At 38.2% G+C, this 60,948-nt stretch overlaps 2 protein-coding genes across 2 annotated transcripts; both read right to left on the bottom strand.

The window, feature by feature from the left end:
• Positions 1-501: 501 nt before the first annotated feature.
• LOC145782560 (dedicator of cytokinesis protein 1-like) lies at positions 502-48,972 on the bottom strand. Its single transcript, XM_082594366.1, has 49 exons — positions 48,924-48,972; positions 46,731-46,814; positions 43,244-43,287; positions 42,618-42,673; positions 42,133-42,229; positions 41,493-41,735; positions 41,179-41,294; positions 40,660-40,755; positions 40,277-40,358; positions 39,458-39,521; positions 36,059-36,206; positions 34,943-35,025; positions 34,403-34,566; positions 32,894-32,980; positions 32,518-32,616; positions 31,576-31,752; positions 30,969-31,185; positions 29,829-29,926; positions 29,066-29,143; positions 28,221-28,321; positions 27,577-27,717; positions 26,770-26,869; positions 19,887-19,957; positions 19,417-19,523; positions 18,954-19,078; positions 17,107-17,202; positions 16,278-16,376; positions 16,057-16,151; positions 15,528-15,606; positions 14,937-15,037; positions 14,715-14,773; positions 14,268-14,416; positions 13,996-14,081; positions 13,529-13,685; positions 12,532-12,663; positions 12,132-12,335; positions 11,178-11,282; positions 10,745-10,886; positions 10,263-10,344; positions 10,030-10,114; positions 9,433-9,519; positions 8,259-8,435; positions 7,739-7,822; positions 4,683-4,814; positions 4,093-4,211; positions 3,370-3,595; positions 2,994-3,081; positions 2,537-2,676; positions 502-1,922 (listed from the first exon to the last, which is right to left on the bottom strand). Exons 1-49 carry the CDS (start codon positions 48,970-48,972, stop codon positions 1,833-1,835), a joined length of 5,541 nt encoding a protein of 1,846 aa, XP_082450492.1. The 3' UTR covers positions 502-1,832.
• A 2,785-nt stretch (positions 48,973-51,757) lies between these two features.
• On the bottom strand, positions 51,758-54,672 carry LOC145782256 (AP-3 complex subunit mu-1-like). The gene has a single exon (XM_082594040.1). It carries the CDS (start codon positions 54,623-54,625, stop codon positions 53,375-53,377), a length of 1,251 nt encoding a protein of 416 aa, XP_082450166.1. The 5' UTR covers positions 54,626-54,672; the 3' UTR covers positions 51,758-53,374.
• Positions 54,673-60,948: the final 6,276 nt, after the last annotated feature.

The raw sequence follows: 60,948 nt of genomic DNA, 5'->3' as shown, positions 1-60,948 counted from the left end.
ATCGTTCACGACTTAAAATCGAAGATGAAATCCGATTGAGTCTTTCAAGTGTTACACCTCGTTTGGATATGCTGTGCTCAAATGTGCATTGTGCTAGCAGCTTAAGGCTAGCTCTAAATGTAGCATTCTTTCTAATACTAGCTACTGTTAATGACTTAGCAAGCAATAAGTAACATTTGTTCGTTCCAAGGGAAGGAGGAAGGGGAGTAGTGGTCCGTGACTGAGACACAATTTTTTAAGTGGTCCTTGAATCTCAAAAGGTTGAGAACCTCTGGTTTAGAATAAATAGAGTTGGAAACACTGATTTCAAAAACAAACAACTTGATTAGCAAAGCCTCATAAAGACCACCTGCGTGATTGTTTTACTCAAGCTCTGATTCGAAAATTATTATATTATTTATCTCTTCAGGGCAAATTAAAATTCAAAAAACTGACTTTTAAACCAAAGCAACCACCTTCAAAAAAATGCTGATATATCTGAGAAAAGCCTTGGTCAAAAAACAAAGGCGAATTGTTTTAATTTCGCACAAAAGTACAATATATATGATAGCACTGCTGCATACAATAAGTACCACAAGAAAACATGGCAATGATCGTTAATATCAAATTAAAATCAGCATAAAAATAATTCAAGTAAAAACGGCACAATATGAAATAATCTTACATCGATTAACATAATTCCGAATCATACACTGATTCAATATGCGGCGAGAGGTTTTTATTCAGTAGGCCACTGTAGATGTATTAGTTTATACATTTTGTTATAGAAAATCTTCCCGCTATTTTGTGCTGGCAGCTCGCGGCATGTAAGGTATAATCGCCATGGCTGCAGCAAGTGATGAGATAATTTCATTTACGAAAGAGAGGAGGCGATTATAGGATTGCGTTGTTGCAGCTTTTGCCTCCGAAAGTTGTTCTTCGTCATAAAACGCTCATTCAAATAGAATAATCAAAGCAATGTTTCAATATTGGACGAAGTTTATAACTTTCGAGTGACATATCAGGTCATGAAGGCCATGTGAAGGGAGTGAATGACATACAATGATGCAAAACAACTATGATTCTAGACTCTAGAGCACCAATTAGAATCAGTTCATTCTTTGCATTCGATTTGGCGACAATGCAAAAATTTACTTGGTAGCAAAAAACACAATTATTTCTGTAAAGTTATAAAAATGATGAAAGCTAACGTTCACACAACGTCAAGTCGTAACAATAGTCGGACACCTGACGATAAGTGCAAGCAATGTGCATATCAAGAACGTCATACAAGGAGTCAGGCAAAACCTGCTTCTTTGCAAACATGTCTACAATTTTTTACATTAATGCAGATTTTGAAAAGTTGATATATGACAGCGAAAGTTAATTGCTATGACGGTGATATACATAATAATTGAATCAATTGCAACAATTAATCGAACGCCACTTGAAACACGTGCATTGTGTATTGCCATAAAAAATGAAATTACTTGTTTATTTTTACAAATATTGTATTAAAAAACCATCACACCAACAAGAAGTTAATTTCATAAAAGCTTTTGCATAAGCATAGGAGTAAAAATGTATGGCCAGTATAAAACGTAATGCTCGCATCAGCATGTAACCGTAAATACTGAATTCATTTACTAAACAGGCACACTTTGAGACAAAACCAGGCCTGAATGAATTTCTTTTTAAATAAAACTGTACCTCGACTTAAGACACTAATGGCTTCTCGCGCGCCAGATTACTTCATTTTTTATATTGACACCAAATTGATGAAACAAAAAAGTAATCTGCCAGGAAGCATTCGGGATCACAATTGCATAGGAGATGTCAGTTTGCTATTCGCTTCATTTGGGTGCTTTGGGCTTCTTTGGAGGCAAGGCCGTCTTCATGTTCGGACTGTCTTCTGGCTTCTTCAATGGAAGAGCGAGAGGCGGCTGTAACCACATATGGATTGTTAGCACAACATCAACCACATGGGGCGGCTAAGGTGGATAAAGTCATGCAATTAAAGATTGGAGAAATGTGTATCTTTGAAATGAGAAAACCTCTTTCATAGAATAAACCTGGCAATTACACATACTTGTGAACGAACCATTGGTAGCAAGCAGCTGCTGTTTAAGATTAACAGTTTTAAGTTTAAAGATTTAAGATTAACAGTTTTTTTATATCATTTCTGGAGTGTTGTAGGAAATTTTTTTTCACCCACTAGGTGCTATTGAATAGTGAGCTGTCCTTGAAGTGCGTTGCCCAAGCGCACACCCTGAGAGTCAAACCTGCGTTGCTTAACGTCATCATTTTGTGGGGCATAACAAGGTTATCAGAGGTGTATAGAACCATAACCCATGTTGCAATTTGGTAACAAAAGTTAAAGGATACGTGGAATAGAAGAAAAGGTCAAGTCTCATACCTTGTTGCATTTCTAGTCGTTTATTATCCAGCTGCATTTGTTATTTTTTACATTTAATCTAACTCAACAACGGAAAAAATTACTCATTATCTCCAAACAAAATCAATCGTTGTGGCATACTACTCGTGAGGGATCACTTACTTTGTTGGGGGTGCCTCCGATGGATCCTCGAGACATCTCGTGTTTCTTCATCACATCCGGATCATTGGGAAGGTTCCCGTAGTCTCCGTATTGCTTCATGGGAAGAGGGGGAGCAGTAGAGATCCTTTCACCATCTCTCGCTGAAAATGAACAAGTTGAAAATATGACATGAGGTTGCTGTTTTTTTGAACTGCAAACTCATTACATGAAATTGCAAGCAAAATAATTGAACTCCGTGATAACATTAATCAAAATTGGACTGCAAAATAATAAACAATACGAATATATCTTTCACTCTTTTTAGTCAATATACTCTCAAATATTACATGACATTTGGTTACTACTTTCTAACAGCTCTACACAGCCTGTTTCACCCTTACTGAGGATCATCAGAAGGTCCTTATTCAAATAAAATCAAACGTTATATAATTATGACATAAACAAACTGCGTACTTACTTGACTCACGCATGGGGGATAGCTTGGGTGAGAGGCCCAAAGGTAATCCGACCTGGCTTTTAGGTCTTCTTGGGCGTTGTACAGTCAGCTGTGTCAAAAAGTGCAATGAAGTGATGGCAAAATGATTGAAACATAAACCAATACAATGAATGGGCACCTAAGCTGGCAATGGCCCAAGCGTCCATAAAATAAAACAACTGAACTTTAGAAATAACAAAGTAAAAATGAAAGTTATCTGAAAAATGATCAATAAACTTCCATTTAAATCAAATTCGAAAAGACTCGGATTTTAAAACAAAAAAGGAAACCAGAACAATGTCATACTTTGTAGTTTTAATGTCACCGAACATTAAATCAACATAAACATATTAATCACCTCCTCCCTAAGTTCCACAGTACTGTTGCCTGTAACTCCGGAGGAGGAAGATAAAGAAGAGACACTCTTGTCAAGAGAGGTGGTAGATCCAAAGTTGACAAACCACTCGGACGTGTTACTGCGTCTTCCTCCTGATTTATCACTAGAAAGAGCCAATGATGCAGAGCGGAGAACAGCGGAGGTGATCCTGGATCCGGACTTCTTGCTCGGTACTTCAGGAGGAGTTCTGAAAACAAATCAAGCTTTGAGTCCACCTGGTTGCGTTCATGACATCTATCAATCACCCAAACAGCAAATCAACGGTTTTTTACATTGATTTAACGTCTGCAGAAGGTGAATCAATGTAAAAAACCCATTGATTTACTGTTTGGACCCTTGTACTTTGTCGTCATGAGTGTCTTTCCAGGTTGAATCACAGGCTTCAGTTCATTCCATTTTCACTTCTTGTCGGTCGCATGACCGAGTGATGTAGGCGTTTGCACAACGCTCCAAAGGACGTCGGTTCGACGCCGCTCGAAAGCACGTGGCTGTGTCTTGTGTCATAAGTGTCTTGACTGTGCCAAGCACAAGCGTCTTGGGCAAGACAGTTATGACATCTTGAAGGTGGAGATGAAGATTTACTTTCCGCTTGCTTAACTTAGCTTTCAACCTGAAGACACAAATCTGATTGGAAGAAAAGATAAACTTTCCTGGTAACCTTCCGGATTGGTAACCAGCACGTACCGTGGTGAGAGGTCAGAGTTCATGGAGTGGATTGACAGAAGAGATTTGCGTCGGGGCTCCGGTAAGTTAAGTCGGCGTTTGGTGGAGCGACGGAACGATAATCCGGAAGAAAATGGAGGCTGTGATGACATGAAGATGAGAGAATAAAGTTTAAAGAAGCTGCTACCACGGGGGTTGAGGCCAGCCAGCTTTATCATTACGAATTTGAAATTAATTATTACAAGTTTTTGAACTTTGAGCCAAGGTGATCATTCTAATATGTTGTAACCACAGATGGTATATGACTGAAGTCAAGACAATTACTTAATCTGTACACATACTGTATTTGCAGTCGTAAATGAAAGCACAAAGGTCATTAGCTACTTCTTCTGAGGGAAACAAAAGGTCATTAGCAATTTCTTCTGAGGTCAATCTAAACAAGGGAAGTTTGGTACTATGCGTCTTCTTGTTGTATCTCGGACGACAAGTCACTACTTTTTACGTTAATTCATCATCTACACACGTTAAATCGATGCAGAAAGGGTCAATTTGTCAGCAGGAAACACATTGATGTTCCAGAAGCTTCCACAGAAAGCGAAAAGCCAACTCACCCGTTTGCCGTACTTCTTCTCGACGTTAGCCTTGAGCTCACGGAAGCAAGTCACCATGTTCTGGTGAAACGGTTGGAGAGATGGAGGAGCCATTTCTCCATGCAACTTCACTCCCTCTTTCAGTAATGGGATCTAATAAAGAAATGTGAAAGATGCTATGTTGAAGTTGTTCACAAAACAACAAAAGTACAACAAAACAAATGAGCTACAAAAATAACTTCAATAAACATCGCAATAACGAGGAAATGAAATCGCAATTTAGCAAATCGACCAAACTAAAGAACATTGCTAGAAAGACAATCTTTTAAATTTTATAGTTGCACATTGCACAAATAAATCATAGAAATTAAATAATATGAGGTGTTCTACTGGTGCAAATTAAGCTAAACTATCACCAGATGTATACAGTAGGGTGCCACAGGTGCCCTCATGTGGCCGAAATCACCTGAACTTTTTTTCTGGTGTGACATTTCACATATTAAGGCACTTTGCAAAGTTTGATTGAGATTGGACAAAAATTGGATGTGCAGATTGAAAATGAAAGTCTAAACTGAAATACAGTAAAATTAGGGGATTTCCCTAGTTTGAACATCAGTTTTTTTGCTATTTCTCATCTTTTTCTCCACATTGAAACAAGGTAAATTCAAGAATTAGGTTAGGAGACCAGTGCCAGTATGTCAAGATCTCAATTGAGGTCAAGCATGACAGCTCCGCGCCTGTTACATTGATTCACCATCTTGCAACATTGAATCAAAGTAGCTGGCTTGACCTCACCCAGGGTCTTGGAATAAAGGCTTCCGATATTACTATCAGGTATTGGAGGCTCAAAACTGCTTGGTGTTCCTTATTTTCTTGCACAAACATCCGATCCAAACGGAAAGCAAATAGCCAATGCAAGCATGGAATTGTTAAACAATTGGAACTGTACTGCATGTCTTGCTGCAATGGTGTTTGACACCACAAGTAGCAATACGGGCCACAAAACTGCGGCCTGTATCCAGTGCTGTATTTGTAAAAAAAGCACAGGGTATACTGTCAGATTTTCCAAAATGATAAATAATACACAACTTACAAAATAGTCTTTATTCTACCATAACATGAATTATCAACATCAAAATTATACGAGTACGGAATTAAGTTCATGGTACACCCATGTACCATTGGTCCTCAAATGGTTAAGTAGTTAGTTAGTAGTTGTCAAGAATCAGTAAGGATAGCATCAGCACTCTCTTTGGAAAACCAGAGGGTATACCATAATTGCTCGAAAAAACAGAGAGTATACTGCGTATACCGCCGTATACTCTCAAATACAGCAATGCCTGCATCCAAATACAAGATCATCTTGGAAAAGGCCTACTTTGGGCAGCTTGCAGGCATCATATTGGGGAGATAATACTGACGCATGTTTGGGAAGAACTCAAAATAGAAAGCAGCAGTGGACCCAACATTTCCATATTTTAACGCTTTAAAAGCAATTTTCAAACTCTTTTTGATAGCGCATCAGGTTGTTTTTATACATCAAAATCGCACGAGGAAATTGATCTGCTTGCCAGCAAGCGGGAAGAATTGTCTGAGCTGATAAATCAGATGAAGCTCCATCCAGAATCATCCAAATTTTTAAGAAGCGACTAATTAGAACTTTTGAGTTTGTATCAATTGTACTTGAACATTGAGCCATCTACCAGTAAGGATATGTCTCTCCAAAGACCTGGTGCATTACACAGAGCCAGGTGGATGAGCAAACTTATATATTCACTGAAAATTGTGCTCTTACAAGACGAAATTCATAAATTGCCCCAAAAAAATGCCATCATGAAAGCATCTCAACTCGAAAAGTTAAAGAGGTTTCTACAATTTACAGCTTATTTCTATGTATCATGGTGGTTTACATATGTTGAGGCGAAAAAGAAAGTTGATGCTTTCAGAGTCGTTAATGATGCCGCTGAGCGAGGCGTCAAGTTGGCCCATGACTTCTTGTAAACTTCAAACCTTGAAGAACGCTACCAAAGCATTCTCCAAGTAGTCGAAAATGCGAGGAAGGTATTACCTAATCAACGTACTCGACAACTACAGTCTGAGGGCACATGGTTTTTAACCATGTAATTGTCAAAGTACTGACTGTATAACTCCATAAAGTGTTGTCAGCTTACACAACGTTGCAATCAGCATTATTTGCAGCTTGTCATAGCATAGGCTACCAGTAGCCTATTATGCTGCATTTTACTTTGTAATTAGATACTAGATAGTTGTGTGTTATTAATTGCCATTTTACCTTACCATTTCACTATTATTGCAAGCGTTAAAATAAATGTAGGCCTCCATAAATTTTACGCTATTGTGATTTTGTTGTTAAGTAGTGGAAGTCTGGACTCTAAGCATTGTGCTTTGTGTTTATCTTTCTGTGTTACGTTTTTACTGACTATGTTTAGTGTGTAAAGATCCAAATTTTTGTTTTTGAGTCCAAGTTCCGTACAAACATAGCTGAGATTTTGATCTTCAAAGACCAAAAAGTTTTCAATAAACAAAAACGATTAGTTAATGAATGTACTTTTGATTCTTCAAATGCTGTAGTAATTTCATCTCAATAGGCATTTTCTTTACATGGATCCTTTTTTATAATGCATAAAACCTCATATTTTTAGGCATTTTTCATAAATTGTTGAACATATACAATTGACACATGGTCTGTACGATTGTAAATTAGTAAGTAAGTTCACCAGAAAGTGTTCGAAGTTCAAATACTCCGTAACTGAGAAGAAATGTCTGAGTTTTGATGATACAGAGAGGGTTTTACTATTGAAATTGTAAAAATTTACCTTTAACAACTTTAAACTTAATCTGCACGTCCAAATTTTATCAAAACTTATTGAAATTCTCACATATGCTTTTTTTACTAAGTGTCACATATAAAAAAAAGTTCAGGTGTATCGGACACAATTTTAATTTTTGAGGGGCGCCTGTGGCACCCTAGTATACAGTGACAATCTGCTTATTATTTAATTAAATGCCTGATGAACGGCCTCATTCAATTTTCAGAATAATAGAAAAGTTGGTACTTGTATAGAAATAAGATCTTTGAGGTTGGATATCATGGCCTGGTCTTGGGGGTTATCGCGAGTGTAGGTCTCCGTGAAGAAAGCCTGAAGAGTAAAGGCAAATTGTAGGCCGCATGTGTAACGCTGCTTTTTACTTGCTATGTTTGCATTTTATTTAATTAGTTACTTGACTTCTTTGCTCCGAGACTGTCCTTTAACTAAACAGAGCAAGGAGGTTAGGGAAGTTGTTATCGTTAAACCTCCCCTACGCTTGCATCAAACTATTGGGCTAGAAATAGCGGTAAAGGAGATCAGTGCAATAAAAAACAACATGTCTATAGTGTGACCATCTATCATACAATTAGTCAACGACTTAGCAACATATCAACTAACTTGAACAAAAATTTGTGTACAGACCGGGTGTACAAAGATCTATGCTCACTTTTTTCTGTTATTGCGTTTTGTTACCAATCATTTTGTAAGTGCAGCTGTAGGCATCCACTGCCCAATCACCCGCACAATCAAGTTCGTTCTTGCTTACCTTTTCATAGTTAGCAAACCCCCCCATCACGCGAGGGTCAACCACCCCGTTTAACTTCATAGAGAGGGGGTTGATTGGTTCATCCGGGTTCTTATGATACCTCATGATCATCCTTCGCAGACCAGCATTGGCGGATTCCATGGTTTCAACGGCGTTCTCCAAAGGACTGATCTCTTTCTACAAGTTTCAAAACTGCATCGAGTGAGTTTAAATTGATTGAGGTTTCAGCAATAACGTGTTTACAGCAGTTTCTGTAGTTGCGTAATGCAAGTGAATAGCTAAACAGTTAAGGCATTGGTCCAGCAGCTAAAATGTTTGCTACACGACGACAGGATGTGCAGCGGCACCTCAAACGAGGCACAGACAAGGCGCAATACAATGCGTACATTGATCAGTTCGTCAATCAAGTCATGGAAACAACCACCGACAATGCGTATGCCGCCCCGTTAGCTAAGCGGTTACGCGCCGAGCTCAAGATCACGCGGCGCAAGTTCGACTCTCAGGGTGTGCGCTTGAGCAACGCATTTCAGGACTGCTCTCCATTCAGCGGCACTTCATGAATGGAATAATTCCCCAGCAACAAGACTTTAACAATCGGAAAACTTCACTCTGCCAATCTCGGTAACCGGCCCTGCGTCAAGATCCTCTACAAGTATACGAAACTACCGGTATAACCAATCAAGGCTTTGTCAGTCCGAAGATAAAGATTCAAAAACCAATCAAGAATGGCATGTTCTCGAAGGGCCACCTCGAGCCACAGCACTATGTCTTCCTTTTCAGAAACCCGTCACTAAACGAGTACACAAAACTACATACACAAATTAATAAATTATTCTATTTAACACTAGAATTACCACGAAATCATCCCATTGGAACCGGTCATTGTTGTTTTTGGTGTAATTTTTTCAAAGTTTTTACTTAAACCGTCATACACTCTTGACCTTTTCTAAGCCTTTTTCTAGATGCTTTATCACAGTGTTTGATAGAACACCGCGGTAAAAATTGGTGGTAAATAAATCTGGTAATCCCAGCGTTTTAACGAAGCTATTTTTAACATTGATGACAAATAAAGAACCGTAATCATGAAGTACATGCTTTGCTGAATACAAGAAACAGGTTTGTAGAATATTCTGACACCAGTACAACTTAACTTTGGGAAGAGTCACAGACCTACCTTGACAGTGTCTTTGATCTCGAACCATCGAAGTATCCCAGGAAGCTTGTAGGAGGTTGTGAAGGTGTACCGCTCTATCCACATGCTCTGGAATTTCGATTACAGTTGAATTAATGGTAGTCATCGTCTTACAGTTGGGCAAGGCTCGGTCAGCGCCAAGTTTGTATATTTAATAAAAAATGAGCCCAACGTAACCACTAACCACGTTTGACACGAGATTAGACCACTGCGGGCTAAGACAGTAAATGGCTGAGTTGTATCTCGTGTGAAACTGTTACGCACATACGCCGGATGCTGACTTCAACGGTTCTTGATATTTAGTTAATAGCATTTTCAATTAGAAAAGTTGTGAATAGAGACTTCACTGACATTATGATCAAAACAAACCGTGACTTCATAAACTAATCTTGTCCGCTCTATTTGGTTAAAACTTGATAGTTGCCAAAAACTAGCAAACGTTTGCAAGTTTTTTTTGTATAAAATCAGCTAATTGTTTGAATAGTGGATACAGATCACACTTTCTAAAATTGATCAAAAACATCCTATAGGGCAACCATCAAAACTTTAACACCTCCTTCGAACAGCAAACAACCTCACCGCGAATTCGTTGTCTTTGTCTTTCGGTCCTTTCCTGAACGGCTTCGAATATTGAAAGCGTTGAACATTGTTCACTTTGTAGAAACTGTAACAAATTTGCACAAACTTGGATCATTCTGGTTTTACAGGATGTTGAGGTGCGGATTCGAACCCCTATCCCACTAGTCCAACCAACAAGCAATGAGACCAGCATGATGGGAATGAATGAAACTAAGACAAAACAGAGTACTCACTTTAGTATTTGGTCATCAACTGACTTTCCCTTAAAATGAGGTGGCTCTTCCATAATGGGGGACACTGTGTACACTTGGACGTCTAGAATGGCAATCGTGTTAAGGAAAGCTTCGTTTGTTTGCGAATAGTTAATCACAACAATATATTTTGTCGCTTATTTAAAGATGGGCCTGTGTCTTCAATTGACCATTATGACTAGCATCTAGCAGAGTAGAAAATATAACCACATAAATATGCCAATAACCTGATGTACATTGTACAATTGTACATCCAACCTAATCGAACCACATCGAGACCAAGCCAAATTGGTCGGATAAAGTGGGATTGAGATTATCATTTAAAAAACGTCAATTTTATAAAAGAACTCCACTTCAACAAATTCTATCCCTTCCCAACTCAAGAGCATTCACGCGAATCGAAAGTTGCAGCTGGTACGTCATTCTCGTCCAGGCGACGTCAGTGACGTCATAGTGAAGGATACACATGCTGTTCGAGTTGAGGATGTCATCTCCCGGTGGGGCGGTGGTATTCATCCGCTGCGCGTTAGGAAGTTGGTTCAGAGTCCTGGTGGTAAAATCATCCAACCTTTCGTACTCCTTACCACGGAAGATGAAGGTCCGATTCTGTTGGAAGAAATGCAGTGGTTTGTAACATCCAAGTCACTTTGAACGTTTCGTTGTAATGTAATCTATATGATTACATTACATATATGAAGCATTGGTTTTTCGAATTCCATAAACAAAGCTTGTATCTGCCAGACAGGCGTTGTTCAAACAATGATTAATGTTCAGAAGCACTGAGAACCATTAAGAACATTAGTCGGCACCATATTAACGTGGACGAGGCCAAGCTACTAAAGCATTTCACAACCAAACTTTGATATAAGAATTAAGCTTGTAAATACAATACCTTACCCTTTGAAAAGTTGGGAAAGCCTGGCCATAGTACCCGACAAAGAAATATTCCGGTTCAGGGCGGATAGAACTGGTTATGTTCTTGTACAAGTCAGCTTGGCGGAACTGCAAGAAAAGAAAACAATCACCACACAATTTAAGGTTTAATAGGTTTGTGCAGGGAAACAAAACATGAACTTAATTTGATGATGCATAGAAGCAAAGCGTGCTTGGAATGGAAGGACATACTTACTCGGAAAAAAAATACGTGTTCATTTTAATATTGCCTTCTTATTACAGTGTGCTGCGAAAGTTTGAAAGCATTTCTGTTAATTACAGTTTGGAATAAGCTTTTTGATAGCATTTGCATGTAAGGAAACTATTTTGTAGCAACGAAGCCTAACAAATCGCACGATTGGTTATTTCAGTCACTTCCCCTCAGGATATACAAAGCTTTAAACACTTTGCCAATGTGGATACGGTCATTTTTACGGTCATTTTTGAGTCATTTTTGACAGAGTCGAACATGATGAACTACAGATTCTTCGTATGGAATATAAAAAACTTTAAGTATAGAACAAGGGAAAATTTCCGTTTCATTCTGCACTATTCCCTATGTAGTCGAGAGGGTAAGAACATCTGCGCGACGCTCTGAAAAGACGTCGGTTCGACGCCGCGCTCCAGAGTACGCGTTGTTTCGGCAAAACGTTCAGTGCTAAGCCAAACTAATGGAAGCAGCTGACTCGATGACTATTACGTCATTTACTGCAGTTGGTTCCAGTAGTCTGCATCTGAGATTGTAATGTGACAGCCCTGTAGTGTGCCGCAATGAGCGCAAGATAAAACATGATTATGATTGCGAGACAATCGAGGAATAAGAAACGGAGGAAAATCGGTGTGATCTATGTCAGGGCTGCCACTCTGACATTGTTTTATATTCCTTTGAATGAAAATGTAGAAGTAAATTAGACCCACCAAAATATCTGATAACTGCTGATAACGAAATGTTTCCGTTTCGTGCTGGGTGGCCAATTCCTTGCACAGTTTAATCCCTTGTTCCCACATCTTGCCTCGCTGGAACAGGTCGATGATGTCATAATATAGTGCCTCCTTTAGTTCTCGCTGAGTCATCGCGTCTTTGTACCGGGAATGCTGAGTCGTTAGCAACTCGTCCGACCACTGAAATGAACAAAGGTTTCAACCTCAAAAGTGTCTTATTCATTAAGCACATCGCACTTTTCGCAAGTACAAAACACGAGAGACTGTTTTTTGACTATTCTGGACTTTTCACTATTAGGCCTGAATGAAGTGAAATCATAAATACACAACAAAGACACAACGAATTAAACTTGGTTGAATAACTCATCAGCGTTACCTCAAGAACTTTAGCGTGCTGCAACAGCGTGAAGGCGGCTTCTGTGTAGTTGTCGCATTCAAGATGAAGATCACATAGCTTGTAGAAGTAACGAACATACATCTCCAACCTCCCAATGTCTTTGTAGAAGTTCTGCAAAAGTAGACGACTCAAATGACCTTTGACCCCTATGAATGTGGATTAGAAGCGATCGACATGGTTGCTCAAGAGTTTGCATCAACTCAGCATCAAGGCGGTAACAGTGCGACCCAGCAGATGCTTACTTCGTTCCCTTAATATTGGGGAATGCGGGGATAAAGCGAAACACCATTTCATTACATAACCCATCACCCGAAACGACAGGGACTATCAATCTTTTTACTTTCGCTAACCCAAGCTAGTTTCATAAGGATAAATTTACTTCCATCAGATGTTTTCGGATCAAAATTTGTGCACATGTCATGTAAATCGTGTTATATCTTTTTTTGCTCTTTTTAATGCACTCCATCGATGCAGCTTATTCCCAAAGAGTAAATTTACCTCAGGCTGGCAACTACTGTGGCAACATATCAAACCCTGATCCTGACTTAAATGTAGTTACCATTTTGAAACAGAACGTTCACTGGAGCAGACCAGAAAGTGTGGTGATCCGCACTGGCAGCTTTAATGGATATTGAGTCAATGTAAAAAGGGCCAATTTTGTAAGCCGAATTTGAAATGATGTAGTTTATTTTGAAAACTAGATTTGGATAAAGTGCAAAACTACCCATGAGTTGGGAAGCCGCCACTCTCATCTTACTCTTGGATAGTTTTACACTTATCCAAATCTAGTTTTTAAAACGAACCACATCATTTCAAACCAGGCTAGTTTGAAACAACGTTTGAACCAACGTCTGCAAACGTTGAATCAATGTAAATGGACGCATTTTGTTGGACCCCAGTGGACTTCAGATGTAAAAAGGAGCAATTTAGCTGAGTGGGGAAAGCAGTAACAAAGCGATGACAATAAACCACCCACCAGCAAGTTGACAGTGCAGCTCATCCGGTTGTCTCTGTTCTCGTCCCGTATGATCTCCCGGTAATCGAACAAGCGACCCAGCAGCTTCTCCACCAGGTTGACGAACTCGATCCCGGTGGCACGAAGGTATTGATGCTTGCTGCACCACTCCGTCATGCTGGAATGTAATGAAAGATTGCGGCTTAGTGCCTTCCTTGGAGTTTGAGAAGATTAAGTAACAAGCAAAACTGGGAATGACTCTCTACTTTTAAATCGTTTGCTTAAGTTCATTTTTATGGACATCTTAAAAACGTTGCGTAAATGTGAAAGAACATTGTTTTAATATCTTGCAGCTTTCGGGCGGAGAAAGGTCAAGTGATCCTCGCCAGCAAATGTCTTTTTAACATCAATTCAATGTCAACAGACGTTAAATCAATGCATAAAAGAGCTAATTTACTGACTGGGATCTAGCAACAATCCATTCTTACATCTGGTGGAAGATCTTCTGGTACTCCACATCACCTCTTCCTGCTTCAATGAGGACATCAAGCTTTGTGATCATCTCGGATTCAAACTGAAACGATACAAGATGATGGTAATCTTAGTCAATCACAAGTAACCAGAATCTATAAAATTAATTAGTTAAACTTATAAATTAACTTTTTTTTGAAGATTAAGTTTTTTCAGAGTGGATTTGTTTAAGAATGCAACGGTGAAGTGGAAGAGGATTCGATGACACGATGAAGACACCCCCACTCACCATTCTGAAGCTTCCGGTGCTGTGAAGCTCGCACTGCATCATGTCGAAGAAGATGGGGATGGTGGCACGTCTGAGATCAGTCTCCGGTATCAAGGTCATCTCCAGCACAGGACCAACCATGTCCGGGATGAACTTGAGTTTGTGAGGACCTTAAAGTTACAAGGTCTTGATGGTGAACATCAAATCGCCTCCGCGTCCATGAGGAGGTAATTAAGTGGGATCCCTTTTGTGAACGAGACTTACCAAGCCAGCAAATCAGTCCTTTTTACATTGATTCAACGTCTCAAGACGTCTTGAGACGTCTTGAGACGTTAAATCAATGTAAAAAGGACTGATTTGCTGACTGGGTAAGTGCTGGATCGAGAGTTATGTATAAACTTGTTGAAGGTTAAATTTTTATCACAATATTAAAATTAGATAGGAGAGATTTTCAAAAACACAACTTACCTAAGTTGAACCACATGGCTCGAATTTCGAATCCCATCTGGGTCCGTAGATCTCCGTATCTGCAAAAGAACATAATCAGACATTTCATAGCTAGACAACAGACATTCCAGAGCACTTTGCTGCATGATGCCGATACCCAAAATGTCGTCATTAGAAGTGTTATCATGCAATTAGAATCAGCCGGGCTGTGATATGACCGGTATGGCTCAACCTTTCACTAACTTCTTGATCATGCTCTGTCTCTTGTTGTGAGAGAAGATCTCCATCCGAAGGGACTTCTGGGTGAGAAACGCAACGGCCAGGTGAAAGAAGTTGCTCCAAATCTAAATAGCAAGGAATTATGAAAATTAATTCTTTATAGCGACAAGCAAAGTTTCCAGCGTTGGTGCCTGCTTGCTTTTTGTACTGGTGTAGAACGCTTTGGTGCAGATATTATGTTCGTTGGTATTAGGCAACGAGTGCTGCCTGTGAGTGCGGTGAGGTACAGAGGGGTCATGTCATGGACTACCCGCGGTACAAATCTCTGGTGTGGAGGGCCTGAAGTCCACCGCTGAAGACACCACCCAGTGGCTAACTAACGAGTGTTCTAATATTTAGCGACTCTAAGGGAGAATATGAAAAGAAATACAAACTTGCATTGGTAACAGAGAAATATAAAAATAAACAATTCATCATCGCGGCAAGCAAATCAATTCTCTTTTGAAGAATCTTCTTCCACAGGCGGTGAAACAACGAAGTTACTCGCGAAATATGTTCAAACATTATGTATTGCTCTATCCACTAAACGTTTATTGCTTATTCAAATAAAATTACCTGATATTGAAAAGATTCCTCGTCGAGATATAAACTATTAAGGGTCTTGGTGAAGAACTTGATGGACTTCATCAAAGTCCTGCACAGAAAATCAGAAGATGAATTCTAACGCAATTTGTTTTAGAGGAAGACCATAAGTGTTTTACGACCGATTCAGATTCTTCTGTTTTTTCAGTGCAACAAAAAATAGAAAACGAATCTATATAAATGGACATGAGATATTGACTGTGGCACTAGGAAGGCAAAGAAAGACCCCAAGATGAACAAAATCAACTACCACATATTGTACACATTAGCAAAAGACAAACTAAAATTTTTAATTGTCTAAGCAGGCCAACAATTTCCAACCGGTTACCTTTTCTACATCGACGTCTCGAGACGTCAGACTGATGCAAAAAAGGCCGGAACAAACACAACGTTTTCAACCTGCGCAACCGCAAGTAATTAGGCGCTCGTTATCTGAAGAGCTTAACCAAAAGAGTTGAAACGTCATGAGGCAAAATGAAGAGACTGGCCGGCTAATACTTACAGGTTCTGGAGGGAGAGCATAGTGATCCAGTCTTGTCTGTAGACATTGTTGTTTATCAAGTCTTGAAACATAGTGAAGATTTCCATAAGAAAGTCCTGTTGCAATGATCATAATTGACGTAAATAAAAATTGAAAATTTCAAGCAAAAAATAAAAAATATTTTCCTCGCACAACAGCTCGCTTATTTATCAATGAAAAGCGTTTGAAATACAAGAACTCACCGTCAAATCGTATTTGTTGGGGAAACCAGATATGAATGCTTCATAATGGTAATCCTGCATCTGCCGTAGTATGGAGATCATGCATGCGACGTAATTGCCCTGGGCGGAAAGCAGATAAGTTGGTTTCTCGGGGTTTTGCTCAACAGAAATGGATATTATCTTCATTTAAAGTAATTTAGAAGCGAACAACGTTTTTCTCGCGACTTCAGTATCAGTGAATATGAAAGACTGGCTTAGTGATGAGAAGAAGAGGGCATTTCACACTGTCGGGCGTCGACAATATCAGGCTATCAAACAGCATAGATACCAAAATGTGGATTTAATCTTTGTCTGGTGAACAAATTCATGCATTTTTTTTTATAGGTTAAGCATGTATTGTTAATCTTTTTAGACACTAGAGTAGGTAGCATGATGAAAATAGCAAAAATTATAATTATTCCATATCAAAAGCTTCACCAATATACGAAGTTATAGTTTATAGTTTTTGTGACTCTCACAACATTCTGAATACCCTACAAAGGCGAACCACGTTGAAGAAGTTGTAACCGAGATAAATAGCTGCTTCATTCACTAACTTCGTTTGTTGCAGTCTTTACTGAGAATGCAATTGATTGAGTTTCGCTTTTAGAAGCATGATTGTTGCTTACTTCACAATGTAGATATTAACGACCTGTTTTAGCTTGATGCTGCGAGTTTGCTGTGGTAATAGCGAATTGCACAAGTTTTCGAAAACACAGTTCCGAAAAATTTACTGAGAATACCACACGTGTATGGGAAAAGTTCTCAATGATCTGTTGAGAACGGTTGAAATTTTAATAAAACAACTTACAGCGAGTTGACTCTGCCGGTCCTGTTTGATAACAACTCTAATGACAGTCCTCAGCAATACGTTGGTCATTTCCTGGATGTCTCCTTTCGTGGAGTCCTATGAAAACATTGAGGATTTCAATCAGTTCTCTCATGCAAGCTTGGACTTCACTTGAGGAAGTTGCGTTTGAAACTTATTCATGACAGAATTGTAGATCTGTAGAGGCTTTAAATGACTGGTACAAAACAGGTTGGAAGACGACAGGAAGTAAATCATAATCGTTAACTTTCGGGCTTAGAGCTCACAATAATTGCTGTATGACAACGTTTCGCATTGATTGGTCGCATGAAGAATTTCTCTTCTAAAATCAGATGTAACTGCAACCCCATATTGCCAATGATATGAACACCTATGGAAACCCCATTTAACCACGCTTAACCAAAGAAACCGTCAAAAAACCAGTATATTTTTACATTGATACAACGTTTGTAGACCGCACACGTTGAATCAATGTAAAAAACAACTGATTTGCAAGAGGGTAGTTATAGCTACTGCTTGTATAAAAGCCAGCTTGCCTCATTCAGGACCAGTATGAAACAGCAAGGAGAACTCTTTAAACACTTCTGAAGGCCTCCTAAGTTTACTACTGGGCATAGACTCCTTAAGTAAAGGACTGGAATGTTGCGATCTTGGGGTTTTTAACTTGAGTCTGAATGATTAACTTGAGTCCTGGCTTAAATGACTTCTAGAGAAGCTAGAAACACAATCTTGGATTCTATATTAGGGTTTTTGAGGATGGCTAGATCAATAGTGTTACTTTCAACAATACCTGAGGTCATTTTCAAGGTCAAAATATCATATTTTAAGGTCAAATTACAGAATTTTTGCCCATTTTTGCGTCTAAATCGTAAAGCAAAACTGTTTGAAAGAAGTCTGTGACGAAATATGCTATTACATAAACATCATATGTATTTCTCAACACTATGGCTATTATCTAAAAGAGTCAATGATTACAATATAATACACAAATTGACAATACATAACAAGATGACACTATAATAGACAATGTCTATCACTAGTTGGAAAGCTTTTCTTGCCCCCTGAGCTGAGGCATCCCAAAGGCTTTTCTTTGTCACTTACAGTGAGGACACAAGCTTTCAATTGAATGTTAGCTAAAGTAGTACAAGCAGCATTACTACTAGCTAAAGTGCATCTACGAAGGATAACAACTCAGCAAAACGAAACCGGCAACGCATTTCAGTCTTGCCATGCAAATTACAGCTTTGATTTCAATAAATTGTTACGTCACAAAGGCTTGGAACCGCAATGTTTTGCTAGGGCATATGAAATCACCAAAATATTTCCGAAAATAAACAAAAAGAACTTCAAAGAACTTAGGCGATGTAGAGAAAATATCTTACACAATAGATGCAGTAGGTGCACAATATCATATTTCGTCACAGACTTCTTTCAAACAGTTTTGCTTTACGATTTAGACGCAAAAATGGGCAAAAATGACCAAAATTCTGTAATTTGATCTTAAAATATGATATTTTGACCTTGAAAATGACCTCAGGTATTGTTGAAAGTAACACTATTGAACTCGCCATCCTCAAAAACCCTAGTATAGAATCCAAGATTGTGTTTCTAGCTTCTCTAGAAGTCATTTAAGCCAGGACTCAAGTTAATCATTCAGACTCAAGTTACAAACCCCGAGCATGGGAGGTTCCAGTTCTTTACTTGAGGAGTCTGTGCTACTGGGTTATGGACAAAAGTGTGTTGCCAAGTTCGAAAAGTCGTACGTAATGTTAACCATCGCATCAACATCACATAACGTCTATTTAAGGTTTCTATGTCAGATGACTCACGCTGTTAGTTGCAAGAAGAGTTAAAACGTCACCCAACAATAATCCACAAGTCTCTAACTCCTCTTCCTTTTCCATGAGATCTTTCAAGTATAGAGTCACCATCTTCAGCAAGATTAATCGGCAGTCTACAAGTGGAAAATAAATTATGGTTAAGTCTCTCCGAATATAATCATTTTTCAGATTTATTTTCATACGAGGTATACAATACACATATCGCACGGAGAAAACAATCGATTTGTAAGGTAAAAACAGGTTGGGAGAAAACTTATATTAACATAATTCAACAAGGTTGTATCGCAGCAAAATGAGTGCAGATAGTTTGAAAGCAGCATTCAAATCCTTCAAAAACCATCTAAACCCGATCTGTCGGATAGTGTACAGAGAAAAATAAACGGAGCTAAAAAAATTTGACCACAAGTATATTGGCTCATCACAATTACCGGTAAAACCAATGTGGCTGTACCTTTCATCTTGAAGATATCACTGTGGACTATCTCGAGCATGCACTGGAGCTTCTGCTTGATCAGTCGCTCTGCTGGCACGTTTTGAATCAGTTCCAGCAACAAAAGACTGAAACAAAATTGAATGCATTTCACTGCTTTTTCGCTCCAAGTAGTAAAAAAATTATATCGAAATGAGAAACGGAAACACGATCAACTACAAACTGAACGATCAAGATGTCGCTGCCGAATCTTCAATACAAAGCACAAAATGCAGCGGAGTAAATCAGAATTTATTATGCATCTGTTCGATGTTGTGAGCTCTAGTACAGAGTTGAATTAAACGTATTTATTTTAGCGTATAAATGCTATCTTGTAGCATGCTGGGATGGTAGACAAAAATAGTAAAAGCAATCGATTTTAACATCATCTTGAATAAGTTCATGAAATAAAATGTTTTGTAGATGCTTGCATCCTGCTATTCAGAACTAACCTCAACTCTTTTGGTTCAAAAACAGTGACGGTGTCCTTGATGACAGAAGGGACGCATTTCAAAGCGAACGCCTGACAAATGAGTTTGGTTTAAATTAAAGTTTAACTTTAATCGATGAGCTGGTGGATAGCAAGATATCAAAATCAAAAACCATGGTTCGATTCTAGATGTCAGCGCTTAAGGAACGCACTTTTATTTTTATTACTTTCATACGAAAGTTGATGCTGTTAATCTAGGTGACTGGCCTGTGTCAGTAGTTCAACAAAACTCACAAAACTGCGAATAATAAGTATCTAAAGACGCTTTCGATGCGCCTAGTTTTATATCGCATCATTTGTATCATCATCATCATAATCCATCGTCTGTTTGTGTCCCACTAGTGGGGGTGGCCGATTGTTTCCGCGCAGCAATTGTTTTTATCCCTTTTCTCCATTTCACCCTGTCCCTTGCATCTTCCTCCTTCAGTCCGATTTTTTTAAATTCATCCTTCACTTGTTGTTTCCACGTTCTTCTTGGACGACCGCGTTTCCTCTTCCCATCCACCTTTAGATCTAGTGCCTTTCTAAGAAAACTTCCTTCCTCCCTCCTTATCACATGTCCATACCACCTTACTCCATTTTCCCTTGCCATTTGGTCTATGGTCTCTCATCTCTAGCACATCCAACAACTCTTCAGTCCTTTTTTCCCTTCTCGTTTTCACCCCACACATTGCTCTCACCATTGACCTTTCCGTTCTTCTCAGGATTGCCAGTTCACTCTCTCTCAATACCCATGTCTCGCTACCATATAGCATTGCAGGCCGCACACAGCTCCGATATACTTTGCCTTTCATCCTTAGTGAAAATTTTCTGCCATACAACATTTCCCCACACTCCCTGAACTTTGCCCAGCCCAATCTTGCCCTTGTTGTCACCGCTGCTTCACATCCACCACTTCCATCTACCCGATCACCCAGATAACAGAAGTCTGTCACTGTTTCGATGCCATGGCAGAACTCACCATCATGGCCTTCCACTTCATTCCTTCCTTTACTGCATTTCCCACAAACAAAACACTTCGCCAATCTTGTTGCGGCTCTCTTGACATTAGCACATCTTGCATGTACCCACTTTCCACATTCCTTGCATTGCATTGAATTTCTCATCACTCTCTTGCCACATATTCCACAGGGATCTACTTTGCTCTCAACAACTGTTCCTTCTGCTCCACTCACCATCACTTTTGTTTTTTCAAGATTCACCTTCATACCCTTGGGTTCAAATGCTTCTTTCCATTTCTCAAACTTTCTCTCCAGTCCCTCCATACTATTACTTGTCAAGACCAGGTCGTCTGCATACAAAATTTCACTCAATAAGCCCTCCCTCACTCCTTCAGTTACAACGTCAACCACAATAGCAAATATCAGAGGTGACAAAACTGATCCTTGGTGTACACCAACCTTCACAAAAAACTCGTTTGAATAATTTGATCCAACTCTCACTTTTGTTCTTGCATCCTCATACATAGACATCACAGCTCTCACTAATACCTCTGGTATTCCTCTTTTCCTCATTGCCCACTCCATCACTTTCCTTGGTACTCTGTCAAATGCCTTTTCTAAGTCCACGAAACACATATATAGTTTTCTCTGCTTCTCTCGGTATTCCTCCTGCATTCTTCTCAATATAAACAGAGCATCCACTGTACCTTTTCCTGGCATAAATCCAAACTGCATATCATTTAATTTCACCAATGTTCTCAACCTCTTCGCTCCACAATTTTCATTCCATGCTCTAGTAGTTTTACACCTCTATATGCACTGCAACTTCTCACATCCCCTTTTCTCTTGAACAGTGGAATAACAGTACTATGCTTCCACTCCTCCGGCATTCCCTCTCCATCTAATACCCTTTGGCTAAGTTGTAGCATTACTTCAATTCCCAACTCTCCACTTGCTTTTATCATCTCTACGCTCACTTCTGATGGACCGGCTGCTTTATGCAGTTTCATTTGCCCCATTGCCTACACCACTTCATCACGAGTCACCTTTCCCACTGGACCCTCCACCAGATCAACCTCTGTCATATGATCCCATACATTCTCCTTATTCATAACATTTTCCATATGTTCCTTCCACACTTCTCCTCTGCTTTCCGGGCTGAAATGCAACTTCCCATCTCCACTCCTTATACATCTTCCCCCTACAATATCTTTCCCATCCTTTTTCATTTGCTTTATGAGTCTGAATACTTTGTTTCGGCTTTCCCCCATTTTATTAAGTTCCTCCTCAGCACCATTCTTCATAGCTGTATGCCAGTACAACACTCACCAGGAAACCCAGTATATTGACAAAACTGAAACACAGCAATATCCGTTCTGGATTTGTAGAAGCATTTAACTCAGAAGTTTAAGCAAAAACATATTAAATGATGAAGAAACACGTTGTTTTATGATAATAAAACTTTTTTCTGGTTTCCTGATAATCTAATACTAATTGCTTTTATCACAAAAAACGTGTGTCACCACCTAACTTTGCACTGCAGCAAGTCAACCTGTTTACAAATTATAACCTCCAGCAGCAAATAATAGAGTACTTGCTACAATAAGCGATAACTAAAGACATACGGTATAGCGTGAATCTTAAAATAAGTAATAATATTCTTCTGATCTAAGTTTATAAACAAAACCTACAGCCGGTATACACAAGGGGTCAAGTGGTTGTAGGCATATTAGGGTGTTTCATTTTTTCACCATTTTTGAAATTCAAAATGCCTGGGGTCCCATCTGGTGGTATTTGGGGTAAAAAGTTTATACCCCAAATTTTTTTCAATCATGACGTCATATTGAGGTGGTCCACAAGGTTTGAAATTTTTGGGCCTCAAAATCTCGAAATTTGGCCGTATCTCCGGAACCGCTCATCATAGATCGACAAAATTAGTATCAAAATGCGCAGAAGGGTCGGTTTCCTATACCTGATGTAGAGAATATTAAGGTCTATCTGCTTCAGAAAAAAAGTTATTTCAAAAAATCTGATTTTCGGTCTATTTTCTCCTGATGAACAGAGATCAGGTGATCAAGGTAAGAAGTTTTTCTGTATTTTTCCATCTTTGAAGCTGCTATTGCGTAATAATAGTCCTTGCTCGTTTTGCAAGAGATGAAATGGTAATTTGAAGGTATTACTATTATAATATTAATGTAACCGTTGAAGAAGAGGTATGCTGCTGACCTGCTTTAGATTAAGTGTCATTATGGCATAAAGGTCAGGTATTAGTAAGTCGATGCAAAACTTCAAGGAATTGGAGAGAAATGTGCTTCCCCTTAATTCAGATATAGTCAGTCACTATTTTTACTTGAGGAAGAAAGTAGCCGAAACTAATCCTAAGTTTTTGAACAAAATACCCCATTTCAAAGATTTAAAAGATGAACTGCTGAAAGATGTAGTTGGCATATGGAACAAAGCTGGTCTTCCAGTGCTTAGCAAACAGAGAAACCTAGCACTTCTGGCATACAATCTGCCAAAGCATCGGCACTACTATGTTTGAAACAGAGAAAAATACATGAAGTAGTTAGATGTCTACACAGTAGCGAAAGCGACTCTGATGGTGACATGAATTGGGAAGATGATAAGGAATACAAGCCTCTGAAACCAGCTGTTTGAGGAAAAGTGTACAAGAAAGTACATTCTTTTTCCATAAATGATAGAAGTTGTGTACTTGCTGATCGTAGGATGACTTCGGTACGCCAGCAGTCAGATCTTATGAGGTCGGTTCTTGGAAAAGATCAAGTAGCTGCAATGCTGCACCACCTTCGACAGTATACCGCCAACAACAAAAAACGAGAGAAAAATCTCTGATGGAAAGTGAGAACCTTCTCAACTCAGCTTCTGCCATGCAGTTATGTTATGATTGGCGCGTTGTCGATAAAATAGATAGATACGTTTTCTTGGGTCAACTTGGTGATGATAATAATGGTATAAAACACGAAAGTGTGCTTGCTGTTAAATCTTTTCCCAAAAATGTGTCGGTCACTGCAGAACTGATTTTTGGCACCATCATCCAGTAGGCTTGCAGAGTTCACCTATCTCAAGTATATTCAGTCATGGCTGATACGACTGCTCTCAACACAGGAAAAAAGTCCGGAGTCAATACTCGACTGGTCAATTATTTTATTGGTGAAGTTGGTCATGATATTCATACCCTATGATATAATGCATGTTCCACATAAACGAAATATATATATTAGGGTGTTTCATTTTTTCACCATTTTTGAAATTCAAAATGCCTGGGGTCCCATCTGGTGGTATTTGGGGAAAAAAGTTTACACCCCAACTTTTTTTCAAATATGACGTCATATTGAGGTGGTCCACGAGGTTTGAAATTTTTGGGCCTCAAAATCACGAAATTTGGCCGTATCTCCGGAACCACTCATCATAGATTGACAAAATTAGCATCAAAATGCGCAGAAGAGTCGGTTTCCTATACCTGATGTAGAGAATATTAAGGTCTATCTGCTTCAGAAAAAAAGTTAATTCAAAAAATCTGATTTTCGGTCTATTTTCTTCTGATGAGCAGAGATCAGGTGATCAAGATAATAAGTTTTTCTGTATTTTTCCATCTTGGAAGCTGCTATTGCGTAATAATAGTCCTTGTTCGTTTTGCAAGAGATGAAATGGTAATTTGAAAGTATTACTATTATCATATAATATTACCGTAATGTAACCATTGAGGAGAGGTATGCTGCTCAGTGCTCACCTGCTTTAGAATAAGTGTCATCATGGCATTAAGGTCAGGTATTAATAAGTCGATGCAAAACTTCAAGGAATTGGTGAGAAATGTGCTTCCCCTTAATTCAGATATAGTCAGTCACTAGTTTTACTTGAGGAAGAAAGTAGCCGAAACTAATCCTAATTTTTTGAAAAAAATTCCCCATTTCAAAGATGAACCAGAGGATGAACTGCTGAAAGATGTAGTTGGCATAGGGAACAAAGCTGGTCTTCCAGTGCTTAGCAAACAGAGAAACCTAGCACTTCTGGCATGCAATCTGCAAAGCATCGGCACTACTATGTTTGAAACAGAGAAAAAGAAATGAAGTACCGGTAGTTAGGTGTCTACACAGTAGCGAAAGTGACTCTGATGGGAATTTGAATTGGGAAGATGATAAGGAATACGAGCCTCTGAAACCAGCTGTTTGGGGAAAAGTGTAGGCTACTAGAAAGTACATTCTTTTTCCTTAAATGATAGAAGTTATGTACTTGCTGATCGTAGGATGACTTCGGTACGCCAGCAGTCAGATCTTATGAGGTTGTTTCTTGGAAAAGATCAAGTAACTGCATCACCTTCGACAGTATACCGTCAACGACAAAAAACGAGAGAAAAATCTCTGATGGCAAGTGAGAACCTTCTCTACTCAGCTTCTGCCATGCAGTTATGTTATGATGGGCGCGTTGTCGATAAAATAAATCGATACGTTTTCTTGGACCAACTTGTTGATGATAATGGCATGAAGCACTAAAGTGTGCTTGCTGTTAAATCTTTTCCCAAAAGTGTGTCGGTCACTGCAGAACTGATATTTGGCACCATCATCCAGGAGGCTTGCAGAGTTCACTTATCCCAAGTATATTCAGTCATGGCTGATACGACTGCTCTCAACAGAGGAAAAAAGCCCGGAGCCAATACTCGATTGGTCAATTATTTTAATGATGAAGTTGGCATGATATTCATACCCTTGAATGCATGTTCCACATAAACGAAATATATCTTTCCCATGTCATTTCTTTTGTGGACGGCGCCAAGAAAGGTCCTGGAGCAATGCAAAATGGGCCTTTGCTTAACCAGATAGCAAGACTAGACAAGCCCAGTACTGAAACCTCAACACCAACTATTATTACGCAATAGCAGCTTCCAAGAGTGGAAAAATACAGAAAAACTTTTATCTTGATCACCTGATCTCTGTTCATCAGGAGAAAATAGACCGAAAATCAGATTTTTTGAAATAACTTTTTTTCTGAAGCAGATAGACCTTAATATTCTCTACATCAGGTATAGGAAACCGACCCTTCTGCGCATTTTGATACTAATTTTGTCGATCTATGATGAGTGGTTCCGGAGATACGGCCAAATTTCGTGATTTTGAGGACCAAAAATTTCAAACCTCGTGGACCACCTCAATATGACGTCATAATTGAAAAAAAATTGGGGTGTAAACTTTTTTCCCCAAATACCACCAGATGGGACCCCAGGCATTTTGAATTTCAAAAATGGTGAAAAAATGAAACACCCTAATATATATCAGATCTTTCCCATGTCATTTCTTTTGTGGACGGCGCCAAGAAGGGTCCGGAGCAATGCAAGATGGGGCTTTGCTTAACCAGGTAGCAAGACTAGACAATCGCAGTACTGAAACCTTAACACCAACTATTATTACGCAATAACAGCTTTCAAGAGTGGAAAAATACAGAAAAACTTTTATCTTGATCACCTGATCTCTGTTCATCAGGAGAAAATAGACCGAAAATCAGATTTTTTAAAATAACTTTTTTTCTGAAGCAGATAGACCTTAATATTTTCTACATCAGGTATAGGAAACCGACCCTTCTGCGCATTTTGATACTAATTTTGTCGATCTATGATGAGCGGTTCCGGAGATACGGCCAAATTTCGAGATTTTGAGGCCCAAAAATTTCAAACCTCGTGGACCACCTCAATATGACGTCATAATTGAAAAAAAATTTGGGGTATAAACTTTTTTCCCCAAATACCACCAGATGGGACCCCAGGCATTTTGAATTTCAAAAATGGTGAAAAAATGAAACACCCTAAGGCATATGTATCGTTAATACAATTGCTTCTCTTTATTGGGTTTGAGCATTGGGCCACACTCAAAATGAGGAAGCAACAATATATACCTGCAATGCTGGGTCAGCAGATATGGACATTAGATTGTTGATTGATTTGAAGATATCTCGAATCCCTTCTTCAAACGACTGGGCCTCTTTGTCGTCGAATCTTCATGACAAGATGTGTTGTCAAATGGTTGTTCAACAAAACTGTGCGCACAATGAACGCGAAACAGCGTTTTTCCAGTGGGGTTCACCGAAGTGCCATAGATAAAACAAGGTCTTATGATTGCGAAACAAATGTTAGAAATATCATGCTGCAACGGAGGATGCAATAGACCGGACTAGCCAGTACCCAGACAGTAAATCTGTCATTTTTATATTGATTCAACGTCTGCAGACGTTGAATCAATGTAAAAACGACGAATTTTGCTGCCTGAGTAGCAACTGCACAAACTTCATTGTGTGGTGGTTCTTGATGTTCGTGACTACGTTATGACGTCAATTACGCAATGACGTGTCAGATCAACGACCTATGGAAAGCTTTTTTGAACAGAAAATATAAAACCTCAAACTCCACGTGAAATTCCAATCAAAACTTAAAGTAAAAACGATACTTCCAACTTTTACCACAAGGGAGGTACAAGCTTGCTTGGAGATACAAGCGATTCGTTGATGCGAATCTTCAAAACTTTCTCAAAGCAGCCAATAAAACAACATAATATCACGTTGTTTAATAGCTACTGTTACAGTGAAACATCATAACAGTATATTTAATTTATAGTTGCTTCTGCTTTACCCGTTATTAACATCAAGATAAGTGCTAGATTACAAATCAAGGTATCCATCTATCACGTTGCAGCAGTGTACACTTACTGTTGAAACAAAATACGAGACTTGACAATGAACTTGAACAAATATTCCAAAGCCTTCAATGCCTTTAGCAAAGGTTCTCGAAACTCTTCACTGTTCTTCTCCGCCTTCTTCAAGTAACTTATGAGAACCTTGGTCAACTTTCTGCAATATCCAAACTACATGTGAGGCGACAAAATATGAGCACTTTGTGTCAGAACAATGTTGCTTCGGTTGACAAACAAAAGGTGTTTACGGTTACAATATATGTACATGTTAGCATCAGTTGTGGAGAAAATATAATACATCTGAACAATATTTACCCATTTACATTTAATCCAACGTCTTATGACGATAAATCATCATCATCATCATCAACCAATTTTGATTATACAGGCTATGAATTAATCCTCATGTTGAGGGTGTAGCCTGTCTGTCTGTCGAGAACAAAGTCTTCCCCTCCACACCTCGCGATTTATTGGGTTGGCAGAGTCCATGTTCAATTGTTCAGGGCTACAAGGTCACGTTTTACGAGTTCTTCCCAAGAAAGTTTTGGTCTACTCTGTATGGTCTACTAAAATCTATGTATAAAACGATAGTAGTTTTTTCATTGTAAAATATTTCTCTCTTTTTTTTTAAAACAAAATTTGAAATATAAATGAACCTACTCGTAAGCTAAAGTTGCGCTGAAGTGCTGGTCGACATAGCTATCCAAGACGTCACGAAAGTGTGAGAACTTCTTCTCGGCGGTCAAGGAGATAATGTAAACCTAAAAGTCGAAAGATGATGATAAGGTCTTGTCATGGAAATGAAACGCCAAATCCTCGCATACCTAGTACATCAATTATCTCCCGAGCACGCTTTAACGTTCGCGTTTTGTCGCTTCTATTTCTTTCCGGACCCCTGCTATGCCATGGCAAGTGATATTGTTTGATGGTCGGGAATAAAAACATGGATGGTGATGAAGTAATTGAATTACAAAAAGTCAACATCGCTTTCACGGGTAATGCTTGTTTGTTGCATAGTGACGTCACAACAGTGAAAGACACGATGCATCGCAATGGCACAGTGAATAGCGAGCTGCAAGATCGGTCAGAATATCCCTCACTGGTTGTATTGCACGCATGTTCACAGGTGGTCAGCATTAAAATCACTCAATTACTATCTTAAGCAACGGTTTGTTTTGGTCATGATTCAACCTATGGTTGGTCTGGTTAAGTATTTGCGAACAATTGGTATTTGGCATTGGTAGGTACTGATTCCTCAGCATATGTCGTCACGGCACATCAGACACACAGAATCACCCACGTTGAAACGGCGGTAGAGGAGATGTCATATTAAAAACGATCCAAATTCAGCGCTACGAATTCACAACCATTCTAAACAAGTATCGAGTGGATCTGCCCTAGACAGCAAGTCAATCGTTTTTTACATTGATTCAAGGTCTGCAGACGTTGAATCAATGTAAAAAACGACTGATTTGCTGTCTGGGGCGTTCCAATTTGCTACATACCAACGCGTTGAAGACCAGAGAGTCCTGTCCACTCTCCATCAATATGTTGAACAGAGCGTCCAAGGTGTCTTGCAAGAACTGGGAATTAAACATAAACTTTAATGAAGGAAGCTACTATCTTCAGTTGAAATACAAACCTGGATAGACCTACCGTCTATTCATAAAAGCACGAGGCAAGGAAAACCTATTTCATTTAAAATTAAGTTGTAGTACTGATGATGGTATAAAACTATTTATCAGAATTGGAAGTGAAGAAAGTTATCTATTGAAGAAACTAAAGCACAATGGAAATAATAATTAATTTGTAACGTTTGCATCTCAAGATTAAGAAATCTTTATTTGAATAGTTCAGCCAATTTCTTAGTGCTGCTCCAAGAGGTCACAACAAGTCGGCTATCTCTGCACGACTTCGAAATCGCTCTGTCGTCGCTGGTGATAACGTGGGGTTAAAGTGCAATAGCAAGAACAACGTAGGCCTCTCAGAAAGCAACATATTTGCTTTTGGTACACAAAAAAGCTTTTCACTTCAAATGGCTTGTCAAATGGAAAATATAAAATCCCATAAAAACTAAAAATTAAAACATAATAGTTATGACAATGATGAACTAAATGGAAATGATAAACGTAATAATAACCGAGGATGTATGTATTTCGTGTGAGGTCAAAAACAAGCCACAACACAGCAAGCAAATAACAAGAGGTGCACTATTTGATGAAGACAATCCAATATATTAAACACACTGCACGACGAGTTATAACCAACCTTAACAATCTCCTCGCCATCAACTTTAACAAGGGCTTGAAGCTTTTTTGCTAAGTTTTTAGGTTGCGCTTTCCACTTTAACAAACCGAGCAAATCAACTGTAAAAGGATCGTATGTGTGGTGATGTTTGCTTTCGCATCAAGTTGCATTAGTTGCAGATATACGTTGCTGCAAGAGCTATGTCAGGCCAACAGTGAGTATCTCTGCAATCTGCATTATTGACCTAAATCGACTCCCTAATGAAAATGTAGACCTTCTAGAATCATAGAACTGCTATTAGGACTGATTGAAGTTGGATGTATATAACACTGCTTTAAGGGACAAGCACTAAGCAATGTTTGACAAGCTCTGGTGTTAACCTTGCGTGAAAACAACATCAATAAACATAAATATTTTGTGCAAAACGGCTAAATCAGTCACATCGAGCTCATTGTGGGGACATTGTCAGATTTCACTCCGAGCCGAGTTAGCTGAAAAGTGGGGAGACTGAAAACGAAATCATTCGAGATAAAACTAATATAATTATTAATTAATAGATATTTTATATTTACATGACCATGATGGCGTAGCATTTCTTATAACATAGGCACACCATGGAGTTTAAATGTTCAACATGATGCAATATGGTAATAATCACCCCTCCACAACCCTAGTTCTACGGGTGAACTTATTGAAGAATGCTTTCTTACGAAATGGCTGGTCTGCTTTGCCCAAACTGTAAAAGATCATGCAGTTCACAAAACTAAACTTAAAATGATAAATGACAAAAGAATATAAAAATGAATAAAACTCACACGGTCATGCGATTTGTATGTTTCCAGTCACCAAACAAGCTCATTTTACATTGATTCAACGTGAGATGAAGTTGAATCAATGTAAAAAAGAACTGATTTGTTGCTGTCTTACCCGAGCAAACACGGGAACCACCAAGCTGACAGTCAAACAATGTTAGAATGTAAAATCCCAGACAGAAAAATCGACCATTTTTGTATTGATTCAACGCCTGCAGACGTAATTTTTGACCAACGTCTGCAGGCGTTCAGTCAATGCAAAAATTACGCATTAAGCTGTTTGGGAAGTGATTACGTTCTCATGTAATGTTTCACATGCAAAGATTATAATAGAAAGAACATTTCTTACTGTTTTGGGTCAACTTAGTAGAGCAAACAAGTGTCGAAATTTGGAAAGAATCTCGGCTACTCAGGGAAAAGCCCTCCACTTTTGGGCCGTGGTGGGGGCGGGGGTGACTGGGGGAAGCACCGACCTTCGCTTTCCCATTGACTTCCATCTCTTCTTTGGTCGAGGGAAGCGAGAGATATCTTTTAGAATCGTTCGGCTCAATCTGCCGCGTTTCAATCTAAAATTGACAAAAACATTATTCAGTTGTGAAAACATCCAGGACAGCAAATCAGTCTATTTTTTACATTTACTTGTGGGGACGTTGAATCATTGTAAAAAGGACTTATTTCCTGGTTAGGATGCTGTTCAGTTTATCTTAATATTACTCGTCAAATATTCAATAGATTGAGTTTCGCTTTTAGCAGCATTATCCTTGCTTACTTCACACATATTAACGACCTGTTTTAGCCTGATGCTGCAAGTCCGTTGTGGTAATAACGAATAACACTGCAAGTGCACAGCAAGTGTAATTCGCTATTACCACAGCGAACTCGCAGCATCAGGCTAAAACAGGTCGTTAAAATCTACATTGTGAAGTAAATATTCAATAGCCTATACTGATACTCGCTTTATAGACGAGCAAGTTATGAGCGCCATCTTGTAAGGTGGTTCCTTCCTTCCTCATTAATTTGACGTAGGATAAGCCGAATTCCCGCTCCGCCTTGTCCTTGCTCTCCATGGTGGATCTGTGTCGGAATGTGAAGCGGAGGTGGGCGTTGTAGAAGTCCTCGATCGGGATTTGAACCTAGAAGATGAACGAATCAAATCCCAACTGGCAAAATCTATCTTTTTTTCCTCCACGTTTGTAGACGTCGAAGCAATGTAAACAGACAGACAACAAATTTTGCTGGCTGGAATTAACTTTGTTTCAAAGCTGCCTGAGCCACAGAAGGGGTAGGTAGCCATACAATGATACAAGGGTAAGCTACATCTTCAATCACTGTTCAACCTAACCGATGCAACGTATTTGCGTCCAGTGCATTTATGGTCGCATTGATATTCACCGATAGACAGATGCTTATCCAGTAAGTGACGCATTGGTGGATTAATAATGTGAAGTAATGTCAGAAGTGTTTAAAATGTCGAATGTCAGACCACAATCCAAGGCGACGAGTTATCCAAATAATTGCAACAATATAGAATGACCGACACCGAATGTCATTGTTCATTGTATGATACTTGGTGGCAACAGTGGATCAGCTCAGGGGGGGTCTGAGGCGGTGTCCAACGTTTTTTTCGTAAATAGTTGTTCGTAAAACAATTGTTCGTAAACAATTGTTTGTAAAACAAAATTATTTCTTCGTAAAACAATTCTTCATAAAGCATTTCTTCGTGCATGCAATTGAGAATTGATGTATACCAAGAAATGCTTTACGAAGAATTGTTTTAGGGATTTAATTTTACGAACAACTGCTTACGAACAATTGTTTTACGAACAACTGTTTACGAACAATTGTTTTACGAACAATTGCTTACGAACAATTTACCTATAACCGTCTGAGGCACCAACCTTTACAGTTTCGTTCCACTTTGGGGTCTTGTTCTGGTAGTAGATGTGCGACCGGTATTGGTTTTCGGGGTCTTCCCCAGAACCCATGCTGACGACGATCTGATGAGAATGAAGGGTTGATGAGAAAATTTAGGAGGCATGGTGAATAAAGATTAGCTTCCTAAAGAGGCGACATGCAGCGTTGACCAAAACTTCTTATCAAATGTACATTTGTTTACCTCTCTTAACATATAAAATAACGTATCAATGACCGTAATGCGATTTGTGTATTGAAAGTCTCATGAAAAAGTATGAGAGGTACAAACTAAAAAAGCATAAAAGGCTTTGGTCGTTTCGACGTTAAAAATCGTTCGGTAACTGTTATAATGCTTCCTACCGGTATCATTGCACCTTTGTCGTTGCAAACACACATGGTCACTTCCACGTTCTTCTGGGACGCCTTGCCACCGCGATCGAACTCGCCCTGCGCAACATACAGGTGGTTAGGTCTGAAGCATGGCGACCTTTATACACAGGCCATGGCAACGCGCAGCTTAAAATTTGACTGAAGGCCGATCTGTTAGTAGCCAAAATCGCGAGTATAAGTTGATAGTTTGAGTATTAGTTGATAAATAGAGTCTCTGTCTATATTTTGTGAGAGCTTGAGTTACTTTTGTGCTGTTTTTACCATTCAAATAACGGAATAGATTTTGGCACTTGTACTGGAAATCCAAAAAGCGTCTGGCAACACCAGTATTTCGGAAAATATTGTCATTTTGTCAACATAATTTTAGGAGTTTTGCAGTGATTTGGGATTCAGTGATCACACTTTGGCAATTTAAACTGTTTAAATTATCATTTAAAAGGAATATAAAGTGAATTTAGCTTACACTTCAAAATTGAAAATACATCGGCCTTCAGTCAGCCCTCCAGTTCCTACGTTGTCAAGGCCTGTGTATACAGATCGCCATGGTCTGAAGTCATACAACTCTTCACTTGGACAAATATTTTAGAGCATTTAAGGATGTACGATAATGATAAGTACCAAGTGTTTCGTAAAGTTCAAAACAAGCAAGATTGCGAATATTCTTTTATAATAAAGTATTAATTTTGATAATAAAGTATTAATGCCTTACTGATAACTCAGTTAAAAAACTTCATTGAACGCCAGCTTAGATTAACTAAAGAACCAGCTTCCGGATTGCTGGTGCATGGTGCAAATAGTCAAAATCGTTGCAGTCTTCAAGCTGAATTTTTACGTTAATTAGATGTTTGATAAAGTTTAATGAACGCAACAGTGTTCAGCACAAACGTCAAGGTCCACGACGCAACGCGCCACTTCCTGACAGGAAGCATTTGTAGAAGCAGACGGAATCAAAATACAATGAACTCTAAGTTGATTGGATTACAACCAACTCTACATGATTTGTTGATTGTCTGTTTGAATAAGCATTTATTAACACTTGTAATGACAAAAGCTCTGAACAAAATTGGGTTCCTAATTCGAAATGTTGTTTGCTTTTGTTGATAGAACTCACCAAAAGATGCATTTCAAATCGGTTAAAATTAGACTTCTATCACAGCAATTCTATCACTGTAAAATACAGTGCGTTTAAGTCGATATTACTCAAATAGTCTAATCGACAGCCTCCAACTGGTGCTGGCACTAACGCACTTATGTTGTATGCGTACAAGTGTGGCCAGTGGCCACCAGCCTTAAACGTCTTGCACATTAATTATATCAAAACAAGAACACCTCGTAATCATCTGGAATCTTTTGTAGACTTCCTCACAAACATGACGTATTGTTTGTGGTGGAACCGCTTGGTGATAACACAGTACAGACAGTCAGACCGTTAGAAAATTATATAACAAATACTAAACAGAGTGCACTCAGAAGACCTACTTGAACAATAGTGACGTATAGGTCATTCCGTACGTCATCGGGCATTATGATCTCAGGGAAACCCATCTTCCTCACCACCGCTGAGGATCTGTCCACCAGATGCTGGAAGTCACGACGGATCGTCTTCAGATCTCCATCCAACATCTTCATGGACACCCATAAGCCTGGAAGTAAAAGCACATTTGTAAGGTGCATCAATAGGTTAAGCATAGATATTTTTAAAAATGAACAAAAATCTATAACATTACGATAGATTTCACAACAATAGTTTTTGAGCATTTAAGTGACAGAAAGCTCCATAAAGCTATTGAAGGCCAACCAAGCAACGGGGTAATCCACATTGCAAGATGGCCGTGGAGCTGATTTGAACAAAAGGTAGTTTTTATAGCATGCGAAAGATATCGCCTTTAAACTCTAGCTTTTTCACAATGTGGCACGAAAGGAAAATAAGTCACATTATTAAGATCATACAAATGAATGGAGGCTTACAGACTAGTGAGCAATGAATTGACAGAACTTAAATCAGCATATTTCACAAACCTTGCCCTTTGTGGTTGATCTCCCCACGACTGGCGATGGCCCTCACTATGGTCTGGTGGAGACTTTCATTCTCTCCTGACACCCTGAAGTTTGGTGAAGTCAGTTATTGTTGCAGCAAAACAGAAAGACAATTTCAAATGTTCTAACTGAACAAGCGTCCTTTTAACTTTAAACATACTCTCAATGATTCTGCACAGCTATCTGCCACCGACGCTTCATTCCTTCGCTTGCAAGATAAACTAGTTGTCATCATGTAAGCGATATGCGATGGGTATGACCACACCGATGGTACCACAAGTGTCTTTGAACATTGTAGTTGAAACAAGCCACGTAGTTCACTGGGATCTTATTCTTTGTACACGCTCTTTCAATTGCTTTAAATTTTTTTGAACATTCTTTCAATTTTAATTTTGTTCTTCGGGTTAAAACGCATTTATGCACTTGATTTCCAAGAAAAAGTTGACTTTCGATATTGTTACAACGTCTGGCAACGTTGTAACGACGTAAAAAGACAACTTTTCTTTGTTATTTCAACCTACCACCGATGAGTACTCACTGCACAAAGGGTATGAAATGTTGCACCGATGAGTACTCACTGCACGAAGGGTATGAAATGTTGCACCGATGAGTACTCACTGCACGAAGGGTATGAAATGTTGCACCGATGAGTACTCACTGCACGAAGGGTATGAAATGTTGCACCGATGAGTACTCACTGCACGAAGGGTATGAAATGTTGCACCGATGAGTACTCACTGCACGAAGGGTAAGAAATGTTGCACCGATGAGTACTCACTGCACGAAGGGTATGAAATGTTGCACCGATGAGTACTCACTGCACGAAGGGTATGAAATGTTGCACCGATGAGTACTCACTGCACGAAGGGTATGAAATGTTGCACCGATGAGTACTCACTGCACGAAGAGTATGAAATGTTGCACCGATGAGTACTCACTGCACAAAGGGTATGAAATGTTGCACCGATGAGTACTCACTGCACGAAGGGTATGAAATGTTGCACCGATGAGTACTCACTGCACGAAGGGTATGAAATGTTGCACTGATGAGTACTCACTGCACGAAGGGTATGAAATGTTGCACCGATGAGTACTCACTGCACGAAGGGTATGAAATGTTGCTTATCCTCATTGTTGTCCTCGGTACGCCTGAGAATCCCTGTGATGTCCATCACTGCTGCTCCGAATGCGCGACGAAGGTTCAACGTCATCTTCTTGTTGTCCGTGTCCTTCAGCTCCATGCGTCCTGGTGGCAATGACGTCATGTGATGATGTCATAACACAAGGCATCACCGCACCGGACAGAAAATCAGTCGTGTTTTACATTGATTCAACATCTACAGACTGGGGCGTAATGCTTCAAATGCTGTTGTCAATGCGCTTTTACAAGAAAAACCGTACATTTGTTCCGTTCATCACGCAATTAAGACCAAGCCATTCAACCGAAACAAAGTTAGAATAAAATTGTTTATTTTTTAGATGGTAATACAATAGTAACCATTCTTATAATAGAAAACTATCTATCTCTCCATATGACGTCTCTTGTTTCCCACATTGCGAGGGTTGGACGCCAACGAATGTCTACTTTGTCCGATGGCAAATTATCATCAATCGCCATCATCCAAACTGCTGCGTGATACATTTGTGCCATTTTCTTAGGCCACGATTTGCACTGATGATTCGTCTGATGGTGAGTTTTTAAGTAACGAAATTTTATTGTAAATACCGAATGAGACTGTTCACAAGGTAACGTAAACTTTATTGGTTAAGTAGGCTAATAAGCGATTTTAACAAATTACTTAATTGATTCATGTGAATCTACTAATAGACATTCAGGCTTTAAAAATCGAAGCACATAATATTCTTACAACGCATACTATTAATCATCACTATTACCTTAAAGCCATATTAATGTGCGAATGGTGGCGGGATGGCGCAGCAGATAAGGCGTTGGCTTTTCATTAATGCAAACCTGGTTAGACTCCCAGCATAAGCTGGTTGTTGATAAACACCGCTTACCTCTACCTAGGGTGTGATAAATTGTGTAGGCATAAGCATAATTGCTGCAGGAAAGGCGGCCGAGAGAATGGAACTGGCCACTACGGTATACCGTTTTAAAACTTTTTTCAAATTTTCCAGTGAAACCAATTTTTTTTGTCGAGAATTAAGCTAATCTCAAATTTTGTTTTCCTACTCCAACAATTCAAGATCCCAACTCAAGAAAGAAATTTGGTGTAAAATCATGGTACTGGGGAGGAGAATTTTAACCACTAAAAAGGACTTTGAAGCTTTTTGCAGTTAGTATAAGTAACATTAAAAGTTAGATATATAAAAAAGTGTGCCACAGTGATCACTAACCTGGGGTTCAAAGTGCTATGGGGCTGGAAGGGCCCCAAACAGTGGCTGCAAGGGCCCCAAAAGTGACCTAGTCAGCTTTATGAAAACGCTGGGGGTCGACTTGCATTATAATTGCAAGTTCAATAATTAATCTCATTAGCAAGCCCAAAGATACTTTAGCCTTGCTTCAATGTTATAAGGAATAACATATTGAACTGTTTAGTTTAAAGATTGTCGGTGACATGGTCCATTGGTTCAGCACTGCTTGCTGGTAGGTACTAGGTAGTCAACTCAAACAGGCCACTCAAAATTGACAAACATGAAGAGCTGTTGCCTGGATGTGCAGCTTCTCATCCCAGCCGTTTTGTGACTTAGAATGAGTTACTCAGTACTCATTAGTCTCTGAAACTAATAGTTAAAAGAAATCAGGCAGAAATACGCAGAAATACCCTTTTCCGAACAATTAATTAATTTTTACTTCTCAAATACTTGACCCGTTGTGCTGTGTAATTTTCAGTTACCATTTTGTGTGAGCAAGGCAGTTTCTCAAATGTTTAGATTTGACCATATTTTTGCTGTGATACTATATGATTCTTTAGCATTTCTTTTAATATGTATTTTCTTATAGGCTTGAAAAGGGCTGTATGACTAGCCGAAAACGTTCGCTTTTTTATAATGTTAAATGTAGTGTTGTTGCTGAGTTATGTCTATGATTTAAAAAAAAGGCTCCAGCTCCAGAGAAAATGCTTGGCTCCAGCTCCACAGCCCTGAATGTTGCTGCAATAAATTTCAATCTTGTTGTTCGTTTTTGATGTGATTATGTGCTTTTTGTGTTATGGTAGCGTTTGAAATGTTTGTTTTCAAACTGATATTTCAAAATTTTGGTGTAGAAAAGCACCAAAGGAATGCATTGAACATTGTAGTACTGTAGTAGTGTAAATGGTTTCATACAGTGTGTACCAAAAATGTATCTACTTTTTTGTGTGCTCAGTACTCAACTTACATGTTCTCGTAAATAAAAAATGAACAGAAGTTATTGTTGCACTTGCTAACATATTGGGTTTGGTGCCTTTGAAGCAGAATCAAGAAAATAGATCAGTTAATGCGAATCGAGAGATGCGTTTATTTTTTTGGTACACACTGTAGATAAGGTTTGTTTAAATGTAGAAAAGTGGCAGTTGGGACCTCGAAACCATGGAGTTGAGAAAAAATATTTCACATGTGGTCATAATTACTTATTTCCCGACAAAAAACAATGGTTTCACTATAGGTTGTAAAACACTGTACACCCTACTCTCCTTAGTACCGAAGGCTTGTAACTACAATGAGAACCTTATCTTCTCATATCCTACACTTAAATCAAGTATTGGACCACCTTTACCTTTTTAATGTGCGAATGGTTGTTTGTTTATTTGATAATTTTGGACAACACAAAATTGTCAACAATAGCAATTAGCAACCATAACAGATATAAACAGTCCAATAACATGCCAACATTGATCGCTTTAGCGAAACGTTTTAAAGCACTTATATTTTTACGATACAAATGCTTACGCAGTTTTATTATTAGTGCCGTTTGTTTTCAGCTTCACTGAAGGTCATCTAGCTGCTAGCTGATCGAAATTGATTAGTAAGAAAATAAATTTGTTTATATTACAATCCATGCAACCGAGTCGTTCATATCAAGCATTGTTGTGGGTTTTACAACTGTCAGAAGATATTTCATTTTCTTGACTTACGCTATAAGTAACGTTTGCGAGTAGAACGTTGCTCATGGTAGCTCAAAGCAGCAGTTTTTCGTCTGACTCTCTTCAGGAGCTATCGCCACAACAAATTCGAGCTTCGAGCTACCATGAGCAACATTCTACTCGCAATTTCAAATTTTGTACCACCAAGTAACGTTTGGGTAACAATACTCAATGATTGCACATGACATGCGTAACAACAGAAGATGTCCTGTTCGGGATTGCATTTGTAATAGCAGATGTAATGTAGATTCTAAAAGCTGCACTTTTCTAAAAGAAAATTACTTAAAAATATCAAGTAATGGGAAAATTGCAAGTAATAAGCAAAGGTTTTCAATTTTAAAAAATGATTAGATAATTACTTGAATCCACTCCTATGACTTATATGAGTCGTCATACAATAATTATTTAATACCTTTCCGGACGATCTTGCAAACAAGGTAAATCTTCTCACGTGACAAATCCTTACTTCCCAAATCCTGAAGCAATCAGAAATAGGATTAGCTCTTGTAACTAAGCTAGGACCCAAACTACATTAACCTATTCGACCGCAACATGTTGTTTCTAGGGTTGGTTAAGCACAATAAAATCTCTCTAGTAGCCTTCCAGTGTAGTCCGGGGAACATCGTAAACCTGGGGTGGTAAAAGGGTAGACCCTCGGCCCCAGAGGCTCACACGACGACGAGCAGAGTAGAATAATTTAATTTTGCTCAAAACGATAAGTTTTCGAAAACATCCTCTAAAGTTTAAACAAAAAATCAGGTAAATTTGTCAATGCCTCCTTCCACAGATTCCAGGAAAGAACAGACATGCACTGTTTGCTTTCCTTCCCGCATGATTGCGCTACAAACCATCACTTTTAATATCTCAGTCTCTTATCACTGGAGAATAATACTGCTTTAACTTGCGCTACAAACCATTCCTCCGTTTATTGGCTGAAGGTTAATTTTACTATACAAGTTCAGAGCAAACGACATACTGCGGCACATAGTGAAGCAGATGTGGGTATTGTTTTTGCTAGCCACGAAGAGCGTTGTCAGTTCAATATGTTACCAATTCCGTTTTTCATAATAAAAGTAGATGTGCGAAGGCTTACTCTTAATTAAGCTCATAACAAGATCTACAGTACTGTACTGCAGTTGGTCAATATTCAACACTGTATCAGTGTATCATAAAGAAAACGGAAATTAAATAAAAAAAACAAATGCACGGCACATGATCTAAGATACTCAACTGTAAAGACTGCGTTGAGATTATTGAGCATGTCGATGTTCTTCGGCAGGCCCTGGCTTCCCCAACGCACGAAATAGTTTTCACTGGAAAAACCAACAATGAAGGTTTATGACATAACCCACGTTTTATGTACTGATGGGTAGTTTGTTTGAAATTGCATTGGAAACATTGACGTGAACTACTACTGGTACGTGACAAGATAAGCGAATCCAATCATCAACAAGACACCACTGTGGCTTGGCAAAACACAGCGGGTACACTACAGTGATAAAGCTTCGTGTCTTCAAATCAAAATAATTTAAAATATCTGAGAGCCATAGAACAAGAGATCACTAAGCAATTATATTTTCTACGAATGGTTAATGCACATTCATTACGACAAACCTAAGAAAGGTGGATTCTTTTCCATCAAACAACGCCATAAAGACGTCAGCATCTTCTCCGATCCGACAGACAAAGTTCTTTATGCTAACAAACAAGCTGAAAGAAACATGCGCAGTTTTAAACCGTTAGGTAATAATGATGATGTTTGTCCTTCGTTTCTGAAGGTGGCCATTGGGCAGTGAGTCTGAATCTAGCCTTAGTAGGTAGTTATGGTGCATGGATTGGATGCAAACATGGCTGATGAGACTTGTATGAGCGGTACAGTTTCTGCTGCAGAATGGACACGGGAAGGATAGTTAGCTGGACTTGAGATCTTGTTCAACGCTCCGACCTTGTGCTGATACCGTTTTTTTTGTTTTTTTTTTATTGGTACTGATGGTTATGTAACAGATTTAACATGGCAGGCAATGTGTGGGTTCTGAAATCGAATTGGAAAAATACTTCGAAAAGTGAAAATTTATGTTGTTGTTGACAGTTAACAAAAACATATTGTTGTTGTTTCCAACACTTCATAGTCACCTTATGACGTGAGACTTCCTTGTTTCATGCGAACTTTCAACAGTCAATTCCCTGCCGCTCTCTTCCATCGTGTCCTTCTCTTTTCGTTTGTCCACTTTCTTTGCAGCAGTTTCATGCTGGAAGTATAAAAGAAATTTGTATTAAAGAATCGCAAGTTATACCAGCAATCCAGCATTGCAACAAAATCAACCCGACTGAAATTACATTCACAAAATAAAAAGTATCAAAATCTTACAACCTTCAAAATTTACCATGATGACAAGACATTTTTAAATACATTTCTTAAAAATTGAATTTGCATAAATTCTGCTTACCATTCGAAAAACCTCAACAGCGCTAAGGTTCCTGATGTCTGCTGGCTGACAAGTTTTCTCGTTTCTGATATTCAGGTCCAGGTTGAGGATGCTGTTCCCATAGTCCACCAGGTCGGCTACTTGGTATGATATCTTTCGCAACTCATCAGCGGGCAAAGTCCCGGAGACAACTCTTTTCCTCATCTCGATCAGCTCCCTCATCATCGTTCGCACGTTATGAAATACAGTAGTGATTTGATTCCTCTGAAGATGAATTTATATTTCTTGCTCAAGCAAACTTTCCGTACAGTCAATAAAAGCACTATCAGGGTAAGTAACATGGTTGCTTGATAAAAACATGTCGCCAATCGCACCTATGACGTAAGCCGCTTTTTACCTGCGACTTTCCATTCTACCAGAGCTCTAACAATAGTTTTGGCAGTAATCTGTGAAAAGCATTTGTTACATAGTTTCTATAACAAGCCTCAAGTATCACACCTTGTTGTACTACAACAATGATTGTGCACATTAGTTTAAAGGCGTCCATGCAATAAACGCGGTAACAAGATCAAAGGCTTCACATTTTACCCAATTCTCATATGACGTCAATTAATTATGATGATGCCTATTTTTTCGGTTAATTTTGGCTCAGCTGCTTTACCTGAAACATCTTTTTCCAAATGACTCCCCATTCCCTCAAGATGTGAGTCACCTCATGTACAATTGGAAGATCTGTCGGGATGATGCTTTCCTTTTTACTGGAAAACCAAAATTAACTTTTAATGACGAATGTAAAATTTTTTATTTAAAATTTAAAAACAATATTAATACATGTTGAACTTCAAGGCATGTTTTTCAGCCACATCACCACTGATATGACTACAAAAAAACCAATAAAAGTATCTATAGACTTATGTGACTAAACAAAGGCATTCAATTATTATGAGAGCATAGTAAGGAAAACGTGTTACCTATGGAAAGGAATACTAGATAGTATCAGAAAAGAAACTCAAATATAGCACTAAGCCATAACACGTCTGGATTCTCTCAAGTTGAACGTGCAGCATATTGATAAGATAAGAGTTCAATTTGGTTCAGCCAACTTTGCCTTGAATTTGAAAAAAATGCGTTATAAATTGTGCTCACCTTCTGCGTTCAACAATTGCTTCTTTTAAATGGATGTAAGATGCCGGGAAAACGCCCTACAGAAAATAAAAACAAACTCGTCATGGCCAACACAGTTTGCTACGGCATATGAGCCAAATTCATGAAGAAATCCTGTGAAAGTAGCAATGCAGTGCAATGCAGGCCAAGGGAACAAGTAAAGTCAAAGAACTTAATTTCATGCCATTATACCAGATATCAAATACAAAATAAACTTTGAGAAACTGAGTTCTACTTTTTTTTATTTCTTACTAAAAATCATTAATATAGTTTTTATGTGAACATCTAAGCAAATAAAAACAGTCCCACAATGACAGTCAACTCAAACGTTGGCTCAAATCAAACATTCAAACTACAAAAAAAAGTTCACTTCCATTCAATTCCAAACACTTCCATGCAGTTTTAGATAATGAAATACCCGCATTGTGTTATATTGATATTATTCAAGCTACACGTAACAGTGTCAATTTTATTCAAAAATTCTCTTCTGTAATGCAGACCACTTTTATAATACAGTATTTTCATTGCAAAAAAACAAGTTTAGCCTATGGCTGAACAATTGAACATTGTATGGTAAAATCAAGATTCAGAAAAAATCTACTAGTTACCTTGACAGCTGTGTTCAATATTACAAATCCTTTGTACCATGTACCTGAAGAAAAGTTAACATTAATGAAACATAAATATATAAATGCAACACAAAATACAGTAAAACATTATAATAGTATTAAAAGGTTTCTGCAGACTCTTAACCTCAGTTCTGGCTTCTCGGTGTTTTGGGAATTGCTAATCATAAATAATTGTAGGATCCATGTAAAAGGATTCAACCAAACGTATAATAACACTGGTCTACAAATTTCAACTTTTTTTTTCAGGTTTGGGTTTTGACAACTGATTTTGGCTAATTTTGGGGCGCTGAATCCAAAAATGAACTCAGATTTTCTCTATCACATCAAGTTTTCTTTCTATCGTTGCCATTATTTTACGAAATTGACCAATTTTACCCTTTTTAGTGCAGTAAAATGTCAAATATAATTATTTTCTGACAGCTATAAACTTTCAAACATACAGATATTTTTACACTAAATTCATAAATTGGTTCAGATTTGCTCTAAAATAAAAAAAATTTCTGTTATGATAATCGTAATAGGACATAATGGAAATTGGTAGCGTTGAGTTTTTCCATGCTGGCTTGAACTCCCTGTCTCGGCTTCTCAGGCGTTATCTGTGGGTCAGCTGCTATCTCTGTGCAGATGGAATATCGTAGGAAGACAGCTGGTGGGAGTAGATTTGACTTAGTAATAAATTCTTGCTTAGTAAGGAAAATTTATTTAGAAGTCTCATAAAGCACATGTACATTGTACAGACCAACATCAGAGTTCAAGCTGAAAAGTGGTTTGTAGAAGGAAAAGGTATTTTCATACTTTATAAGTTTGAGTTCAAGTCGGTTAGAGTTTTTGGTATAGTGGTGTTTCTGTGGAAAGACTTGCTCTTAGAAAACTACTAACAAAGAAAGGTTTTATTTGATCTCAAGCTATGTCTGCTTCCAGCAAAAAAAGAAAATGTTGTAATGATCCGGATATATTTTGTTACATTTGTGGATGCTTCATGTTGAAGTCTCAACAATGCAATATTACCACGTTTGTAAAAAGGGCATATCTTGCTAGATAATACCATACAAAAGGGCAGTTGGGAGACCAGGACAAAAGCTGGGCTCCTCATATAGTGTGCAAGACCTGTGTTGAATGTCTGAGAAGTTGGTCGCAAGGAAAAGGTTCACAAATGAAATTTGAAATACCCATGATTTGGCGAGAGCAACGAAATCATGTTGACGATTGTTATTTTTGTCTTGTTAGTGTGAAAGGGTATAACAAAAAGAGTAAACATCGTTTGAAATATCCAAATCTGGATTCGGCATTGCGGCCAGTTCCTCACAGTGATGAAAAGCCACTGCCAGTATTTACATCACTTCCAGAACTACACGAAGAGGCTATTTCGTCTTCAGAAGCATCGTTTAGTGAAGGAGAAACTGAAATTTTTCAACCAGCACCCGAGATTCTGTCAGACAAGCCTTCCCAGTTTAATCAGATGGAATTAAATGATTTAGTGAGAGATTTGTATTTGCCTAAGCAATCTGCGGAGTTATTGGCATCAAGGCTACAGGAAAGGAAACTTCTCAAAGCTGGTACAAGCGTGACATTTTATCGCAAACGAGAAGAAGAACTGCTTCCGTATTTTGCTTCCCACAATGATTTCGTTTATTGCAACAATATAGAAGGGCTTCTTCTAGAAATGGGATTACCACAGTATGATGCCGACGAATGGAGACTTTTCATTGATAGCTCCAAACGAAGTTTGAAGTGTGTTCTACTTCACAATGGTAACGTGTACGGTTCTATTCCGATAGGACATTCGGTGACAATGAAAGAAGAGTATCAGAACATCAAAACCGTTCTTGAAAAATTAAAGTACCATGAGCACGGTTGGCTCATCTGTGTAGATTTAAAAATGGTGAACTTTTTGCTGGGGCAACAAAGTGGCTACACCAAATACCCATGTTTCCTATGCTACTGGGACAGCAGGGCCAAAGATCAGCACTGGAATAAAGAAGAGTGGCCTCCAAGGCTCACCTTGACACCTGGAGACAAAAATATCATACGTGATCAGTTAGTTGATATCAAAAAGATCCTCTTGCCTCCTCTTCACATCAAACTTGGTCTCATGAAACAATATGTAAAAGCTTTGGATCATGAAGGAGAGTGTTTTAAGTATATATGTTATGCTTTTCCTGGTATCAGTGAAGAGAAAAAAAGAGCTGGGATTTTCAATGGACCACAAATCAGGCAATTGTTAAAGGATGAAAATTTTGTAAAATCAATGTTGCCATTCGAGGCTAGAGCTTGGAATGCTTTCGGTGCTGTTGTGAGAAATTTTTTGGGAAACAGAAAAGCGGAAAATTATAAAGATCTCTTAAGGGAGCTACTGCTTAGTTTTGAAGATTTGGGATGCAGGATGAGCATCAAAGTTCACTATTTGAAGAGCCATGCGGATGAGTTTCCAGAAAACCTTGGGAAAGTTAGTGAAGAACAGGGTGAACGTTTCCACCAGGATATTAAAATTATGGAGGAACGTTATCAAGGTCGGTGGGATTGTCATATGATGGCCGACTATTGCTGGAGTTTTAAAAGAGAAATTCCAGATGCTGCTCATAAAAGAAAGTCCCTCAAAAGAGCATTTTTAAGCTTATAAGTGAAGAGTTCATATTTTATGAAAGCTCTTTTTTTGACTGTTTCTGAACTCGTCCTGCCCAAGTCCTTTTGAGTCAATCTTTATTTTGGCACTTTGCTATTTCTGTGTGTGTCTTCAGAATTTCTGCACTCCATTGGAATATCTATGTGCATATTGTGTGAACTGTAGGCTATAATTCAGATAATACCTTGTCAAGTTGTCACTGTCCTATCGACATGTTCGTCAGCATAATGTAGCGTTTGGTGTTATTATGGTTGCTCTTTTGCATGCCTATTTTTTATTCCAAGGCATGAAATTTTAATAAAGACAACGCAAATTTGTGTGAATATAATATAGAATACTTGTTTGCTAATTAAAGCTACATTATTGCAGGTAAAACAGTGTTTATTGCATCAGAATTCCTTGTTTTGACAACAGAGGGGGGGCAAAAATTGATTTTTTTCAAAAATTAGGCATATTTCATATCTCAAAAACGTGATGTGATAGAGAAAATCTGAGTTGATTTTCGGATTCAGTGCCCCAAAATTAGCTAAAATGAGTTGTCAAAACCCAAACCTGAAATTTTGTGTAGACCAGTGTAATCAATAAAAAATCAACCAGGTTTGGTAACTACAAAAATTTATTTTATTATTTATTATTAAATTTTGTTTATTTATTTAAATTTTTGTAGTTACCAAACCTGGTTGATTTTTTATTAAACATTATAATGATATCACTTGCATTGGACACAAAAACAAGCCAGTTTAAATCAATTCAATTCTTGGTGCAACCAAATATGTATTGCTACAAGCACAAATTTATTTAGTTTTACAGCATTATGACCCAGGCAGAGCATTAAATGAATACCTTCATATTCTTCAGTGATGTGGATAGTGTCACCAACTGATAGATTGAGGTGATGTTCTAGCTCCGATCGATAGTTATACACAGCTGCAAGTAACAAAAACAAATTACGTGTTTAGACAAAAAATTGTTAATTAAATAAACCACTACAAAACTAAAGGGCTATATAATTTATAATTGAGCAATGACATGGCATTTAGCTTAGTTAGTAGCTTGTAAACACATCATAGAGATTGAAATATTGGCATGCGGTATAATTTTATTGTAGATACGGTATTATATTTTTTTGTTTGATAACTTCTTTGACATTGTATCTGATGTGTCAAGATGTCATATTGTAATGTTATTCTGTCTTTTTTTTGGTTTGCAGAAAGTTCCCTGTTTTACTAATATACGGTAATGTTTTGAAAACATAAACACACTATGGTTACATTCAAGCCAAGCCATATCTAATCACTCTAGATCAGAGTGGTCCAAGACTGCGAGTATGCAGAAGGGTCATATTACCATTTGAGGAGAACTTTATGGGCCACATAAAAAAAAATCAGCTTGTTTGCAACCCAAAAAAGTAATGTTTTGCTAGTAAAGAAGATACAATACACAAAACATCAAAAAATAGCAAACCAAAACAATTTATAATTTCTTGCTTTTGGTCATTGTGCCAGTGTCTGCTTTAAATGCGATGTAATTGAGAAGGTGCTTTCGCAAATATTGGCTATGTGGAGTATGTGCTACCGAACATGGAGCACATCTTCATTACAAAGTCTTTTAAATTAAAGTCCTCATGAATGGATATTACTTACAAGCAGCTGGCTCACTTACAAGCCGCTGTGGTTTACCATTGCTATTGGCAAAAAAATTTCCCCCCCAAATAGAATTGAACTCTCTGTTTTCCTCTGACACTTTTCTTTTAACACACAATTTATTAATAAATTACTTCACTTGACTAAATACATATATAAGTTAGCAGCTAACATGCAATTGAATTCGAGAGTCTGTGCTAGCAGCAAAGTGCAAAATCAACACAAGTCTTTGTCATCACAAACAGTAAAAATACATTATTAGCCCAGAATAGTTATCTATTGACCTGCACTTAGATGATGTGCATTGTGCAACTAATTGGGGGTTTTGGCTAATGCAATGCATTTATGTAAAATGCAGGTAGGTAGGTGTGTGATAATACTTGTGGATTTTGTATTGAAAAATCCAGCGTGCAAAAAGTGTTGGCAGTGGCTATTTGACCGGCGCCGGTCTTTAAATCTGAAACACTATTTGACCGTCATTACGTCATTATACAGTCACTTTTTTTCTTTTTCTCTTTCAAAGCAAAAGACGAGAAGCGCGTATATAAGTTCTAAATCCGACTATCTTATTCAACTCGTTACGTGGCGTGTGCGATACGTCGCCGGCTCCTATTCTAGAGGGACTGAGTTCGATACTACCCGGAAGCGTTCCTTTTTTTATTAACATTTTTTTAACTAAATTTTGACCCGAAGTGCATTTTTGTAGTCAATTTTTAATTTGAGTCGCCTACAGCGCAAAAAAAAGAACGCTTCCAGGTAGTATCGAACTGAGTCCCTCTAGAATAGGAGCCGGCGACGCATCGCACGCGCCACGTAACGAGTTGAATAAAATAGTCGGATTTAGAACTTATATACGCGCTTCTCGTCTTTTGCTTTGAAAAAGAAAAAAAGTGACTGTATAGTGACGTCATGACCGGTCAAATAGTGTTTCAGATTCAAAGACCGGCGCCGGTCAAATAGCCACTGCCAAAAGTGTTTGCAGGCCGCATGTGACCCACATGCCAACTTGCCAAGGTTTGTACCACCTTGTTCTAGATTACAACAGATTGCAGTATGCTAACCCTTCAAAAGTATATATAAACATTATGACAGCCTATCACTCATGAGCCATTCAATTGCTGGCTTCCAGTATGGGATTATATATGAGGAACATTTGAAATTGCAGCAACTATGATATATATATATGTCATTCATTAGGTCGCTTTCCAGAAAAAGTGCACACCAATATATACTATTGCAAAGCATATCACCTCATTAAAAATCCATCTAGTTTGAACACCTGCAATTGTATGAAAATATACATTGGTGGCAAGAGAGTGAGTCATGCATTGTATTCAGTTGTTCCTCAAAGAAGGAATAATGTTCAAACAACATTTATTACAGAAGCACTCACCCACTCCATATTTAGCCTTTATGGGCAAAATCCACCCAGAACCTGACATGGCAAATATTCAAGCAGCGCAAAACTTGCTTGAGTCTAATCTAATAAAAGAGTTAGGCCTATATACATATGATGTATGAGAATGGACCTATACAATTTGAATAAAACGTTTTAATAAATGATATCTTCAAATAATCTGAAATAAATTACGACAGATAATAACACATTCATAACTATCAGAAAGTATTTTCTTAAGAATTCTTAAGATGAATAGAAAATAATGACACGTCCCAAGAAAACTGGACTTGCATTACTGGACTTATATAACATTAAAAAATAGGAAATGAGTTAAATTTGCTTCAAAAAGTATATCACAAGATGTATAAGATGCTAATGTGCTTTTATTCCGATGTTTTGTCTACCAGACCACCCCGATAGCTCAGTTGGTTAGCGCGTGACTCCTGGAACGAAAAAGCTTCAAGATCAAGCGGTGCTGGTATGACTCTCGGGGTGTGCACTTTGAGCAAAGCACGTTAAGGACTGCTCTCCATTCACCGGCATCTAATGGATGGAATAATTCCCCGGCAACAAGACTTCGACAATCGAAAACTTCACTCTGCCAATCTCGGTGACCGGGGCTGCGTCAGTGATTCAAAGTCTCTACAAGTATGCGAAACTGCCAGGATTAAGCTCTGCAAGAAGCTTTCCCAGTCCGAGGATAAAGATTCAATCAATCAGACATGTCTGACTTCTTTAGGGGGCTAAATTAGGTAGTGACCACCTGTCTAGTATGGTAAAACACAGGGCCTGTAAACCAATTAAACATGCAAAATGAAACTCAACTTCCAAACAAAAACTTTCGCTTGCAAATTTTGAAACTAGAAAAAGAGTTGAAATGTTATCAATCAACAAGAAACTTAAATAATGGCAAAGCGGAAAAAGAGTGAACAATATGAGTTTTGAAGAACCAAATTGTAGCCTACATATAGGTAGGCTACAATTTAGCCTACAAATTAGGCTAAAATTTAGCCTACATATAGGTACGGTAGGCTACGCCAACTGCACAGTGCTCACAATTTTAGTTAGTGTAATACAGATAAAATCAGTTAATTGCGCGGAACTGGTATACAAGTCCCCCCCCACCCCCCTTGGCAACTCATGACAAAGAGGAATTGACCAAAACATGTGGATTGAAGTGTGTGAACAGTAAAGCAAAGGTAAAGCAGTTTCATCTTATATGTTTGGTTGAGTCCTGTCTTTGTCATGAGTTACCAAGGGGGAGGGGGGGACTTGTATACCAACTCCAATTGCGCACTATACTGCTTAAATGCATCAACAAATAACTGTACAATAACAATTTTAACTTTTTTCTAAACTAAACTATTAGCCTATATTAAACTGAACTACTGTAACTTTTGAGGGTTGTGAAGCGATCAGAAGTTACAGCAGTCTAGAAGTGACCAGAGTTGCCAAATATTCCATTTTATTTTTTATTGAAAGTAATAAAATTTATAACCCTTCAAAAAAATCACAACGATAATTTTAGGCATTGATCAATTTTAACCGAAAAATTATGCATTATTTTGAGAGCAACAACTTAATTTAACTTGGTTTCAAAATTTTCGCTTTTGTATCCTTTGCCGACGCGCCTGGCAGCTTGGTTACTTCTAGTTTGGCAACCGCTTCTGGACTTCCGAAGTTACTGCTATTGCAAGAGGGCATGTTATTTCAAACTGGTTTGAGAAAATGGGCAAAATAACATGCAGTTGAAACCTTTTTTGCATATTTTATAACTAGGTTCGAGAGTAAACTGCAAAATTATGGCTAATAAAATCATTGGCAATGCGGATAAGTTTAGATACCGGTATGTTTGACATATAGGCTATTGTTTTTCGTTGTGATAGTCAGAAATAAAAACAAACTGAAACTGACAGATTTTCAGACATACTTTTTCAAAGGACTTCTTAAAAATTAAAAGTTTTTTTTTCTCATACTTTGCCGATAAGTAGCCTACTTGCCTTCGCAGTTCGCACACGACGATAGGCTATGTTAATTTGATCGAATTTAGCCTGTAGCACCCGAACACTCTCTCAGACGTCACGTGCGCTCACTGAGTTTTTGGAAGGAGTGCCAGGTCGCATTCTGACTAGTCACTAGTGCTTCAAGGACACGTTATGTTACATTGTATGGTTGTATACAGTGCTTGCAATGCTCACAGTAGCGCTTTCCCGATCAAGACTAGGATCCATCTTATAAGCAAACTACTGTATTACCATTATTCCTAAAGCACATTTGTTACATAGTCTGACTTAGCGGTATTCAGTTTTACGCAGAAGAATTCTTAATTTCTGAAGTCAAGCTAACCATGTAGGTAGAACGACAGCGTATTGACTTCGTGAACGAAAAAGCTTCAAGATCAAGCGGCGCTGGTTCGACTCTCGGGGTGTGTGCTTGAGCAACGCATTCTAAGGACTGCTCTCCATTCAGCGGCACCTGATGGATGGAATAATTCCTTGGCAACAACACTTCAACAATCAGAAACTTGCCAATCTCTGTCAAGAGCCTCTACAAGTATGCGAAACTAGCCTACCAGGAATAACCTATCAAGGCTTTGTCAGTCCGAGGATAAAAATTCAAAACCAATCAAACAACGGTGATTAAACCAATTAAACCTGCAGTTTGAACACGCTTTTTGAAGTACAGTATCTAAGCATGACTGCGATCCACATCTACAAACTAACTTACAACAAAAAAGCCCCACTCCCTGGAGATAGCAATCTTGGATTGCCGCTGCTGGTTATCTAAGAAACCAAATTGAAACATAACACACCTGCTCTTCCAATCACGAAATTGCAAAACATTTAATTGCGCTAACTCCAATCGTTACGGTGATAGGCTACATTACAAACACGTTACATCGCAATGTGTGATGCAGAAAAAACTACAAGTTTACCGATTACAAGAAAACTTCAATATTTAAGTGAAATATATTGAGGTTTAACAATAACGTAACACAGAAGTTCTCAAACTGTGCGTCGTTTCAATTTTCCAAGGGCGCCGCATAACGAGTAGGTACGGTACAGTAATAAAATGCTTACAGCTTTTATTAGGCCATACCCTAACATGTGGATTCATATACTTATTATTACGAAACTGTAGCAGTTGATTATGATTTAACAATCACATTGCATGATTTGCTTCAACGGATTTTTTTTAAATACTATTACAACGTTTTAATTCCATTATAATTCATGTAGAATGACGTTTGACCCCTCAACAGTTGCTTTTGCTCCCTCATTTTTTTTTATCTAGCTACGTTACTGAGATACAAACAAATCTTACCCAAACTGTTATTGCTGGGTACGTCACAAGTCGAGCGAACCTTGAAGGAGTTGCAACGCAAAAAGTTTGAGAACCACTGGTATGAACATATGCTCATAGACACAAACTTTGAGTCTTTGGACGTGGCGTCACATCGCAAACTATGACCTCATAACCCGCAGTGGCTTAATACGAAATATCAAATAAAAGCAGCAATGACACAGATGCCAAGTGTATAAACACTCGTTAGTATACGAAACCCTGCATTTTTTTTTTTTTTTTTGAACCCGTCATGAATATTTTTGCAGCAAAATTTCTTCGCATGTTTTTAGAGAAAAATCATACCCCCAATTTAACGTTTTATACAAAAACTTAGATTGAAACTAGTGAGAGTGTGAAATGAAAGTAATAAATGAGTGCACACAACCACACACCAACTGTAGAACTGCGATGTAGCCGGAACTTGGGGCCTCTGCACAAGGCTTTTTATTAACTTAGTGTATGCAATTTATGAAATCAACAACGATTCGAACACCAGTTCCTACAACCAGGAGTGAACAACCCAGCGTCAGTACACAGCTGAGTACTCAAGTACTCATTATTATGGAATAACGAACGTTACGTTTCGCTAACCATATCGGTGCAGCCTCTACGCTACTCAACAAAACTTTTCTAAGTTTCCCGGTTGTCAAGTGTAGCAAGAATATTGACAACGATAGACACATCTTTCGCTCATTAAGCTAAGCTTATGAGTATCTCACAACTAATTCGCTCCACAGAGCTCTTGACCGCTGCATTTGCCAGTTCATTGAATTCTTACGTTTGTGAAACCAAACCAGTTATCTGCAAGGAACACGATAAAGGAGCAATTTACTTGGAGTCAGCATGTTTAGAAAGTCATTACATGGAATTTCTTGCACATAATATCATTGAAAATAGACTAATATATTCACCGTACAACATTACACAACAAAGAATAGAAATTTATAAGACTACACAATACACATGTGTATTTACAGTTGACAATGCTTATCACCCACTGACAAGCTACAATAAAATTAGCAGAAAAGTTTTGTTTGTTCAAAAGCATCAAAAAGTTTGTATGATCCAAAAAGTAGTCCATTTCAGCTAGAAAGCAAATTCTATGTGCGGACTTGAAATTTCCCTGCTTCGGTCACATATTTGACACCTTTGAAAGGCTTGTATTTTTCAGCAAACATGTCTAGTCTATTCACTCTTAATCCAGATATGGATAATTGCTGAATCTTGAAATTGATTGTTAAAGTTGGCTTCTCTTCAGGCACTGGAACTCCAGATTGCAAATTAATGTTTCCACGAATAGAAGGCGGCTTTCCAGCCACGATTTTTCCAATATCCCAAACCAATTCTTTGCTTACTGGATTGAAGAGATAATCTCCCTGTGTGGGGAACAGGTTCAGGTTTAAAACTTGTTTTGGCATTGATGCGGAGACTTTCACATTTTCTATTGTTTTTCCCATTGTATGGCGAGGACCAACAGTGACTTCAAACTTGCCACTTGATCCTGTATATTGTATGTTATGTCTTATGTAAAGCGGGATAGAAACAGTGCCTTGAGATCCGACATGGTATGAGCAAAGTTTAAAATTCCCATCTGGGGGCACAAAGGAAAGAACCTTTTCAGATTCCCATCGTCTATAACGAACGCAAGGATGAAAGCTAATATCATCGAGCAGCCGCGAATTGATAAATGACAATGTTAAATCCGGCATGCCAGACAATTTAACTGAAGCATCAATACTTCCTTGAATCTCAGCAAAGACAGTAGATCCAGATCGATCAATGATGGCATCCACTTCTTCCGTGACATCAAAATATGCTTCATTACTTGCATATTTGACCCCAGTTCTTCGCCATGGTACATTCGAAAGCTGGCCAGTTGGTAACCGATCAGCAACATTGCTTTGACCTGTGACAGTATTTACCACGGATCGAAGAATATTAGGAGGCTTAATTAACTCTTTGAGAACATTACTTTCAGTTGCAAGTGGGAATCCGTTGTCAAGCATTTCTTCCAAAAGCTCATAAACAACAACAAAATTTTCTTTGATTACTCTTTCTGAACATTCATTAAAGTAATCAATAAAAGTATCGACAATTCGATGCAAAAATTCAATTACAAAGAGAGGCTGGACTTCTTTAGCAACTGCAGCAACAAAGTAAAGACGATCTCTGTAGATGCTAATCAGATAATGATGAGGAGTTGTAACAACAGGAGGTAAATCTTCTGGACTGGATGCCTTTTCCAAAGCTTCAAACACATAATCACAAACAGAACGTTTTATGGCAGTTTTCCAATGCTTTTCCATAAAGATATCTTTATGGGAATTTACCATAAACAAACTGTGAATCATGATTGCCTAATTTGAAAAAAGCTAATTAGCTTTCGACAACTAAAATGCACTGCTAAAGATATAAAGTAATGAAATTTCAACAGTTATATTAGCAATAAAATTTAACATACTATAAGCAAATGTAGCTCTTTCTTCAGACAATAATTAATAAGACTTATATATATACATTTTGACATTTTCCATGGTTGAATTTAAAGTATATACCGGTATATATTATATAATCCTTAAAATGCATTTATAAATTTATTAAAATCAGTTTCAGTGAGATAGTTGGTGCTGCATCTTTTTTGTAACTTTGAAAGATATTCCAATAAATTCTTTACTTGTTGGAAAACTCTTAAAATCTTGTTTTCAAGTGAATGTCATTCTCAACTTAATCTTGTTTTCATACGGAAACATTAGGATTTTGAAACTAATAAGGTACCGGTAACCTGTGTGGCGTGTACAACTGTACATAATTTTTCTATGACCACAGTGCAAATTCCAAATGAAATAAAAGCGAATTATCACCTTATAGATCTTGTCATAGTTCAGCTTAATTTGCACCTGTAGAACGTTTCATGTTATTTAAACATCATGACCTTATAGCGCCTGTGGCTTTTTCTTATAATAATAATAATGGTGGTGCAAGCACAGTAGTGCTTTTTCACCTTCATGATAACTTACATAGCAATATTAAAGTTTCTTATGTTTCTTTGTATCTCAGTGCCGTTGTGAAATCTGTGCTTGTTAGGAATTCGAAACGCTAGAATTTGGGCGTTGCCTTAGAAATTGTACCGCTTAGTATATGCATCATCAAAACAGTGTTAAACACTATCTTAAAAATGCACAGTCCACCAAACCTATAACGCTGGTTCGACTCTCGGGGTGTGCGCTTGAGCAACGCATTCTTGGGACTGCTCTCCATTCAACGGCATCTATTCGATGGAATAATTCCCGGCCCAACAACACTTCAACAATCGGAAACTTCACTCTGTCAATCTCGGTGACTGGACCTGTGTCAGTGATTCAAAGCCTCTACATGTATGCGAAACTGCCAGGATTAAGCTCTACAAGAAGCTTTCCCAGTCCGAGGATAAAGATTCAATCAATCAAACAAAACCAGGCAAGCCCTATGTTACCTTACAGTTTACAGCAGGTGAGTTGATTGTTAAAACTTTTCTTGTTCGTTTAGCCTACTATTTTTTGCCCTTTGAGGTCAATTTATGTGAACTGTTATCATACTGGTTATTACTGGCACACAAAAAACAGTGACTCTACTGACTGGTGTATATATAAAAAGATTTTCAGTTCCATTGAGTTTCCAATCTAGTTATATAGATGTCCCTGAACAATTTTCTTAACCTTCCAGTTGCACTCATGCGCTGCAGGGTTGCATTCCTGGGGGGGCTCGGGGGGGCTGAGCCCCCGAAAAACGAAAAGGCTTGATGTAGGAGGGGCTCAGGGGGGGCTCGTTCAAGCTTCCAATTTTTCAGCTTTTCTGGCTGAACAACAACTTCTCGACTGAACAAGTAACACTTTAACAGCTTTCTCACAACAGAACTGCAAAAAAACACAAACATAAGTTGATACCAATCGCCAATTATCACTTTTGTCAGAAACTCTCCAGACTGGGAATATCAACTTCGTAGTAGCTAATCGTCATGTCAAATGGTCTGTTAATTCTCTACTTCAAATAAAAAAAGCTATTCAAGAAGGAAAGTATTCGTTTGATGAAGTTGTTAACTTGAGTCCCGGAAGTACAAAAAACTACTCCTTTAAAGGCACAACATTGGACCAGTTCAAAGCTCGACGTAGAGACTACCCTTCTTTTGATCGTAATCGGTTTATTCAAGCTTTGGTTGACAACATTGGAAGCAGGATGGTGGACAACAACAATGAAAATTCTGTGAAGAGCTTGGAAATTACTGTACCAGAGTTATGGCCTGCTCCAGTCGAAGTTCCATAGCAAGAAGGGGAGCAGAGATTACGAAAAATATAGGAGAGATTTCATGTCATCACTCCTATTTCCGATTTTCGATTGTATGTTGACAATCCTTGTCATATACCAGATACGATAAAGTTGCTCAAGAACGTAGTACTAAACATGATTGCTATAAGTTCTGCTGAAGCCGAACGTGGATTTTCACAAATGAACTTGGTCATCACACCGCTACGATCACGGCTGACCATATCACTCGTTTCAGCATTGTTGTTCATCAGCATCAATAGACCACCTCCTCATTTATGGAATGGCACTGCGGCAACTCAGAAGTGGTTGCAGACTCATCGGTCGGCTGCGGATATTCCCACATTGAATGAACTCAGATCTCTGCAAAAACTGTTTGTTGGCTAAAATCAAGGACTGTCGTGGAGCCCATAAAACCAAAGACCTAGCAGACAGGCTATTTGTTTTGTGTAATCTCGTTTGCACCAACTTGGAATATGCTTTTGCTGTAATTGGAGTTTTTTAAACTGTTCGTTTATAACTAAATGAGATTTTAGTGTAACTGTCACATTGGCAGCTTATTGGTTCTTATATAGCAAATCTGCAACCACAAGCGCTCATTTCAAGAATTGCATTTCCTTACTTTCCTATTCAATCAATGTTTTGCAAGTGTGCTTAGGATTGGCTCATACAAATAAGTTTACAATTGAGTTAAGAGATTGGAATTAGCTCATGCAAATCGAGTTTCAAGTGTAGGCCTACGCAGTAAAAAAAAGCAACGGAGATTGCAGTGTAGCAACCAAGCCAAATTTCAAACTTATAATTTTATATCGGATTCAACCACGTTTTCACGTTTTGTTGCTTTTACCTTTTTCTGTACTTCAAGCTATGTTTTAGCATGGGTTGTTTTTCGACATGATGTTCAGAAGTAAAACCAAACTGAACAGTGTTTCCTTTCAAAAAAGGTAAACATTGTTGGCTGACCTACACCGATTACTTATAGCCTACATACTTTGTCTATAACAACACAGCTAAGTGTTAGAGCCCCCCAAAAAAAAATTTTAGGAATGCACCCCTGATGCGCTGTACATGATTTTTAGAAAAGGTGTTCACCTGTTTTCATATTGCAAATTAATATGGTTTACTAAATATCCTGCAAGAACTTTGGCACAGTCAGAATTCCCTTTTCGACATGATCTCCAAAAACATCTTTGTATACTGGTGGCAGATCTTGCAGCCCATTGTGGTTTTTCGGGCCACAAATTTTCTGTATTTTGAATTCTGTCCACAACGACCTTGAAATTGGTGACAAAACTACCTAGCTGCAAAGCTGTACGGTACGATACCTGGGCAGGGCATGGTTGTCAGACAGCTTTTGAGAAAAAGAGCCTAACAATGTCGAAAAAAGGGCCAAATTGGGTAAAATAGAGCCAAATTGTTCAATAATGTTAATAACGTTGCTAATAAAACATACCGTAATAACGTTAACAACGTCAATAACGTTACAACATTGCAACAACACAATCTACCCTCTACAAGTACAATTCCACATCTTCATCTTCTACAGTGTTTCCACTCGAATCTTTGGCATTGGCATAAACATTGTCTAAAAAATTGTAATAACACTTTTCAGTCTCAATTCCCGAAAGACATTTATTTAAATAGCTAGTTTGATAGTATGTGCCAACTGCTTCTTCTAATGTATATTAACGATCTTCCTTTAATGTCTAAATTTTCTACCGTGCTTTTTGCGGATGACACATATCTAGCTTTACGTGGTGAAGACTTGGAATCTTTACAAACAGAAACCAATACTGAACTACAAAAAATTGATGCTTGGCTACGAAGAAACAAACTCTCTTTAAACTACTCTAAAACAAGCTACATTTTAATAAACAAAGTACCTAAGCGTACTGTTGAAACTAATTTCAGGTTGTGTATAAACCAAACAGTGATTGAAAGAATGAAAACAGTTAAGTACCTGGGAATCCATGTCGATGAAAATCTAACCTGGTCGTCACACATTAAACATTTGTCGCTGCAGTTGGCTCGATATTCCGGAATTTTTTATCGCCTTCGTAACTATGTGTTAGAGGAAACATTGCTTATGTTATATTATAGTCTAGTATATAGTCGTGTTCAATACGGTATTACTATATGGGGTACTGCAGGTAAAACACTAATCAAGGAAGTTGACGTAAGACACAATAATATTATTCGCGCAATCACTAGAAGTACAAAATTCAGTCACGTCACTAGCTTATACAAATCTTTGAATATTTTACAACGTGAAGATATTTACAAACTCGAAATTGCAAAATTTATGCATAAAGTTTCCAATAATAATCTACCGCCTGTATTGCAAGATCGTTTTATAAAACTTGAGAATATTCACTCGCACAACACTCGACAACTAAATAAAATGAAGTATTTTCTTCCACAAATAAACAAATCCGTGGCACACAATCTTCTGACACATCGGGGTACTAAATTGTGGAGTGAATTGGATGAATGTATTAAAAGCAAACACCTTGCTTTGTTTAAAAAACTTTATAAAATTACCTTGTTAAGTTCTTATTAAATCGTTAAAATTGTTCAGTTAAATTATATTATCTCATGTAACCTCGTATTTGTGTTCTTAAACGATATGATTCAATATATGCTCATGTTTTCCCAGCTGGTCTTGATTCAATATTCTACAAAACCTTATATATTCAATTCGATTTCGAAGCTACTGTTCCATCCATCATTATGTTTTATTGATACAGTTATAATGTCTGATGCTGCAATGTAAGATGACTGATGACAGGCAGCACCTTGACTGGTTAACCGCAAGGTTGTTCGGTGCTGCCAGACCTTTCTATTGCCATATTTTGATTTGTATGTAATTGTGTTTCTTTATATCGAGTCGTATTAGAAAGGCAAATAAACAATATCTCTCTCTCTCTCTCTCTCTCTTCCAAAAAGAGCCAAATGTTGAAAACAAAGGGCCAAGGGGCCAAACAATTTTTTTGGGGGCCAACTACCTCTAAAAAGGGCCAAATTTCACAAATTTGGCCCCAAAAGGGCCAATCTGGCAAGCCTGGGGCAGGGTTGACTTGACCACTTTCTGAGCTGATTTCGTGTCCAGTGTTGCCATTTTTCTAGATTAACTGCCATTGAAGAACTCGTTTAAGATAAATTCAATATTTGGTTTGGTTTTAAATCTTTATCCTCGTACCTCGTACTCTATAATTGTACCGTACTATTGTCGCAACAGACGAAATAAAAGGTTTCTCTTCTCTCTTCTCTCTCTCTCCTCGGACTAACAAAGCCTCGATAGGCTATTCCTGGTAGTTTCGCATACTTGTAGAGGCTTTTGACGCAGGGCCGGTTACCAAGATTGACAGAGTGAAGTTTTTCGATTGTTAAAATGTTGTTGCTAGAGAATTACTCCATCCACTAGGTGCCGCTGAATGGAGAGCAGTCCGAAAGTGCGCTCCTCAAGCGCATACCCCGAGAGCCGAACCAGCGCCGCGTGATATTGAGTCGGGCGCGTAACGTTTGAGCGAACGGAATGGATGACAAATACTGTCGTTGGAAATTTGAAATACCGGAAATCTAGAAATGATAATTGTCAGGTAGAAAAGTGGTTAAAAATAAAAGAGGAACACTGCGTCCAAAAGAAACATAAATTTGTTTGTCAGGTAAACTGCTGTATTTTGAAACACAGCTTAACCACACACTCGACAAGTTTTTAAATACTTAGCCTAGCATATCGGTTTGATTGTTGTAGGCCTAACCATTTTCAGTCTTTTGTGATGGGAAGCTCAAGCCTCGTAGTTTCACCCAGGGCTTTGGAGCAGGAGTAAATGTTAAGTTGCTCCAGCTCCGGAGCTCTCTTTTATCATGAATTAGCTCCAGCTCCTGAGCGTATTGATACCACTGCTCCGGCTCCGAAAAGTGCTTTCAATAAAATAATATAGCGACATATCAATTTAATTTCTAAAGCTTAAAGTTGCCTGCAGTCAACTGTTGCTACAAATGGCACAACTATATGAAATTTAAGGTAGGCTAGCCTACTTTCATCAAAATGTCATGCGGAACTACGTTTCAAAACATATTTGTTAATTCGACGTATGATTACACAAATAATTTTCTAAATCTTATAAAATACTTCGGAGCCGGAGCTATTTTTCAAACTGGAAATTGGTGTTTTCGTGTTTAAATTTCACAACAATTTACTACCAGATTGCTTCACCAACCTTTTTAAATTTGTCAAAGAGGTTCACAGCCTGTCTACAAGAAACCATGATAATGATTCTCTAAACATTCCATACTTCTCAAAAACGCTTACTCAACATTCAATAGAATTCACAGGTGCGAAAACATGGAACGAATTTCCTTCTTCAATTAG

This window comes from Aplidium turbinatum, chromosome 13 (assembly GCF_918807975.1).
Source record: "Aplidium turbinatum chromosome 13, kaAplTurb1.1, whole genome shotgun sequence".
Taxonomy (NCBI): domain Eukaryota; kingdom Metazoa; phylum Chordata; class Ascidiacea; order Aplousobranchia; family Polyclinidae; genus Aplidium; species Aplidium turbinatum.
The sequence above is the reverse complement of the archived record's forward strand: the minus strand, read 5'-3'. Positions and strand labels throughout refer to the sequence as shown.

Bases quoted from the DNA above. Each gene is read 5' to 3' on its own strand.
- LOC145782256 (XM_082594040.1), bottom strand. From the start codon at position 54,625: ATGATTCACAGTTTGTTTATGGTAAATTCCCATAAAGATATCTTTATG.
- LOC145782560 (XM_082594366.1), bottom strand. From the start codon at position 48,972: ATGTCAGGTTCTGGGTGGATTTTGCCCATAAAGGCTAAATATGGAGTG. The intron at 27,718-28,220 runs GTAGGTTCATTT...TGGATATTGCAG, and splicing joins AGCGCAACTTTAGCTTACGA to AAAGTTGACCAAGGTTCTCA. The intron at 3,596-4,092 runs GTACGTGCTGGT...ATTTGTTTTCAG, and splicing joins AACTCTGACCTCTCACCACG to AACTCCTCCTGAAGTACCGA.